General features: G+C 42.1%; 1 pseudogene; it reads left to right on the top strand.

Moving 5' to 3' along the window:
• The first annotated feature begins 42,875 nt into the window (after positions 1-42,875).
• Positions 42,876-44,199, top strand: LOC147241869 (uncharacterized; annotated as a pseudogene).
• The last annotated feature ends 27,890 nt before the right edge of the window (positions 44,200-72,089 follow it).

The following is a 72,089-nucleotide window of genomic DNA, read 5'->3' as shown; positions in this document are numbered from 1 at the left end:
CAAGCTTCAATTCCTATTGCACCACTCCTTCAAGTAGATCATGCATGATGTCGACTGCGTAGTTGTCTTATGTATGGAACAGCTGGAGGGGATTTAGCAGACAAGTTCTTTTCACACCAAATGTGAAGGCCAAAGCAGGATTTTGTTGCATGACACTGGAATGTGCTGAATGAAGGTCTTTCGAACGCAGAATTTAACAATTAACAATTTTCACTAAAAACTGATTGCAAATAGTTTCACTGAAACAAAATCAACAACAATTTGCACTAAATGATTCAAAAAATCCAAAAAAGGTCATGTAAAGCTAAGTTATCGCCAGTAACTTGAAAAACTGAACCTTTCACAGGCATGTCTGAAAATGGCAACTGCGTTCCTTCTCTCTTCAAAAGCTTCAGATCATCAACAAGAGGCTTCAATATAGAAACAATCCCATACTTTTTAAAGTTTTCTGAGGGAAAGAGCGCTACAAGATGAATGTTCATCTACACAGTATTGAGCTTAGGTGGCAGGTTTCACGGAATGAAATAAACAGCCCATTTTTTTTTAGCCTAATGGATTAAATCATCATCAATTAAAAATCATCATAGTAGAGCTGAATCTCAAGAGCATGTTCGTGTTGTGAAAATAATTTTGATTCCCAAAATAAGAGCCATCCTTTAAATCCCGGTAAAAACATTCCTTGTGTGGTTTTGGTTTTTGGGTTTGAGTTCACTGTTCTGAAACAAAGATGCAAGAGATCCCATGATGGGCACATACATGAATTTATCATTTACAGGAACTTGTTTGTAGGTGCCTGCTGTTGTATTATCTATGCGTACATCAAAACGCACACCAAGAGTATGCTCTACAGGTTTGGCTATTTTCCATTTTTCAACAAAATGTTTCATCCTTTTAGATTCTGTGTTCAGACATGAGAATGGATTTTCAAGCTGATCAAAACAATCCTCCACTTTCTCTATGGTCTCTTTTTTATGTAGCAGGCGACAAACACTCAACAACAGCTTGTTTTGCATGTGCATGAATGTCATGAACCAGCTCCTCCACTGAACCAACTAAGGACTGCACAGTACTTTCAGGGACTCCTGCTCTTGTGCAATAACAGAGCTGCACATGTCAAGTATTGTCTTTTTTCAATTGGAATGTGCGCAGTGACAGTCACGGGAGGATCCACTTGCTGTGAAACAAAGGCTCCAACGCTTTGGGCACGAACTCAACATTGCTGGTGACACCTGAATCGACACAGTCTCCAGGTGCTCCAGAAAAGTGTAGCTTTTAACCGGAGTATGTGCAGAAAACAAATGAACATCCAGGGTCGCCACACTTCAAACGCAAAGTCCTTCCCGGGTACAAACCATGCGGAACTTAAAATGTCTAAATAACACTTTACAACTTATGTGGTGTACCTTGTAAACATTATGTCAAGCCAAAGATATCCTAGTCTTCAAACAGCACTTTGAAGAATTCTTGGTCTTATTTCTTAGACCCGAGGACTCCCTCTCACACTGCCAAAATCGATGCTGTACACGGTCGTCTGGATAAATGTATAGAAGTTGCACAACGCCTCATCATAGGACAAAGCAAAAGCAAAATGTGCCTTTAAAGGACTCAAGAAAGACAGCCACCCTGATATGCGTCAAACAGGGGGATGGCCTTTTGGTCAAAGACGGTGTAGAAATTCTGGAGGCTGTTACGTCTTTGTCCCATACACAGAGTTCCCTCGAGAAAGGTTTCTATGCTTCTCCCCACCTGATAGTGAAAGAAAGTAAATGAATCACAAGGAATCAAACTTGGATTTTATTTTGAGTTTGCAACTCTGCATGTCAGGTGCACTTGCCATTAAAAAAAAAAAAAAAATCAGTTTCGACCCTTGAAAATGCCACGTTAGTTCATGCCTAGCATTAAACATTTATTTGCATTCATTGCCTGACTACTGCTTGACATTCATGTTGCAAGGAGTCTTGGGGCTGTCCTGAAAAGTGGGCTTGGATTTCTTGAACTCTTCAGCAGAGCTGTGCTGGACCTGTTTTCAGCTTCAATGCGAGATAAGCGGAACCATTTTGGGGATCATAGAATGTTCTGTAATGAAAGCATGGATACTGTTAAGCAGGGGTGGAAGGACTACAGAAAAAATCTACTGAAGTATAAGTGCTGTTACTTTGATGAAATTTTACTTAAGTAGAAGTAAAAGTACTGGTGTAAAAATTTATTCAAGTAAAAGTAAAAAGTAGCTCACTTAAAATGTACTCAGAGTAAAAGTTACTTCGTTACTTTTTTTGGGGGGGGGGGCGGGGGGGAGTCAGGAGTGTCTGGCAAACCATTAGCCACCAATGCTATTGAACTGTTAGTTACCTACCTGTAAGGTAGCATTGCTAACATACACGTTAATGGCAACGTTAGCTACTGCACTGAGTTACTGATTTAATGGAACGTTATCCTACCTGTACATGCTTGCGCAGGTTTGATGCCGAGTTTGAGATATGCAGATATCTTTGGGACAAAGCTTGCACTGCATAACCAAGCTGTTCCTGTCTGTGTTCTTGAACTCCAAAATGTCCGTCAAATATGACCAGGGATTCATTTCGTTTTGTTCATCTTCGCCTTCCTCCTCAGCAACTTCAAACGTATCCATTTCAGTTGAATTTATTTTTGAAGTTTCTGTGTCATACGTTCAGTCTCCACTGTCTTGCGGTAAGCGGCTGATGGCACTGACATTCACTGGGGCTGGGGCTTGCACTGGCTGCAGCTGTTGCCAGGGCGACCTTTGTGAAACTGTGGATACATTTTACTCTGTAATGGAATCGATTTAAAATTTAGCGAAGTACTGGTACTTGGAAAAAAAAATGTACTTAAGTAAAAGTAAAATTACAGATTTTAAAAAGTACTCAAAAAAGCAGAAGTACACAAAAAAGCCACTTAGTTACAGTAACAAGAGTAAATGTAATTCGTTACTTTCCACCCCTGCTGTTAAGTTGTATGGCTGTGGTGTTAAGTTACTTCTACAGAGCAACATAGTAACATTACCAATTACCAATTACCAATCATCAACCACGGCTGACCTAACAACCGTTGCTGGCTTGTATCTGTTGTGGAAGTCCCAGATATGGCAGAAAACCAAACACCACTGTATCTGGATCCATGGTATAATCTGCACACAGCTGGGTGAATTTCAACGCTCTATCCAGGAACTGCGCCTGGACGACACTTCAGGCTGACGAGGGCCCAGTTCGATGACCTGTTGGTGAGGATCCGTGCCGGGATATCACGGATGGACACCAACTAGGTGCCAGGACTGTTGACGTGGCTTCACTGATGCCAGGGGAAACTCAACGCTGAGGCTCTCTCGACACAACGTCAGGCGAATTTGTCACGCAAGTTTAATATTTTCAACTTGCATGTAGACATGAATACGCAAAATTCACATTGCAAAATTCGTGCCACTACATTTGCGTCTTATCGCTTCTCTGCACAGACTTTACATGTAAACTTACTGCGCAAAAATTTGCATCGCGTTTGGTGTGAACACACCTTAAGACTAATTTGGAAATTGTGAATATAGAATAACTAAAGTTTCATCAGTATGACACTGCTGTCACAAGATTCAGTTCAGTCCTGTTGTCTGTGCATCTTCAAAAATGACATACGTGATATCAGGTGCATTTCAAAATCCCTTCAGAAATTTCTTTTTTGTTAATATTTCGTTTTTTGTGCTTGACTGGGAAATGCTCCACCTTACAAGAAGCCTGCTACAGGCCAGTCAAAAGAGACATCTGCCTGATTACAAAAAAATCAACGGAACTATCCTATTAGGATGCCCTTGTTTGCACCATGTGAAAAGATTGCTGTGCTTCCAGAAAGTAACGACAGCATGGATGCATTGTAATAGCGATACCTACATAGCCATTCTTTTTGGGTCAGGATCCTTCATGTTCGGAAATGAGGTCATTAAGCCAAGTGCACATGTAATGTGGACTTTGCTGGAGGGATCTTCTTGAAGAGAAAATGCATCGTGAAAGAGAAGGAAAAAGATTATATTCATATCAATTACTTACCCTACATCGTTTCAAGTGTTTGCGGAAACTGTTTATCTACCTTTATGGAAAAAAAAATCTCATTTTAAAAAGTGTTGGTGCATGTAAAACAAAGAATATCTGCCAAAAAAATAGTCAACTTAATTGTGCATCGCATATTATTGCGATAACAGTGCAAAACAGTCCACTCAATGTAGACTGCCATGTCTGCCTGGTGTTTTTTGAGGCAATGGGCCCCATGGCATGTCTTTTCTTACCAAGATTTCTAGGTGTATTTTAGACATTTCAGCAAAATATATGTTAAGTGTACACTGAGCAAATGACTATAGAGACTGTAAAACTATACCCCCTACGTACTTTGAGAATTGATTATTTCTGCTATTGTGATCCACCCCTCATTAACAGCTTTGTAATCAGAAATTGCAACCGTATTTGGAATGAAGTGAACGCAAAGAAAAACGATTTTAAAATTTCACCCGCGAGTGTTTTAGAGTTGTCAGATTATGAATTTGATGAATTTTGAATCCTCACCAAAAGGGAGGGACCTGTACCTTTCGCCTCCATTGTGTTCACTGAGCAGCACATGTCTCTGTCCCACAGATCTCAAAACAACAGGCACTGGTAATGAAAAGATAACTTCTTTGTAGGGGTTTTTAACGAAATTCCGCGAAAATAAAATGACGAAATAAAATTCAAAGACGCACAAAGTAAAAATCATTTATAAACAACAACAACAATGCAAAGTGCCGCACCACGAACACAGATGATTTTTGACCGTCTTGCCTACTGTATACACATATTACAAGAAGAAGAAGAACACTGTAGGAACACCACAGAAGAAGAAGAAGAAGCGAAACAATTATTCCAAAATGGGGGAAGACGAAGTCGAACAAGTTGTGGACGCTCCTTCATCAAACAAATCAGATGTGTGGACTTATTTTGGCTTCCCATGTAAAAGACAAGGCAACGGTGAGACGATTGTGGATAAAACAAAAAGCGTATGCAAAGACATTTATAGATCTAGTTTAGACAGCGGCCCTGAGGCTTATTTAATATTTGTTTTCCTTTTCATTGAAGAATGTTGTTGTCCTCATTGTTTACAACAACAAAGCACTTTTTTAATTGAAATTTTACATTTGTATTTGCATTGTAGTCTAATTAAGGGAAAATACAATACAATACAAATACAAATTATTTTTTCAACGCAAAGAGCATTTTATTTTGTAATGACGCAGCAATAACTTGTATGTCTGCATATTAAGGAAGAAAATAAAGAATATTAGATTTTTGCATTTCTGATTTTTGATTTTCTTTATTTGGTATTGTGAGTATTTTGTATCGTGAGCCCTGTTCCCTATTTGGTGTCGTTTCGTGAGTTATTTCGTTGCACCCCTACTTATTTGACAATAGGGTTTATGGCAATTGGCAAATTTGCCGAAATATTTGCACTTGCAGAGCAAAATGTTGCACTGTGAAAAGTGCACACTTACCCATGGCTCTCTACCATGTCTGCCACCAGTGTATTCACCATCTTTTTTCGTGTAAGAGCAGATGCTTTGTTTGAGAATATTCTCTGAGTATTTGATCACCACCTGGCTTGGAATGCAGGACAACACAAAAATGTCTGACACAAAAATGAGAAAAAAATGTATATATACATGTATATATATATATATATATATATATATATATATATATATATAATCATGTTAGACAACATACATTGACAAACCTGAAATAACCATTGTGAAAATAAGTTCATGTGTAATTGTTCAGTTAGATCAAAATATTCGCACTCGTCTCTGCCCCATTGATCTGCCACAAACAGGAAATTTACTCTGCAGATTCAGAACAGTAAGCGGACACAGAGAGCAGCAGTGAGCCCAGAGTAGCAAGTGAACACACACACACTGAAGAAAGCTTTTGGTAATATGGTAATAAAGTTTTTTTAAACAGGCCAACAAATGCAGCTGATGCCTTCTCCAGCTGCTCATACATGGAAGTCGGTCAGTAAAAGACTGATTATTTTGAAAAAGTCACCACAAGGATGACGTCCATCACGTGATGCACACTGGCCAAAAGAGACTTATTCCCCATAGACTTACACTGGAAAAGAGGTGTGCAAGTCAGAGGATTTTTTTTTTGAGGTGTATATAAACTTCCCAGTATGAACATTTAAACAGCCCTATTTAAATTTTAGTTTTCTAGGTTGTAAAATTCACTCAAAGCCCAATTCAGAGTTATAATCCAAATAACACTATCATTTCTTTGTCGATTTTTATTCTGCATTTTGAAAATATCTGTTCAGTAATTAAATTGTAACCAAAATGATTGAATAAATATAGTGGAGTGAAAAAATACAATATTTGCAATTTTTAAGGAGAAGAATAAAGTAGCAGAATTGTAGCTGAGTAAATTTACCTCCTTGTAAACACTTGCATTGCATTGTTCTATACATCCTCAGTCTGTGGAATCCTGACTCATTTACACCATCCATGGAAGTCCACAGGAACCAGCATATTCACGTCTTCAGTATTAAGAAAAAGGCATACATAACATAAAATTACACACAAAATCTAACAAAACATCCATTACATGTTTACAATGGCTGATACAATTAGATTACATGTGGTGTGTTTCTGTTATTAAATTATGACAGATACCAAGTCCCTCCTCATGGTCACTATGGATTTACAATGTTCCCCAAATGTCACGCTATGGTCGCTGTAGGAGCACGATAAGAGGGTTGTAGCATCACGACTCATGACTGTAGCCCGGTGAAATTAAAAGTGTATCAACCATAAAATCACCACATTGTCTGCTCGCTCTTTGATGTAACACACCAAACTAGTGTTCACTACAGCTGCTAGAATCCTTGAAAAGCACACACTTGATTGTACCACAGCAATACTACATCCACCTCTGGTGTTGCAGTTTTTAGTCTTAACATTAACCACGTAAAGGTGACCACGTCTGGTCTGAAACCTGAGCCTGAAACCTGGCTCAATACTGAGCTACATGCTAATGCTGTTAGTGGTGGCTACAGACGCTATTGGAACATAACACACTAATTGTAATGTTTAGCTGATATCAGCCACCAATGTCCAATTGTATTCTCTCCTTTGAGCGTGCTAAATTTTTGTTGATTGAAGGGACTTTATCAAGACCGTGCCAGCTGTCTGCGAGTTCGACAAAACTAACTCTGTGAAAAATTGGGTTGCACATTTTCATATTATAGTCCATCTATCCATCCATTGTCTTCCGCTTATTCCTGTTAAGGGTTGCGGGGGGTGGAGCCTATCCCAGCAGCCTTCAGGCGAGAGGCGGGGTTCACCCTGGACAGGTCACCAGTCCATCACAGGACCAACACATAGAGACAGACAACCATTCACACTCACAGTCACACCTACGGTCAATTTAGAGTATCAATCAGCCTCGTCCCCTCTTGATGTCTTTGGACTGTGGGAGGAAGCTGGAGTACCAGAGAGAACCCACACAGGAACAGGGAGAACATGGAGACTCCACCCAGAAAGATCCTGTGCTGGAGCCGGGACTGGAACCTGGAACCTTCTTGCTGTGAGGAGACAGTGCTGACCACTGCACCACCGTGCTGACCACTGCACCACCGTGCCGCCTCATATTATAGTATGTCATTCAAGTTCATAGTAAGTGGTATTACTAATGATACAGTTTCCCTAAAAACATCACATTTGATCAAATAACACTTAATAAAGCATCATCGGAAAATGGCGTCTGCAGACTCTGGATGAGAAGGAATGAGGGGTGTGGTCTATTCAACACCTGGAGTATTAAAGTTCATTAACGACGATGACCACAGCGATTTTATTAATTTAATCTGGGAAGTGTTCGATGTACTCAAGGGGGTGTTTAAATAACACTGAACACTGTCAATTGAAACCAACACTGAAAAATGAACTTTGCTATGCTATAGTATTGCACTTCTGGAGTGATTAGCACTGTACTTGTGCAGAATATGGCACCAGGGGCAAAACCAGCCTGTACACCATCTTGATTCAACCAGTAAGGAGTCAAATGGATCAGAGGTAGAGGGGCGGTCCCTTGTCGAGACATTGTAACGCATTGGTCGATTTAAACGCATTGCCATGTAAAATAGGTTATCTTGGGTTTTCCACGTGAGTGCATGGAAGGGCTGGGAGGTCCCAAAAGAGCCACACTGTGAATTTGACCTTTCTGCAATTATGATAGTGTTTTCTTTTGCTCAAGTGGCCCTGACTGAAATACAGTTTTACAGCAGGAAAGTATAGATGGGCATAAATTCGGCAGCAAACAACCGACCACGGACACTCACATTTGTACATTTGATCGAATCTGGCTAACCTGAGGTGTCTGCTGCCTGGACCTGCTCTTCTTCCTTTCTTCCCTGTTAAAAGGGTTTTCTATGGAGTTTTTCCTCAGTCGATGTGAGGGGCTAAGGGCAGAGGACGTTGTTAAGATGCCATGTGAAGCCCTTTGAGACAAACTGTGTGAAAAAAACGGGCTGTACAAATAAAATTTGCCTTGCCTTGCCATCTTCCATCAAACTGAAGGAGAGCTGTGCCGGCTTCTACAGTGGTTACCATCAAGACATTTCAGAAATCAGTGGAAAACTCCATCAATTGACCACCCCACTAACGGTGCAACTGGATGACTCAGCAATTAAGTGGCAAGGTTGTTTTAAAGTGCTTTACTCTTGGATAAGAAAAAAAAAAACAAAGGAACACAAATTTTCGCATGAGTAAAAAAACTGGAAACAAATTTAGTTATCAAAGACAGAGATGTTTTTTTCGGAATAAAAAAGTTACCTGAGAGGATTTTTCCCGTCTGCCCGTCATTTCAGATTTGGCATTCGTAGGGGGGGTTACGAAATAAAAATGATGAAATAAAGTTACAAGACGCACAAAATAAAAATCAATATATAAAAAAAAAATAAAACCCAACAATGTGAAGCGGCGCCGCGCACCACTAACACTGATGATTTTTGACCTTCTTTCCTACCGTATACACATATTGCACATGTAAGACGAAGAAAAACAGCAACGCCAGAGAAGAGGAAGCAGCAGCAAAGCAATTATTTGTAAATGGAGGAAGACGAAGTCGAACAAGTAGTGGACGGTCCTTCATCAAACTCATAGGTTGTGTGGACTTACTTTGTTTTCTCATGTAAAAGACAAGGCAGCAGTGAGATATATTTTGTTTTTTCAAAGCAAATAACGTTTTATTTTGTACTGACGCAGCATGAACTTGCACGTCTGCATTTCATGTCAGAAAATAGAGAATATTTGATTCTTGCGTTTCCGATTTTTGATTTTCTTCAATCTTTATTTCGTGCCCCTATCCTGGTTTGCATAATCCGTCAGTTTGCTCCAGGTGGCCTAATTATGACTTGACCGCAGCGAGCAAAAAACGAAGCACCGTGCAAAGTTCAAGGAAACTTTTATTGTCACGTGTGTTTTTCCTCTTAAAAAGAAACTCTGCCAAGAGTGAGGAACACCTCAAGCCCACATCTACTAATCACTGCTACCGTGGCTTGTGTTCTTAAATACTACAGCTATAATTTCAACATCAGCACGAGCAGACAGTGAGTAGATAATTCTGTGCTTGTTTCTTAATTTGTCGTCGTTGCAGGTGTGTGCTTGAGACAGCCACACCTGGACGTATAACCTGGGCTATTTATCATGTCTCTCTCTTTATCACTCTCCAGCGTGCTTGCCGTCCTCTACTATTTCCCCTCCAGCAACGACAGGATTATGTCTGACATGTTTAAGGAAGTGGCTTTGGCAGGCAGTGTAGAGACAGGCAAAGACACACACACACACACACACACACACACACACACACACACACACACACACACACACACACGAGCAATTGCACACAAATTCCTGATGGCAGCCTTGCCTCAGTAACCTTGTATAGCGGGGCAGGTTTCGACGATGTGTCTGTCAAGCTGGAGCTGAAATTAATCTGAGTGTGAAGAGAACAGGGGAGATGAGGCAAGGAAGCGTTAGAATTAACTGTATCTTTGCAGATGTCTTGCTGGATGACAGAGGAGGGCTGTTGCTGTTGGTAAACTGATTGCCACCGTTGATTTGAGGAAGGAATTAGCCTCAAATTTTGGGACGTGAGCATTATTTATACTGCTGAAGCTCCTGCTGGTGATGTTGGCAGTTGCGTTAGTGAGGAGGCCTTCACTTGTCTCCTTGAGAGCTGCATTTGTCTGCCAAGAATATGACAAATGACTCTTTGGAGAAGGAAAAGGAATACACACTCCAGCTCTGGCTCCACACAGCCTGAGCAGAGCAGAGTCATCTTACATATCACCAACACTGAGCCAAATTTACGACCCCATGGCTTAATTGTTGGTTAGATTTCCAAGTGTTGATTTCAAGGTGAGATGACAGCAAGAAAAACAAAGAGGAAGAAGCCTGGGTAGGCCAGGACTCTCATCTGACCGTCCTCAGTTTAACCAACAGGTGAATTCAGAGATGCCTGTAAAAGGGAGGAAATAAAGAGGAAGCAGGGAGACCTTCATAGTTCCCTCAGCAACAGCAAAAATCAGACAAACGTGTCCAAAATAAGGGGTGCTGTCAACATCCGACATCCTGTGCTTTCAGACAGGTTTTTATCCAAGCGACGGAGAACAAATGGCAGGAAACGCAGTGCCAGGAGGGCTCCTTATACCTGCTTTTAAGTTGACATGCCTGAACTTGTTGACCCCCTCCATTAACCCGGAGGTTTGCTTTTTCCACAGACTCACTGTTGATGCAGACAGGACGCACTGTCTCCTTGCCCACACCTCACTATTCATCAGGCTTTGTATGAAGTTGTGGGTTGTAAATCAAAGTCCTAGAAAAGGGAGAATTGGATAGAAGAGGGAGATGTTCAAAGAAGTTCAGAGTGTCTTTGAAAATCATACATCATCACGAACAGGTATTTTGATTTGTGGTGTTTAATTGGGGCATTTCTCAGATTCACATGAAAGGGAAGGTGAATTGATATTTCAGGCTGAGAGTGTTTCAGTTTGTGCAGTGAGTCTTTTTTTTTTTTTTTACTCAGGACCCACCCACAGTTCTGCACCTGGGAGAAAACAGTGTCAATGTACCCTTGTGGTATTTGGGGCTTACAATGAATATTAAGTGCACACCTGGACTGGCCATTGAGAGCACCAGGAGTTCTTTCATTGGCCTGGCTTACTGAATGGCCCGCATATAAAATATTAAAAAGTACGATATGTTGTGAGGACTGTGTGGACAGACTCTTGCAGGAGAGACATACGAGACCAGATCTACTCGTGTAAATCCTGATGTTGGTGATGCATCATTGTTTACATGCGCAGTTGCAGGCAGCTCAGTCAGGCTTCTGCCATTATTCCGCAATTCATGAACCAGGGAGAATTTGATTATTTAAGGAAGTGCCATCCTGGTCAAATAAAGAACTTTTCATAAGGAACAACTCTTTCAGCTGAAACCACACAATATTCATCTCATTGTCTGGCCAGAAATGCATTTGGCTGTTGTTTTGCTGCCATGACGAAACCTCACTTGTGTATGTGCTGTTCTTTGGGATTAAATACCATAATGGGATGAGCACAACATGCACACTGTGCAACGCTGAAGCCAGTTTGGGGCCAGTGGAGGTGTTTACACGCTGGAATTCACTGATTCCCAACCACATTGACCAGGTATGCTCGTCTTAGTCTGAAGCATCTGATGTGTGATTTCAGTGTTCAGATTTTGAAGTCAGGTTTCAGTCAGACCAACGAATTAACTCAACTTCGACTAACGTCATTTTAAATGTCTTGTATTTGCGTCCGCACAGACCGTGATCGGTTACGATGATGTAAAATAGAAAAAGGCTAAAAAGTCGGATCATTCTGTCTCAAAAGCGCGTTCACCTCGTCAACAGAAGAGAATTATCGCTCAAAATGCTACGGAGAGGCTTTCTGGTTCGTGTCACAATGTGTGGACGCAACCTGAAACACCTCCCTCTGGCAGTCGTGGTTAAAGAACCAACTTCAGCAGTCCTTTAAGATCAGTTTTTGCTGTGTGCTTATTTCTCATTTTTTGACTTCATTGTCTCTCTCTTTGCTGGTTCTGGTGAATAAGCAGCATGCCATATAAGAAAAGAAAAACATAATAATTGCATGCTCTGAAAGTAAGCTATGTTGTAACAGGGTGATCTTTTTCTATTTTATAGCTGTTGTTCTTGGCTTTGTCCTTTATTTTTGATTTATTATCTCACGGTCACAGATTGTGGTTCTGGTAAATACCACAACTGTCCACTCAAAAAGTGTGTGTCCTCGGGACAGCTAACCAGCAAGGCTAAAATAAGTCTCGGTTTGTTATGCTTGTTTGAACAGAAGCTGTGGCCCATTTGGTGGTTCCCAGCAGAACTCTTTTTTTCCCCCTCCAAATATAATCCTGAATACCACTACCTCATCTTACTCTGTCTCCCATTGTAAAAACTGACCAACCCAAACATATATTTTTAAACTGATTTACTTGGGGGGGCTTGGAAAGTTATGCAGGACATTAGTAACTGGCTGATTTTATGTTCTGAAAGGAGACACCGCTGAGCCAGTGAAGCAATTCATCATAAAAAAATCCACTTTTCGCCAGCTTTTACTCAGCACAAACTGTTCATTGTGTCACTGTCTCCATTGCACAACTCAGACACTTCACATCTTGCCAGAAAAAGCACGTATTGATTAATATTAGCGACCTGCTCATGGTTGTGTGGGGGGAAAAAAAGCACCTGATGATTAAATTAAATGATCAGCTTCACGTGAAAAAAACACTTCAGTTAAGAAAGGCTGTGATGAAATGAAAACTGCCTGACGAGAATGCAGAACTCTGAAGTCCGCGTGGACAGATTGTATGCACCGAATGTTGATTGTTGTCCACTGACATACGGAGAGACCATGAGTCTGTTGGAGCTGTTTGAATTTGGTGGACGTGTGTTAAACGACTAGAACCCTGGAATAATAAATAATGACTCCCAGTCACCCTTCACTCAGTGTAGGAGTGCAGCACAGTAGAAGGCTGAATGGAAAAATCCTCAGTCCAAACAACGGCTTGCTGCTGTCTCTGTCGGGCGCCCTGAGCATCTGTCATCAGCCGTCTACATTGTTTTTGAACAATTGGCACTAATTTGCCATCTGGTTGAGGGAGCCTTTGTTGCTCAGGAAGGGAAGCGTTGTGCAATTATCAATGGCAAGTCCACTTAGGGAGCCACCAGTGGACAAAACAAAGACAAATGAGGAGACAATGCTGTTTATCTCAGTTCTGCTCTGATTCACTTTATTGATGTTGACTGTTTATCGGGAGATTCTCTCCAAGTGAAGGATGGAAATTTAATGTCCAGACTAGACTGACAAATTGAATTTGACTTTTCAAAAAATTAACAGTCCACCATGAACAGCGATTTAAGGTGAGCTCAACGTACTATAGCCGATCAAAGCACGTGGGAATAGACAAAACTGGCGGAATGAGGCGAACATCTTCACATGTATTCAGCTAAAAAGTGCTGGATGCTATGAACATCCAAATAATGCAGATGTACAAGCAATAACAGAATTGCCATCATCACTAGAAAACGTGGCTGGGGTTTCTTATTACATGACATTGCATTATACACTTTATCCTTTCCACTATAGATAGAATGTACATTATTCTAAAGTCTATAGTGGCATACGAGTCCTGAAACCCACAGGTATGCGTTATCAAACATCTGGTTCCCTCATTTCAAAGTCGGTGAGATCTTTAAAAGAAATGAGTAGGTCACAATTGCCGTAAATATTGTAACATTTTAAAATGTATGTGTCTTAAAAATGTCAGCGGCTCTATGAGGCTGCAAACATCACACTGAAAACAGAAGAAGCCCAACGGTAGTGATGTGCCATTGAAGTCCCGCATTATTGTTGTCGCATCGTCATCACGTACTGTAACTTTAGCTTTGTATGGCTCGTCACTGTACTAACACGTCAAAGTTTCAAGTACATTCCAAGTGCATGTTGTACTCTTTGGTTATCAGTGTTCAATTTTTGGAATAAAAAAACAAAAACACGGAGGTTTTAGGGATTCAAAAACTAGTTCCGAGAGCACCTAACATTACCAGTTTTGAACAAAGTCTCTATTCACCTGAAAACCTGGTTGCCTACTCCTCCTGTCTATGTTTTCATTCTTGCCTGTGATTTTGAAGTGTTTTATTTTGCAGAATATCGGACTTTCAGAATCACTGTGAAAGCCATGTTCAGTCGCCTGCTTTTTTTTTCTTTTTTCTTTTTGCTAAGATTAAAATCTGCACAAATTTACTGACCAGATATTAAGGATATAAAGATACAGATCGTAGATCGTGGAATGCTCTCGAGCTTAAGAGAACCAGCCGCTTCTCCTGGCATGTCAGCTTTTACACCCCGCCCCCTCCGCTCCATTCTCAAGGAAAATGGACAGTGACATCTCTGTGGCAGAGTAAAAAAAGCATTGGCGACTCTTATTTTGCTTCTTTTCTCTCTGTCTCCTTTACCCCCGCCCCAACACACACACACACACACACACACACACACACACACACACACACACACACACACACAACACTCCCTCTACCGCTTCTCTGTGTACCCCCACTACCACCACCACCACCACTGTCTTCTTCACCCCTGTCCATTTTGCAGCTGAGGCCAGAGAAGATGAGAGGTGCTGCTTTCTGTCCAAAAATCAATAGACCTTACTCACCTTTGAGTGAGGCTGCAAAGGCAACATCATGACTGTATTTGGCTTTACACTGTGTGTGTGTGTGTGTGTGTGTGTACACATGCATGTGCACTCACCAGCCTGTCTAATGTATTATTGAGGAGTGCATCTCAGTCATCAGTTCCAGGTAGAGTGCTGAAATTGAAGCAGAAGCTGATGTCATGTCGTTGGGGGTGCTTCAAGATTTGTCTGATGGGAGTTTGGAAAACTTCATTTATTATTAAATAGAATGTTTTCTTTGACACAAATCATCAAATTCTCTTCGACAGTAATAATAATAATAATAATAATAATAATAATAATAATAATAATGTTAAAGACCATTAAGTTATCCTGATTTTCATGTTAATTTTTGTGTGTGTGTGTGTGTGTGTGTGTGTGGGGGGGGGCTTTTTAAGCTTTTATGAAACATTCTACTTGATGACAAAGAAGGTTTTCTTTGATCAAAATATGTCATTGCCCTCAATTTATAAAACCCCTTGCAGCGTAACAGTAGATTCATATCAGTAACAACTTTATTCATATTATATTAAGGCTGTTTTGACTCCACAAGCAAAGGTCTGTTTTCATTGAATTTCCAAAAAATCATTTCACCCTGAGGTTACGCTGTTGGAAAAATAATCTCTTCAGCTCCTGTCAGCACAAGAGCAGTCTTAAATATTATGAACCGAAACCCCAGAAATTTTCATTTGGAAATTTAATTTGCACCACAGCAGGTCCATACACCGCATGAAAGTGCATAAGCCTTTAAAAAATGTAGCCCTGATTCGATTATTTAATTCAGAAATCTATGGGCGAAATCTGTTTAAACTGTACTGGTAGCGTTTTAAATTGAAATAACATATTATGATGACTGGCAATAAAATAATGCTGTTGCCCCCCAAAATAGATAAATAAATAAATAAATAAAGCCTCAATTACTGTACCTAAAAGTGTAAGAAATGCTTGTTGCTCAAGGGGATGGGGGTGGGGTGCAATTACGGCCTCTGAGGTGAGTTTTTCAACCCCTTTTTACCCCTTCTTTGAACCCAAAGGTGCATTTCTGGCCTCTCGAAGACCAATATCGTTCTTTTGTTGTAGCAAATGTAGCTTTGCAGGGAAAATTCTTCCAAAGTAGAACCGTCTCATTCCTCAATTTTTGAGTGTGTATGCTTTGAAAATTAAAGGCCATACATATCACTAGAGACTAAACAAATGGAAAAAAAAACAAAAAACCCAACTTGTCCTGACAGTTAATATTAATAGCACACATACCTAGTGACAGCATTGCTTAAAAGATAATCCCATGAAGGCTGTGGGGAGTGGAGGAGAACGACAAATAAGGCCAGCCTGAGCAATCGTGTCAATTTTGTGTGATTCATTTTGTGGGGTCTGCTGGAGCATGTGACAGCTCAGCAAATGGCGTTCCACAGATCTGAATTCCGACGTTCCTCCATTGATAATGAACAGCACTGTATCCCTGGATAGGCAGAAGTCCTTCTTGTTGCAACAGAATGTGAGTGCGCAGTCTTGATCACCAACACAGGGGCAGTTTTTCGCGCCATCTTATCTGACGAGTCCACATTGAGCGTCTGTCCTACAAGAGCCTGTGGAACATCAGTTAAGTTAGGCTGACTTTTTGGGATAGAGCTGTTGTTTTCCAATTACGCAGAGAGGAGAGGAGAATGTAAGTAAGGCGGAAAAAACAGGCCAAAAACCTATTATATTCAAAATACCTGATGCTGTGAGACAGCACTATAATTACAGAAGCTAGCTACCATGCACCAGGACAGTAATACTGAGACCCTGATTGCACTGACTGGGTCTCAAACGAACCACGCAATGACGTTTACTCATGTAAAGCAGAAATATTCGAATCTCATCTGCTTCTTCTACGAATACGGAAGGTTTGCGCTCGTGGCTGATGAACTATGGTCAAGGCGAACAAAGAAAAGTGTTGGCAATACGATCGTCAATTTATTCAAGGGCAGATATCAAGTAGTCATACTGTAGGAAGCAACGTTGACAGTGAAACCACTTGGAAATATGTCAGCAGCTCTATACAATATAACAAATTTATGTGTATTTTTTTTTTTTAATTCGCAATTTTATTCTGACTCCACCAGCCTTTTTTCAGTTTCATTTTTTTTTAAGTTCCCAGCCAGTACTAGCATTTAAAAAAAAAAAAAAAAAAAAAAAATATATATATATATATATATATATATATATATATACGTAAATAATGAATTGCTCTATGAATATCTAAAAATCAAATATCTAAAGAAAGAATACAGCTTTTAGTTGTAGACACCTCAAAGTAATTATTACACAATAGATGCAGCCGGAGGAAGAGCCCCGAGCTCAAACTGTCACGCATGCCACACATTTACTAACGGGAGCTTTTAAGTATGCAGAGCTTTCTTTTCCTTTGCTCAGTTTTTTTTTTTCTGATCCAGCACCCATTCCACTTGGGCGCTGGATGTGCGTGTCACATTCTCTCATGTCTACACGCATTACGTTATGTAATCAAAACCTTTCCAAATGCTCTGTACCTTTTCTTCGAAGAAAAAAAAAAAAAAGTCCCACTGAAAGCTCCTTTGAAGAATTCACCAGTCACCACCTGGTTGAGCAAATCAAACATGACCCAATCCCTCCAGGATTTCGCGTCACCGTTTTATGATTGTTGCGGCCTAAAATGCCTGATTTTTGCGGCAGCTTCTGTGAAAAGTTGGAACAAAAGTTGCAATGTTTTTTTTGGAATGTTTTTCTTTTCTTTTTTTTTTTTTGCAAAAGCGCCTCAAAATTTTTGATTAAGAATGAAACTGGAAATTCTCATATTCCAACTCTTTTTATTGTAATATGTGCACTGGGAGAATAGATCACCGTCCATAACAACACTCTTTAAGTTGCAGCTTAGCAAGTAATTCCTCAGTGCCTTTAAAATTGGCAACTTTAAAATTTTAAAACTAAACAGTGTTTTTTTTTTAACTTGAACTGACACACAACCATAGATACTCTGTTTCATTAGATATTGAATACAAATGCAAAGTAAGCAATTGCTTAAGTTGAAGGGTAGAGATAAAAGGAAAATTGGGTTTTATGTTAAGTATCTCAACAATTCTTAAATTACGAAAAAAATAATCATTATTTGATAGTGGACGAATCACCGTGACAGAATCTTTGCCACGGTGATTTGTCTCGTCTGAGATTCTCTGTTGGTGTTTTGCGGTGGAAAAATGTTTGTTAATTGATGACTTACGTTTGTGTTCAACCACAATATTCATGCATGGGGAACAAAACAATTTACCACCACTTTAATGTAGAGTACTGGGAAACTGAAGAGCACGGTCCTTAGCGGTGATTTTTGAAGGCAAACGCAACGTATTTCCTTCTCACACAAGTTAGCATGTTTGCCAGTAGAAACAGGAAGTGTAAACGACGACGTTGAGGGATGACATGAAAAGAAGGAGTGTTGCGACTGGTCAAAGTTGTAGCGAAGTTGTGGTGATTGGATGAAATTGCTGGGCGTGCAAAGTTCGCGGGGATTGCCTGAGTTTACGTTAATAGTTGCAATCGCAACGTTGAGAATTCCTGGAGGGACTGATAACCTATTAGACGCTACCTAAAGTTCAGCTTACATCCAAACCTTTCGTCTTTATTTAGCTAACAAGTCTCTCTACCCAGTGCATTCGATCCAAGGAAAACCATTCACTTGGAACAGAGACAACTGCAGATTTTCTTGACTTATTCACCCTTTTCATTCAGTGATTCCATACCAGAAACCCCCAAAGCATATTTTACCTTCAAGTTTAGCAAGTAGTAGTCGGTAAACAGGTTCCTTGAGCTCAGGAAGATGTTTTTTCACTTCTTTGTGACTCCCGAATCGCTGTCTCTCTCTCTGCGTTCTGGAGTCGCGAAGAAGTGACACAGTGGTGAAAAATTGTCCTTGTGAGTTCAAAGCACATATATGGAAGTACTTGGAAAGCAAAATGCACTTTTTTGGGGTCAAGTTTCACTTCAACATTCAACAGGCAGCGTGGCATGAACAGGCCTAAACAGTATCTCATCTTCGTGCTGGTTTGCTCAGACATTGTGATTAGCACTGTCACTGAGGGTGCTGAGAGGCTCTGGTTGAGCCTCGGACACAGACAAGCAGACAGTCTGACACTTACTGTGTTCATAGTAATGACTGCTCTCCAGTTTCATTGTTTTATTTCTGACAACAAATGAGTTGTTACCATTTTTGTCTTTGGCGTACGAGCAACGCACTGAACAACTCATCGCCATCGTTTTAGCCAACCTCATACGATGTTATCTCCAAACCTTCATTTCTTACAGAACTTTTTTTCTGGCAAGTCCTCCTTTTTCCCAGAGAATTTATTTTTTAAAGGTGTGCTTTCTTCCTAACATAACCACATCAGTTTTAATAAGCCGAACAACATGTATTCTGTGGGGACCTGCCCTTCTCTGCCTCTGATTGGCTGTCATTCATTGCTTGATTGATGAGATGATTAACCTCATAGGTCTAATTAAAGATAAGGTAGGGGTGGGTCTTCACAGACTACATGTGTATGTCAAACTCTGATAAAGCAGACTGAAACATTTGAGTTGTTGGTAGGCGTCACGGTGGGGCAGTGGTCAGCACGGTCCAGGGTGAACCCCACCTCTCGCCTGAAGGCAGCTAGGATAGGCTACAGCCCCCCCCCCCCCCCCACCCCACCTTAACAGGATAAGTGGTGGAAAATGGATGGATGGAGATGTTGGTAGTCCCTTGAGATTAGGTTTGTGATAGGTGTTTACTCTCGGGATACAAAGAGTAAAGGCGCTTGATTTCAAACTCATATGTCGATCCAGTATGATGCAGTTAGTAGAAGAAACAATATCCATGAAAGGATGGTTAAATGTTGTTGTTTTTAAAACTGCTTTAAAAAGGGTAGCCCTAGCGCTTGCACGCTACCACTGTAAACACAGGGCTTGAATAAAGCACCCTTCAGTGGGCACAGGCAGTTGTGGGGTTCTGCTCTACTCTGTATTGACATAAACTCAAGTCTCCAGAGAATGCTGTAATTTGTCATTCACTTTCAACAAGAAGCGTTGTCACATTGCTCGGTCTGTGATGAGTTTGAAAGACAGCCTGGAGCAAAAGACGTAAAAGAACAAACAAACCAAAACATTGTTCCTTCCCTTCATGCTGCTTTCTACTACATTGTTTGTTCCTGATGTTTCCGAGCCCATTCATGAAGCTGAATCAGCCCAACCACGGGAAAAAAGGCAAGCTATCTACTTCAAATGGGAATAGGATTTAACTCCCTTTTTTAGAGATTTTAACTGGGCTTTTAAAATCTGTATGCATGCTGATATGTGCAGCGGTATCTGAAAAAAATAGTTGAGATGGAACCTTTAAAATGTTGAAGTTGCGTGCTAATAGGAATAGAAAATAATTTTTTCGTAGCTACCATGTTGGATAAATTATTGAAATGTACAGTAGGAATTAAGAAAGTACTTGTTAAATCAATCTCTGTGAGCAAAAACTAGAGTTAAATTGCTTACAGAGCTACAAAAAGGATAGGAGCCACTGATCTAAGTCACACCACTGTAGCTCAAGCAAAATAATGACAGGCTGTGGTTACAACCCAGGCAGACCAGTTAGACTGCATTGCTGCTTACACTAATTTTGTAATCAGGAGCTTCACAGATGTGTCAAACCCAATCACCCATAAACCTGAACTTGGCATCTGGAGCAACTGCCATCTTACAACTACACTACATCATATCATGTGAATGGAATCACTGGCCCGGAACAAAATCTTTCATTCATGTGTTCAGATGCAGGCAGATGCACGTATCTCTGTGTCCTCTTGATCTCGCTCGCTCTGACAAACATACACACCCATGCAGGCACATATCCACGCGCGCGCACACACACACGCACACACAAAACCTATGTTCAGTCAGGTCTGTCCTTGCTGTCTAATTTAAGGCAGCCATTAAAATGTTTTGATTTTTTTGTTTGTTCACAACACAACTCTGGCACAACCTTCATTCCCTTGCTCTATCCTGACACGTAATGTGCAGACAGGCAGGGGGCCACACCCTGAGGCTGAACCCAGAGTGACCTGATAACTCCCTGCCAGGTCAGGGGAGGGTGTCCAGGAAATAGATAGTTGTCCTCAGCCCTGCTGCATTGTTTACATACCCTTATTTACACAACACGGTGGTCAGTTCCATGTCCTTGGAAACTGAAGCAACGGAGAGAAATTACCAGGAACTTGGAATGATTTATAAAAGATTTGTTGAGAGAATTAAAGTGCAGGTTGATATCGAAGAGAAATAAAGTATCCATTCTGACCATTCTTGCAGAATTATTCATCCTTACCAATACACTTTCTTACCATTCTGATTTTGCCTCAATTAAAACCAAAGACACTTTGTCATATCTCAGTATTTTAAAAGGCAATCAAAGGAGCAACATATCAGACACCTTAAATAATAATGTCATAACGTGGCCGAGTATTGATGATTATAATAACATTTGTAATGAACACTTGGAGTGTTGCAGGTCTGTGCTTTGCAATAACACAATAAACAAAGGATATAACCAATGCTCTGTTTATTTTCCATATCACGATGCGGCACAACTAATTCCATCCATCCATTTCCATTTTCTACCACTTATCCTGTGAAGGGTCACGGGGGGGGGGGGGGGGGGGCTGGGGCCTATCCCAGCAGCCTTCAGGTGAGAGGCGGGGTTCACCCTGGACAGGTCACCAGTCCATCACAGGACCAACACATAGAGACAGACAACCATTCACACTCACAGTCACACCTACGGTCAATTTAGAGTATCAATCAGCCTCGTCCCCTCTTGATGTCTTTGGACTGTGGGAGGAAGCTGGAGTACCAGAGAGAACCCACACAGGAACAGGGAGAACATGCAGACTCACACAGAAAGATCCTGTGCTGGAGCCGGGACTGGAACCTGGAACCTTCTTGCTGTGAGGCCACAGTGCTGACCACCAACAACAGCTACCAACAACTGATTCCACTTAACAATTATTTTCATGCATCACTGCAAAGAAAAGGCTTTCGGTCCAAATGCCAAACTTCTGTCAACAGAAAGTGTTACTCTTCAGTTCACCTAAACCCCATGATCATCAAAAGCCAAACAAGGTGAACACATGAGGACACATCCACTATGACATAATAACCACCTGTCCCCCAAGCGCACAGTGGTAACTGGGATAAAATCACACAAGTCAAGACTCCACTAAAGAAGATGGAAAATGTTTGTTTCCACTTTACAAATGCAGCTTTCCCATGTAACGACATTACATGGAAAGCTGCATAACCATAAGCAAGTCATAGATAACCCCAGCTTAGATACATGATGTTTTTTCCTCAAGCTAGAGTTATACTGTCCGTGCCTGCATTCAAGGTGACTGATTCTCTAAGTGGGTTTTCCAATCTGGGAAAACAGTCTGGAGGAGAGCCTTTCTAGACTTTTGGAGACGGATAACACCTTTTGACCATTTGAAAGTTCAGTTTCAGGGAAGGGCAAGGCTATTGCACAAATGTACAACTTGGAAGAGTATAAACCAAAGTATTATGTATCCTTGGGGTAGGACTGTGTTCATCTTCACATGTGCTTTGGAGTTTAATTCAGCGTTTTTGTGCCTGAACCCTAATAGACGTCAGCCCTGGTGTTGACTATTCATAATAAATCATAGTGATTGCTTTGAATCGTCTTTCTCTGTAAAATCTTTGGTGCTTCATGTGCATGCAAAATTAGAAAAGACAGAGTCAAATGCCGATAGTGATTTTTTTAAAAAAAAGGAGTGTGTGGACCCTCTCCTCTCAGTCTGGAGGTACCCTGGATTAACACTAAGCAGGCCTTGGGAGGTCAAATCCCAAAATGGGCCCATTCAATCAGTCTAAGAAATCCAAATGTAAATAAACCTGTATGATAGCAGTGGTTGGGTGGCTGGGGAATGTTCTCAGTTTGAAGGAACTGTGAGCCCCAGGGAAATAGAGCAAGAAAAAGCAAGCAAACCATGACCTGAAGTGATTTGTACCTCTGGAGTAATTTCATTGGGACCCTCGGTGTGCCATACAATGCAGCGTATATTGGATTTGTTTATACTTCACTTGGCCTCAAAGGCCACCACGACGGGTGGTGGTAGAGGGAGGGTCAGAGACTGGGATCATGGCTCCATTTGCAAATTGAGGACACAGAGGGAGAGCTCTGTATTTCTTTGGAACGCAGACCTAAGGTCAGCTGATTCAGTTCTCGATTCTATATACTCCTGATGGGTGGACAGGCTAATAACTGTTTTGGGATGAGGGGAAAATGAATGCCTGTCGCCAGGCAGACAGGACACACACAGAGGCTCCAGACAGGACTTGACTTGTGTATATCACATGAATCCTGTCGATACAGCCGAGCTCCTAAATTGATGCCGGTCTTGCTTAGCACAATATTTATGTAAATGGAGAACACTCAACTGGTCCAGGATGTTGTGGTTTGGGAAATCAGAAAATGTTTAGTGATATACTGTATAATTTGAGACTTTTTAAGTATTAACATTGGGAGACTCTGGAAGAAGAAAGCATACAAATGATTGAGAATCAAAAACAAACAAACCTCATGAATTAATTTCAACCTCTGTTAAAAGCCTACCAGATGACCACCAGTTGACGGACTAAAGATTTAGCTGTCTGACAATGTGAGTACTGTACAGACATGAACCCTCGGTCAATAGTCTTGTGTAGAAAGAATTTCTATGTGAGCATATGGGGCCAGGGAAGCAGGGAGCTGCCTGCCAGCAGAAATGCAGCTGCAGGGCTTAAGGAGCTAGAGGCCTGGCTGTATGAATGCATCAAGTAGATGTTAATTGGCGGCCCCCTCTTTCTGCCACTAGTTGAACTCCTCCCCCTTCCCTCCTTCCCCACTCTTCCTCCCGCTCTCCCTCTTTTTAAGAACAAATGCCACATTCCTGACATCAGTTATCTGCTCTGCTGACAGCCCCAGTGGCCCGTGGAAGACTCCCCCCGCAACCTGTCCACTCCAGGAGGAGGCCTGTTTACACAGCACTGACTAGGAACGCCCTGCACTGCCCTTGTGACCTCTCCCCCTTCTGACGCCCCACTCTTTCTCTCTCACTTCTCCCTCTTCTCTCTCTTTCTTTTTCTACTCTCCTATTCTTTCTTGGCCCTGTCTTTCACTACTCCCCCATCTCTAGTTCTTGCAATCTCAATACCTTCCTCTCTGTTGTGTGAATCACCTACATGGGGGGCTGTACTGCTCTGCGGAAAGCCCAGGCAGTAGGGATGTAGATCAGTCATGGTTTTTACAGGCCTTCCTTAAGTGAGCCCAAAGGCCATGGAGGGTCTCAGTAGTGGCTCCCCAGATTTGCAACTTATTCACGGGGAAGTAGTGACTTTTGTTCTGCTTATAGACACTTCTCAACTCCAAGTTGTCCCAGTGAAAGGGGAGTGACACCTTGACAACCAATATGTTCCCATTTTGTCACGATGGTTAATAAGTTGGTAGATGAAAGTCCTTCCCCATATGAGATTTTTACAATGCCAACCAACACATGAGGGTTTATTTATGACGCTACAAATCTTAAAACATGAATTGAGATTGTGCAAAATTACACTCAACACTGGATCGATGATTTTGAAGTCAGAGGGTGCTAATTAAGTGATATATGGTGGCAGGCAGTTGTTGGATGGTGTGATGTGTGCGCCTTCCTTGCATTTGGGGCGTGTTCAGCTTCATTTTGGTCTTTAGAGGGCACATAATCAGAGTGCAAAGCATGGTGCAAAGAGACAGTCCTTAGGCAACTAATTATTCCTGTAGGAATGTTTCAGGCGTGACATCACTCAAACCAGTCAGAGCGCCCCTGTCATTCCCTTAAAAGCCCAGGTTGTGCCAGGACTTGGCGAGATGCTATTTCAGTGCCGCACACATTCCAACTCAGGGAAGAGATGCTCCTTCTGAATGCATGCACCTCTTATGCTTATATACAGGAGATGGAGCAGTTCTAGGGTGGGGGTGGGGTACAGTATATTGTAACAATGTCTGCCATCAATACAATCACATTGCAATGCATCTGCTAATTTGATTGATGCAACCGCTGGATAACACTTCACACCCAACCCCACAGACCAAAGAGCAGCCTCGTCTTGGTCTATGGTGCAAATGTTTTCTGGTGTCCCAAAATAGCAGTGCACCTGGCACCTGTCTGAGGGTGCTTGGTGTTAAAACATCTGATGTGTTGGCTTGAAACTAGCAATGATGCTTGAGCTTGGTCAAGTACCCGCTTACTTCTTAAAATGTGGGCCAGTGTCTATTTGGGATGTTTGACATGTATTTAAAATTTTTATGTATCAGATGATGTACTGTCCAGGTTGGAAAGACTGCTTTAGCATTACTAAAGCTGTATTTAATATCAATGTAATTTCTACTATAAATGCAAAAGCTATATACTTAAGATTACCTAATTAAAAGGAAAATAATACGTTATTCATAGAAAACATTTTGTAACAGAATGTTTTCATGTTATCTCATGATATGGGTTGCATTTTAATACATCAAGTCTGGTATTAGTTGTATAAACTACTGGGAATCTAAGAGGTTGCTTCCAACTTGATCTCTGTAAAACTATGTGGGGCAGGTAGCCAATCGTATGGTATTCATCTGGGGAATCCTCAGAAAGTTCACATACTTTGCCGTTGGAATTCAGAGTTCAATCTGACATAACATGAAAAGTATGTTCGTTGAGAATTACAAACAGCAGGATTTTTCTTTTTTATCATCCTGTAGGGGGCTATGTGTCTCCGGGAAAAATGGCAATCCGAGACCACGGAAAACTTTCCCTCATGGTGAAAGTCAGGTGATTGCCCTACAGGCATTTTGATACTTGATCCTATTGTTTGTACAAAACAAGCCATTGTATAGATGTTGATATTTTTGACAAGATCTTGTGAAACTTGAGTGACTTGACGGATTGGGATTGTACTTTCTGAAACCATGCTACTAGCAAAGCTAAAAAGACTCAGACATACTGTCAATGAAACATGATGAAGCCATCAGGTTGGCTACAAGATTCTACATATTTCAGATTTTTGACAATGCCATTGTATCATGCGCTGAAGCAACCACACAACAACATACTGGCCCTCATCAAATGAGCGTACAAACTAGTGCAAATATGACCGGACAAATCATCGTGCGATGGGACTCACATTAGATTTACAAAGCATGTGTATCAAACCAATCCCAGCGTAAGAATGAACGGCTGTTTTTAAATTCGGTGGCTGAAATCAATCGTGATTATCGTGTCACGGCCTCTATAAACACACGGTTTAGAGGCCGCGTCCCTAGAGTTTACGACATGAAGAGATGCAAGCTGGCAGAGAAAAGAAACTTTTCAGAGGATGAAGTGGAGACACTCACGAGTCTGGTAGACACGCACCATTAAGTGTTGTTTGGTAGCCCGAAACCAGGTATAAAAGGCAAGCAAAAAATGTGGTGTGGAGAGAAATAACAGCTGCGGTCAGCAATCAATCGGTCTGTGGAAGAGGTTTGAATATTTAAATATCTAAATCTGTGATGGTTAATTAAACATTTGATAGTTAATCATTTGATACAACTTAGTTTTACCAAATTAGAATAAAAACTGTTTTATTCGAAAAAAGGTCAAGAAGAAATGGTCTGACCTGAAACTGGCCATGAAAAGGCGTGTTGCCACCCGAGAGCACAGCACGCAACAAACTGGCGGAGGCAGGTCAGACCCATGTCCAATGGCAGTGGAGGAGAGAGTGGCTTCACTTATCAGGTTTTCTTCCATTTCGGGCATTCCGGGTGGAATGCACCCGAGTCCAAGCATGGCAATGGTAAAGAAGGGCATCCCTAATGGGTCTAAACAATGAATTTGCTTTGTGTTGAATGTTAAAGTAATCACACTGGTGTGGTTTATTAATTTCATCAAACTCATTTTTTATTTTGGACAAGATGAACTAGAAGATGTTGAAGGGGACTCAGAAACTGCCCAGTCTTCCCAAGGGCAGCTAATAGAGCTGGAGTGCATGTCTGACCCCCGTGCTGAATACTCCAAAACTGCCCAGTGTTCCCAGTCTTCCCAAAAGCAGCCAACAGCGCAGTGGCACGTCTTTGCCCTGTGTGCTGGCTCACCACCACATCCCTCTGCATTAACTGTCGAGGTCCTCAGGACGTGGGAGATGTGCAGTTGGTTGGCAGAAATAAATAAATCAACTTCAGGCAACCAACACCACATTACGAGACATAAATGAGAACCTGAAAAAGTTAAATAAATTAATTATGTTCACTCAACATTTAATGTTGTCTTTTTGAAATGACATTGCTTCGCCGAACATATCACTGAATGTTGAAAGAGTTGTGTCAGTTCCTCTCTCCTCCTGAGGGCTCCTAACTGCGAAGGTTGTGGCCTGGGATCTTTGGGCAGGAGGTTCTGTGGGTGCAGGGCCTCAAATGGCACCCTGTTATTCTGTGCAGTATTGCAGAGAACTCCACATGGCAGGATTATTTTGCACATATTTTCTGGGGTATAAAGCAGGGTTCCCCCTGCTGACCTGAGACAGAGCCAACTTCTCTGAAGAAGCCCTAAGCCACGCTCTACTGTGGCCCGTGGCGCAATTGAAATGTCTTTCCTGCTCTGTCTGGGGATTTGAAAGAAGCCTAATGAGGTACTCGGCGAGAGGACAGCGTTTGTCACCTAAATCACATCGAGTTGTTAGAGCTGTGTGTCCAACAATTAAAATAATAATTGTGTGCGTAACTCAGTGATGAGATGACTCCCAACATGCAGTGCGCCCCCTTGTAACTGAGTAGCTACGCTGCCGTTTTCAAAAATGAATGCTTTGTGCGTGCCTCCAGGCCACCGGGCTACCATATTCAGAATATTGATTCCTGCATCACTGATGACTTGAACATTAACTGAGTAGTAATTTTTGCGATAGATGTATAATCATTCATGGAGGGTGACTTCAGACGCCCATGGGTACAATCAATCGCTCCAATCCCATTTGGAAACTCAGCAATCTCATAAAATTCCCTTTTAATCCCAGTTTGCTAAGCATCATGATACAGGAGTTGAATGTACTCAGCAGAGAGGGAACTGATCGCCCTCATAACTGCTGGCATAGTTTGGCTGAGTGACGGCTGGGTTATTCCAGACCTATCACCGATCTCCTACTGAAAGGACCGGGTGGCCAAAGCCCCCCAAGGTGGATGAACCCTGCACCGGCACAGGTACTGCGTTGGAACGCCGGGTTCCTCTCCTTAATTGGGGTTCTAGGTTGTGGCATAACTCCAGGAGGAGATGCCTAGGGAGGCGAAAACGCCTCATGAGCCACTCATCACTCTCCTGGAATAAATGTTGGTGGTCCTGAAAAACCCTCTCTCTCCTGACGCGCATGTTCAGGTCCTCCATCAGAGCCACATCTGCCATCGCTGAGCCTCAACCATCTCACAGCAAAAGCTGTCGTTTAAATAGGAGACTGACTAAAGTTCCACCTGTCACACCACACAACTGTTAATATAGTAATTACTTTCAATGATGGGATTGCTTGTTGACCTGTGCCTAATTAAAGCAGTGTTCCATGCACCAGTTCAAATTGAAAGGGGAAACGTGTCCACAATTTTATATTTAAAAAATATTTTTTAAATAAATGGGTACATGGGGCAGCACAGAGGTGCAGTGGTCAGCACTGTCACCTCACAGCGAGAAGGTTCCAGGTTTGAGTCCTGGCTCCAGCATGGGGTCTTTCTGTGTGAGTCTGCATGTTCTCCCTGTTCCTCTGTGGGTTCTCTCTGGTACTCCAGCTTCCTCCCACAGTCCAAAGACATCAAGAGGGGACGAGGCTGATTGATACTCTAAATTGACCGTAGGTGTGACTGTGAGTGTGAATGGTTGTTTGTCTCTATGTGTTGGTCCTGTGATGGACTGGTGACCTGTCCAGGGTGAACCCCGCCTCTAACCTGAAGGCTGCTGGGATAGGCTCCACCCCCCCGACCCTTATTTACGATAAGGATTTGTCATGACACACACATCTTCATCAATAACACGACATCTGCTGTTAAAACAACTCTCCAACTCCTGTCCATGCACAAACAACAAGTCACCACACGTCCAAATCTAAAACTGCATACACAAACTCAGACCTGACCTAAGATTTCATCGCAAAATATGCTCACCTTCAAATGGATAAATGCCACAGTTTGCGTAGAAATGAACGTATGCACATTTTACGCTTATTTTCTGTCGAAGGCTCATTTGATAAATGAGGGCGACTGTTCCTAAGTGTCTGTGACATTTTCAAGTCAATCAACTTCGCCTTGCTGTGGAAACAGACATCAAATGAACTGCTAAATACTTTGAGAGACAGGCAGTGTCAGAGCAGAGAAGGGAAAAAGAAGCAGCGCAAGGAAGGGAGAGGCAGATAAGAAGGAAAGAAACGGAGGGAGTGGAGCAAAAAAAAAATGTACATTGGTGTGGTTTCTGTCCAAGGGCCAGGCGCACGCCTCTGAAGTCTGGGGCCCCTGAGCTTCCAGCTGTGTGAAGGGTTTCTCTGGAGCTTGTCATCACATTGGGAGGAGGCTGCATGGAGTCAGCTAATATCCTCCAGCAGTAACTGCCTAATAATCAGTAATACACTACACTGCACCGGAGAGAAAATACAAAACGGCAGGCTATGTTGAGTTCCATAACAGTAATCAAGGAGGTTAGTATTAAAGTTTATTTTAATCAACTTACTCTGATGTGTTACCATAATGCTCCATTGTTTTATTTTCTTTGTTTGAACATTACTGCCTTGTTCCACTATCATACCAGTGTAAAATGGTGCTTTTAATGTAATTCAAATCCCAATGCGAAACTGTTTGATAGCAATAACAATCTGGTGATCTCTTAAATGCTGGTGAAACTCTAATTAGGACATTTTTAATGCGCTGATCTAAAGATCTCGTCGTTCTAAAACTTTTGCTTTTCCTGTTATTACGTAATAGAATTTGCATGAATGAAAATGTGACTGTAATCGTTCTCTTTCACACACATTGCTTACTCAGCCAAAACTCCAATGATTTTAAATTTGGATTTTAATTCAGAAACAAGATGGTGAGTGACTCCAAGTGGCTCATTTGCCACTTAAGACCAAAGATATGCAACATGAAGTGTTGAAACTTGCAACCAACTGTAACATGCCAGGCTGCAAGATTTGCGGGGTTTGTGCTGGCTTGAGCTGAGCAGAGACAGGCAAGTTTAAATGGTTGCAACGTTCCCTGAAACTGTCATGTCTTGTCCTGAATCTTTGATGTAAATTGTCTTTGCAACATAAAAACACTCCTGAATTAAGTGGATTTGATATTCCTGGAAGTTCAGGTTTCAAAGCCACAGATCGCACCTTACTTTGAAGAAAACTGTTCCACCTGTATGATTGTGATGGTTGGCAACACAGCAAACAACAAGTTTCATTAAGAGTCATTTTTTTAAAGGTTGTTCATACCCTTCTTTAAAAAAAAAATGCATGAGAACAAATTAAATTATTTCACCACCAATTTTTCTTTCTTTTTGAGCTTTAAAGGACAACACACTACTTAGTATCTGATAAAACATTGACTGGATTTGTTTGCAGTGTTGAGAAATGTTGTTGTTCACGGCATATTTTAGGTTGAATGGGGACACAAATGATAGCAGGGGGAGTGACCTCAGAGGCAATGACCCAGACCCCGTGTCCCTTGGTGGGCCTGCCCTGCTCAGCACCAAATTCCTGAGTGTCTCTATCCTTTGGACAGCCTCCTGTGCAGACAAACTGCAGGGTCCATGGTCTTTTTTTAGGCGCTGTTAAGCTCATGTTGCCCCATGGTGGCACAGCACCAACATATTTTATGCAATCCCATGCATGCACGCACATACACACAGACACAAACACAACACACATGCAAACACACACAGAACCATGTGCATGAACACAGATGAAAGTTTAGGTTACTGATTCACAAAGTGTTTCAGAATCTGTCATTTAGTGTATTGGCCTGTAATTAAGTGCATTTGAATGAGATCAGAGCAATTATAATTTACTGTGCCTGACATTGAAAAGGAAAAAGAAGAGAAAAGTCAGTCAGTGTATAAAAAAAGAAAAGAGGCCTCATGGTTATATTCTTTAAAACCACTGTGAACAAAGAGGGGTATGAGTCTTGATTATTGCAAACCAGCAATGCCTCCAGGGCTACAATATTTATCTTTGTGTGCAGTTTTCAAACTCTTCATGGAATTTGTGGAAGATGTAATTTACAATAGGGAGGGGCATAACAGATAGGAGGTTTCTGAGAATTAAAACGGACAAATTGCATGTATGAGTGAGGGGCAAACCAATAAGAACTGACATGGAAGTTAAACAAAATCATGTCGGCGTAGATTTATTCATATGGCACTTCTTAAAACAAAAAAACACTTGACATATAATAGCGGCAAGATAGCCGCTTGCAGGTATTTTTTGGGGATTATTTGAATAACCTTGTAAGAACAAAAGTAACTGAAAGTTTTGTGGCAAATACAGCAACTCATTATATATAAGTCATATGCCAGGAATGTTATGCAGTCGTTTTTGTGCTCCAACCAGCCATAGTACAGTCACATTATGGAACATATCAACAATATCATATTTCTCAATTTGTACCAGATTTGGACGGCTCAGTCAAATGATGTCATCCGCCATGGTAACTCTGAATCGGGTCACCATGCCAGCTTTCTATTTTATTCTGGATTCCATGCTAGAGGTTTTCACAGAGACCCAGCCTGAGGGCGCTTTCTCACCCACCTCGTTTGGTCCGGACTTTCGGACTTTCCAGATAGTCCGGAGCAAATTGACAGATGTGAAAGCTCCACCGGACCACGGTCCGGACTAAGGGCCGAGTCTTTGGACCTGCCTCAGGAGGTGGTCTCGGTCCGGATAATCCTGGTCCAAAGTCCGCTGCTGTGTCATGTGAAAGCATTTTTCGGACTATCGGACCAAAGCAGGATACACGTCATATTTCAACGTCTCGTTCCCGCCGAAAAAACATAAACAAGCAAAGATGAGCCGTGGTCATACTTGGGGGGAGGAGGAAATTAAATATTTCATTCAGATATGGTCAGAGGACGAAATAAAAAATGAACTGGAGAAGACCCACCGGAACTCGGAGACGTTTCGTGTTTTTTCGGAGAGGATGAGAGAGGGGGGTATGACAGAACAGCGGAGCAATGTCACCTAAAAATGAAAAAGTTGAGGCAGGCATACAACAAGGCGCGCGATGCCATAAGAAAGAGTGGTGCGTCTACCAACGACAAAGTGAATCCGCTGATCCTTGGTTGATGGTAACTTCTTTGCTGCGACGAAAACAAATACACCGCCAGAGCACTTCCGACGCGGTAACGTCAGACGCACGCTCATCCACAAGCCAATCAATGACAGGCGTAGACCTTGCAGTTAATGGCGTCATGACGTCGATAGCTCCTTTGGTCCGCTTTCATAATAGCAGTGAGAAAGCGAACTTTACTGGACCATATGAAAATAATGAAACAACAACAAAGAAAAGTCCGGACCTTGTACCAGACCATTAGGTGAGAAAGCGCTCTGAGACCCTCACAGGCACAGGTCTATGTTGTATCTGGTTTTTTTTTAGGGTTAGGGTCAGGCCCTGTTCAGTTCCTGTTGATCTTTTGTCTCTCTAGCATAATATCTAATATCTGAGCCGTCAGAGAAGCCCATGATCCAAAAGCATAATCACAGTGGTCCCTCGCTATAACGCGGTTCACCTATCGCGGCCTTGCTGTTTCGCGGATTTTTTTAGTGTAATTTTGCACGCTTTTTTCACAGCGTAAAGTATGAACGCGCATTGTGTTCGGCATCCTGATTGGCTAAGGGAGTACAGAATGTGTTCGCAGCGCCAGGACAAAGAGGCACCGTCAGAGGAACTGTGAAATACGCGTGAGTTACTGGTAATAATTTCTTATGTGTCAAACCTCGTAGATTGATCATTAAAATTAAATTTGTTAAAAATGTTTGGGCTTGAAAACAGGTTTGATCTTTGGTTTCATTTACTAATATTGTACTTATTTTTTAAATCTGCAAAAGTTTGAACTTTGAGAGTGTTTAAATAAGAGAGAACTGTGAGAAAATGTGAATGCTTGTCTGAGAAAAGTGTATCAAAGTGTGTGGTTAGGGGTTTTACGGCCTTAAAACATGTATAATAATTGTAAAAAATAAAGCTGATTACTTTGTGGATTTCGTCTATTGCGGGTTATTTTTAGAACGTATCCCCTGCGATAAACCACTGTACTAATTTGTATGCAGAGCAGCCAGTAAAAAAACTACAAGAAGAGGTCATTGTACCAACAGAACAATTTGAATCCAGCTTAAAACAAGAAAACTTCCTGCACACATTCCAGACAAGCTGTTTGGAAAGGTAAAAAAAGAATTGCTAAGTGCTTGATGTATTTTGAGAGTCAGACAGCCAATGATGACCAAGTGATCAGCAGTATAAAGTTGACAGATGAGGAACCAGTTGAAAACATGTTAGAAGTACATGCCCCTTTCATGGAAACAGTTTGCAGCAACATCTATATAATCACAAGTCATATCTAAAGCTGAGTTGAAGGGATTTGTCCTGCACAGCACACACTGATGTCATGGTGCGAAACTGAGGAAAAAAGTGTGTGATTGGGGATGAGGGCTCTGGCTATGCCCTGTTGTTGTCTGGCTAATCTATAAAGGTCAAAGGGAGATAAAGGATTGACTGACAGTAAGGATGGGCCTGGTGTTGGAAGGGTCAAGGGTCAGGCCTCCGCTGAAACATCCCGATTTATGGCTACTGGGATCGCGGGTCAGGAACTCTGAATTGTTCGGGGATGTGATCATTTCCATAACAGTGTGTTTGTGTGTGTGTGTCTGTGTGTGTCCATGAGACACAGAAAGAGGCTCTCTCTGAACAGCTATGGAGCGTGTATCATCCTTAAGAGATCTGGATGACTGTGTGAGAGAGAAAGAGGCTGGAGTGTGTGTGTGTGTGTGTGTATACATGTGTGTGCATGTGTGTTTGCTTGAGAAAGAGACGTGGTATCTGGAAATAGCAGCGTGGAGGCTGGCTCTGCTGTTTGCCTTCCCAAGTTTGATTTGACATCGTAATTGCTACATGGAGGAACAAAATACTCTGAGGTTCCTCAAATTGATGTCGATGTTGAACCAAGCAGGCTATGTTTAGCGGCCTGGGCTATCTGTGGAGGGCCTACATTTACTGTCGCTCACGCTTCCTTATTTCTCCCTGTGTCTCTGTATTTTTTTTACTCTCTATCTCTTCCTGAATGTGGAAATATGGAACCAGAAACAGAAGACTGACTGGAGGGTGCCGTCACAGGAGAAAAGAAGGAAGAAAGAAAGTTAAAGATAGAAGGAGAGAGAAAGCACGAGCAGCAGAGACAAATTGGAAGATCACTGCTTTTTATGCAACCCTCCAGTGAAACCCCTCATCCAGCCCAAACATGCACATACTTTTTCTTTCCTCTCCTCCTCCTATCAACCCCCCTATCCACCCTCCCTCACTTTCTGTCTCTATACACCCTCTAGCAGCAGCAGGCAGCCAGGCAGGTAGCTGACAGGCAAACTGAAGCCTGGCAGACTGGAATAATTACATGTGGCTGTCTGCATGGAACATGACAGCTCTACCTTCAATTAAGCCTGGATAATGCATTTTCATCACCCGCCGAGAGCTCCCAGTCTCGCAAACCTGCACGCCTGCCCGTCGTCCTCCACGGCGGGGCACTAACTGCAGGTTAGAAGAGAGTGTGTCCAGTGATGATCGACAGGCATGCACACGATTGTCGGTTTGGCTTTACCACTCAAGATCCCTCAATTTATGATTGTGAATTTGCTAAATGCACAAAATAAAATCTGTGTGAAGCCGTTTGTTGGTGAATGGGAGAATCAAAGTGGCTGGAAGTTACACATGGAGTAACAAACCAAAATAGTTTGTGTGTCTCTTCCCTTTCTCTCCCTCTTTATCTCTGCCCCACTCTTTCCTTCTGCATATCTGTCTCCCTCCATTATCTGTCTTTGTCTCTGCCTGCTCTCCTGCCCTCTTTCCCCCCAACCGGTCAAAGCAGAAGGCCGTCCCCACTGAGCCTGCCAACTGCTTGACGTTCCTGCCTGTTAAAAGGAAGGTATTCGTTGCTGCTGTTGCAGGATGTGCTTGCTGGGTGTAAATTCATGGAAGGAGTGTGGCGCTGGACCTGCTCTACTTGAAAAGTGTCACGAGAGAACTTTTGTTGTGATTTGGCGCTAAACAAATAAAACTGACTCGACTTGATTTATCCTCCGAACCAAGCTTGACGCCGCTGAGCGATGTTAAAAGAAGGAAAATGTTGGGACAGGAGTTCTCTAAAAGTTATTGGATAGACATATTTTTTAAATCACTGCTTGAAATTCATCTGTGTGCCATTACGAAATTTAAAAAAAAATGAAACTGATTAAGGAGAATGCAACATTGCTGTTTGTGAGAATCTGAACGCATTTTAATCATTTTCCTCGTTGGGAAATAAGGAATGAGGTAATAGGAAAAATATCTCACCTGCAATAAAGTATCATCTCTGCATCCCCTCTCTACCTGTCGCTTGAACAACGTAAGAGGTTAATTATTAAAGTGACTTCTAAATTCCAGCCGGAGCTGAAGACAAGCCAATGGATGCGTAGTTCCTCGGGAGGTTTTGCCTCACAAAGGACACAGAACTGAGCATCATTTACACTTAGAAAATCTTAATTTACATTTTGAGTGATTACTTTCCCTCCTCTAAGCATTGGGAAAAGTCTCTGACAAATGCCTGTGCAAGGAAGTGTCAATTCCAAATTAAAATGGCTCAAAATAAAATTCCAGGAGAAAAACTGTCACTTTTTAATACATGACATTCATGTTACTGGATAATAATGTTGAAAGTAGAAAATTATGATTATCCAAAAGTGTAAAATGAGATTAAGATTAAAAAAAAATGGGATGACTGGGAGCATTGTAGCTTGTGTCAGCCCCGAATTAGGATGTCCTAACCTGTGTGCCTCCTGGAGGGTGGCCACTTGATAGGAGTGCTGGAGTATAAACTGAACAGCAAGGTCAAGGAGGTGTGAATTAATAGTACAGATAATCAGTGGGTTTAGTCAGGCAGCCCTTCACAGGCTTACTCCCCTGCTGTGTAACCCCAGCAGCCCTTGGCGTACTCCAGGCTCCCATGGCAGCAAGGGTAAATAAGTGTGTAAATACTCTTTGCTTTGTACTTACACACACACACACACACACACACACACACACACACACACACACACACACAAGTGCAAGAAACCACCGACTTACAGGCAAACTAAGGACAGAAGAGACGTCACCAACATTCTGTAAGTGTGCATGTAGCTCATACCAAAATTCATGCACGCATACATGTCAAGCACACATATACACATACACGCACACACACCCACGCGCACACACACACACACACACACACACACGTATCCAAGATGAGAGAACCTGAGAGGTATGACAAAAATGCCTCAGGTAAAATGAATTGAGTCCAATGAGATGTATTGGGAGGATAGATATGTAAAGGGCTTCTGGTGACAGCTGCTATTGCTCCCTCGGTAGCTGGTGCCAAATGACAGGCCTGCAGAGAAAAGCTATGTTTGATAATACAACCACCACAATCCACCAGATTCTCGTTCCCTTCAGTCTATTTATATTACTCTTTTCGCATTGTTGTCAGCATTAACCTCCAGTCAAAGCCTCTTGTGCTGTTTTACAAGCTCACGTTGCGATGCACTTTTTTCTTTTTGTGGGATATGAGTTGTATTAAAAATAGCATTCCATCTTTTGGCAGATTCAAATATCACTTTGTTCACCTCTCATATTCCAGTCTGTTCTCATCTCAGGTCACCAAATAGTGAGGCTTCAATTGTCATGGCTCTAGACGTGTGTTTCAACGTGCACCCGAGGAGGTGCAGCAGGCAGTTAATAAACTCCAATGTAAATCATTTCATGTCTATATTTCATGTCACTGCTCCAGCCAGCTTATCAGTGGCACGTGCTACAGTAACTCTTTCCCTGCCACTGCAGAGGTTTTTCAACTATTTGTTTTTCACTCTCATAAGGTAGAGGGCACTATTGCTCACCTTGTGAAATATACTGCATTCTAAATCGAAGCAAAGAAGAAGGGGGGGGGGGGGTGATGGAAGATGCAGTAAATCAGGGGTGTCCAAACTGGTCCAGTAAAGGGCCGGTGTGGCTGCAGGTTTTCATTCCAACCCAGCACAAGCAACACCTGATTCTACTTAAATCAACTAAGCTGTGTCCACACAGCTCATTTGTTGGATCAGGTGTTGCTTTTGCTTGGTTGGAATGAAAACCTGCAGCCACACCGGCCCTTTACTGGACCAGTTTGGACACCCCTGCAGTAAATGATTGATGTTATGGTGTCCCGGGGCGCCTTTGACGCTGCACCGGGACAACCTACAAGCCCTTCACCCAGGCAGACGGGGCCGATGGATGCACTGGTTGTCTAGGAGGGTCTTGATGCTTAACCAGGCTGATTAATATTGTTTTTTTATGATATAGTGTACAATCAAAGTTACCAACATAGCATCAATACGTAACTATAAAAAAAAATGTTTGTGGAAAGTGTTTATTTATGGTCACAGTAAATCTTCACTTTCGCAGTTAATTCACCCTATAAAGCTCTCCTGGTTGTTGCTTCACCACGTCTGTTGTTGTTCTGGGGCTCACACGCTTTCATCATCACATGTCAAGTCATCACCCACATCACCAAAGGGGCACAGCACACCAACACCAGAGAAAGATCTCGAGGAGTGACATGCCAGCGACTGGGTTCTTACCTGCAGACAAAACCAACTGAGGCGACAGTATTTTATCCCCGAAAAAGCCAAAGGTAAAACGACGGTAAGGAATCCGACCAGAGATGAAAGCCAACGCGATACTCTAATGCCCGTTATTGGTTATACATCAAGCATCCATCATCCCAACCTAGCTTTCTCACCATACATTGACATCAAAATGTCCATTTGACACTGAAGTTAGTTGAGAGGCCGCCACATCTCGAGCAGATCCAGAAGGGTGCCTTGTGCATTGGTGTATGACACATGGGGTGAGTAAATCTATCTTTTTGCTGAGCTATACGCACTGGTCAAACAGGAGTTAGCTGAGGAGCCTTTGCAGCTTGGTGGGGCTAAGATGTTGCATTGGGCTCCTTGAATAGAGAAGACAATGAATGGGTCCACAGTGTCCCTATTAAAGCTGCAGCCTCCAGGCTAGTGGATTAGACTGAATAGGCTGTGCTCCCCAGGTACAGGATTTGGTTTACATTAGCCAGCTTTGCCCTTGGCTGCCACTGGTAACTCCTGTTCAGGTCACTTAAGTGCAGCTCACCGTGCAGGACACTTGTTTTCTGAGCATAATTACAAACAATGACTTGACAAATCTTTTGCGCGAACAAAAATATTTGCAGATTTAAAGGGTAGGATTGAGCTATGAGGAAGGAATGGCTGTGCAATCGTTACAGCAGATGCTCTGAGGGAGAGCAAAGCTTGAGAAGAAAATGTCTCACTTTCCAACAATCCTGTGTGCATGACAGTGAGAGAGGGCATGTAGCTCTGGGCAATGGGACCACTTTAAATTTTAAACACAATCTCAGCGTTGCCTCATTTTAATGTAGTAGCACTGGAGGTGGAATCAGAATGCATAAAATTGACTGCATGAAAAGATAATGTAAAATAAATGTATTCTGTGCTGTGTGCCAGTGGATCGAATCATTGATTAGGAGAGCCAAGCCCAGTGCTTAACATCCTTGTTTCATACATATTTCATTACGACTCTGACAATGGCTGGGTTTGCTGTCATGGGACTGTGACAGATGTCCATTAGTTGGACCTGGGACCAGTGGAAGGGAGGTCCTGGTAATCTGTACCACCCCAGATCTGGTGTTACCATCTGGCAAGGTGCACAATGATCGGGTGGCCCGGCGATTCGACTGTCACTTCTCTTCTACATTTCTATTCCTATCAAGGGTATCCTGACCAAATTTCTGTTACGTCTGCCTGCTTGGTCCTCATGTTTTACCTTCTATACTGACTCCACAGTTGCCAGCTCCTCGCCAGCCTCGGAAAGCTAAGTTTTAAAAATAAGCCTCATATGGAGTACTTGTCCGAGGAGATGAAATGAACTTTAACAGGGATGATGGTCAATCATTGCTGTTTTCCCAGGGGGGAGGACTTCCCTTGGTGGTCTTGACATAGGAGGGAGTAGAGGGATAATGACTTAGGCTTGAAACACAAATATAATGAAATCATAGACCTTCTGATGGACCTCATTACCGCAGAGGCCCCCACCACGAATCTACCACACCACATTTATGATCTTCCAAACACAGGAAAATTAAAATAAATCTCTTTTTTTTATTTCCTCCTCGGTTTCTTTAAATACCTATGCCTTTAAAACACTAAATAAGTGAATTTACATGTAAGTAATTTTTGCTTGTAGTTTATTTAATATCTAAAATCTGCTTCATGACAGGAAATTGAATCAACCGTTCAGCGTGAGACCAAAGTGAACAACATGCCAGTTTTTAAGTCATTTGGCGTTTCATAACAATACTTTTTTTTTTTTGCTGTTCCCATTCGAAGTCATTGGGTCTCCTTTGACTTTTTCGTATATGCAAATGTCACAGAGAAAAGAAAATGAATACCTGTTTTCTTGACAAATTAAAGAGATACGTACATTTTATTTTCACTTTCTGGTGAAAGAATGCAAAAGGGTACTGAATGATATACAGAAAATAAAAAAAATGCTTAGACACGAGGCATGAAATGTTCTTGAAAGGAGCAGGTTATTAATATGCAATGCCCATGAGACCATGTAGCAGCATTTGGCATGTAGCGTTGAATGTGGTCGTACTGTCATGTTAGCTCCACTGATACATTTCCCTGTCAGTCTCTGTGACCCAGAGTTACCCGGTACATCTTTCTGTGTGGATCCAATGAGACATTATTGCACATTTCCCCAAAACATTCCAGCCCTCGTTAAAATGCTGTAATTCAAAATGCAGAGTGTGGGATTCACCCTCTTCTGTGCACCAGCCACCAGTTCATTTGTCGGCTCGTATGCATGTCTACCACACATATATGCATAGACAGCCTCTCTGGAAGTACTCTATGTGTAAATGATCACTGGGTGCCAAAAACCAACCAACACATCAAAACGCATTTCAATTCTGCCGACTTCTGAAACTTTATAAACTTTACACCTGCTTTTATCATCGCCAGCCTTTTCTATGAAACATGTTCCACGTTAGACGACAATGTCTTATGTATGTTTTTAATGATGTCCTTTAAATTCCCCGTTCAAACAGATGCTTTAGACACATGTATTCCCTCTTCAATGTCTGTTTTTTTCTGGTTTTGAATGCAATTTGTCAGGTGAAGACGAGGGAAAAAATGAGGCCAGCATATGGGCCCCCTGAGTGTGTGTGCGTATGTGTGTGTGCGCGCGTGTGTGTGTGTGTGCGTGCGTGTGTGTGTGTGTGTGTGTGTATGCGAGTGATTTTTTTTCCTCTCTTTATTTTGGGGAACTAGAGCATCATCTCAGCGTTTCGCTATTCCCTACTAATCAGGTGCTGCCAACCTGCCAGCCAAGGCGGGACGCGAGGCCTTTCAAAACACTCTGCTAATTAACAAGCCCCCAATGCATCCCTTCCGCTTTTACAGCACTAGCACATCTGCCATAGAAACTCTGGAGAAGAAAAACTACATTATCATCAGCCTGAGTGGATCCCTTCACTTTGCACACAGCCTGAATAGATGTGTGTGTTGTGTGTATCAATCGCAAAGGTGCATGCAAAGTTCTTTACACAAGCTCTATTTTTTTATTGAAAGGGGTGACTGCTTTGCATTGGTCGACTGCTTGTGTACACATTGGCAAGGCATCTTGCATCTTGCAGCAGCTGAAAAGCATGAATAGCGTTCCCACCGTATGACTGTTTACATCTCTCCAGTGCAGATTAAAAGATGTTTCTGGTGTCGCCCGGGGTCTCGGTGCAACACATCTTTGACAACCCCTCTTGCCTGATTATCTTCAAAAGTATTTTTATTTTCTTCAAAGTTTTCTCAGATTGGGAGACTGATTGGAGAGATGAGTGTGTGTTCCTGCATTCAGTCTAGTATTAGCCGCTGTCATATCATAAACATGTTGGGAATTCATTGGGGACTTGGTTTGGAGGAGGGGGAGTTGCTCTCTAATCTCGAAAGACCCTTTACAATCCAAATATTTGTTCTAATCAAAACTCATCGAAGTGGACAAATATTCAGACAGGTAAAGAGAGTTTCATGTAAAATCAACATGCCTCATGTTAACTGTGGCTAGACAAAAAACGCCCCTTTAACATGGAATATAATTTACACAGGACATTGGTCTTTGAAACCCCCCGGAAAATTGGACCAAGAAGCCAAAGTGACCTTGTTTGCTTTGGAAAGGTTTGCCACGGCTCTAAAAGATCCATACATTCACAGTCATTATGGAGTATTATTTTTTCCAGGCTTGGAATTCCATCTCCTTTACATTTGCCAATCAAAGCCAGTTAAGCTCAGGAGAAGCTCTCTCCCTGCCTCTGATGGAGCCTCAATCTAATTTACTGCCACTCAACATCTGTTCAACTCTTTATGTATGAACTGCTCCCAAGTCCCCAAAAGGAGCAAAAGTACATTATGTGGAGGTCAAATGTCTTCTGCTCAGAGAAATATTGGAAAGACAAGTGGCTGAAGATTAAAAAATGTCAATTTATACACAATGATTGTGTATAGACAAACCTTTGTGCAATTTGGTATGACTTTTATCCCAGCTTCCTTTGCGCGAGAGGCGGGGTTCACCCTGGACAGGTCACCAGTCCATCACAGGACCAACACATAGAGACAGACAACCATTCACACTCACAGTCACACCTACAGTCAATTTAGAGTATCAATCAGCCTCGTCCCCTCTTGATGTCTTTGGACTGTGGGAGGAAGCTGGAGTACCAGAGAGAACCCACACAGGAACAGGGAGAACATGGAGACTCCACACAGAAAGATCCTGTGCTGGAGCCGGGACTGGAACCCAGAACCTTCTTGCTGTGAGGCGACAGCGCTGACCACTGCACCACTGTGCCTCTCAACACATATTTCAGAAGTTTATAATCTTCTATAACTTTTGTTTATAGTTTGTGTGAACATTTTAGATGACATACACATCGAAGTTAGGTTGACTTTTCTCTTATTAAATATGGGGGGGGGGGCTTGTTTATTAGGTGGAACAACAGAAATAAGTCCTCAGGAAAACAATGATTGGAACTCTTTTCTTCTCTAAATGTTCTTTTTTCTTTTTTTACATGGAGCATGATTCAAATAGAAAACTAAAAGAACTTATGGGTGAGCTGTGTACAGTGTTGTTCATATTTAGGGTAGAACACTGAGAAAATAATTATCTTGTGACATGCTTGCCCTCAAATTTCATGAAAATATGAAATTAAAGTTTGTGGCTGAATCTCTCAGCCTCTCTCAGTTGGACTGCTATCCAATATACAGTATTTATCTGGTCTACTATTAAAATTAACATAAATGATGGTGTTTTCAAACTTTATTATTTTATTGTTCTTTTGTCGTGAGATCACATGCACACAAACAAACACACACACACACACACACACACACACACACACACACACACACACACACCAAACAGGTTAATCTGAAGAAGTGAAGTACAAGAGATGAACAAAAACAATAAATTAACAATCAATTAACATCAACAGTAAGAGCTGCACTGTCACTGCTACAGATCAGTCAGATCATCACAAAGAGTGATTTGTGATACCGATTCCAAAGCGGGGCAACAATCAGCCACCTGCTCTACATGGATGACATCAGGCTGTACGCCAGGAATGAGAGAGAAATTGACTCACTGATCCACACCACCAGGATCGACAGCAACAACATAGGGATGTCATTTGGATTGGACAAATGTGGCCGGATGGTATCAAGGAGAGGAAAGAAGATCAGAACTGAAGGGGTCGACCTACCATAAGGAAATATAGGTGACATCCAGAACAGCTACAAGTGCCTTGGGATCCCACAGGCTAATGGAAACCATAAGGAGGCAGCACGGAAGTCAACCACTACCAAATACCTCTAGGGGGTGAACAAGTACTGAGAACGTCAGCTGAACAGTAAGAACAAAGTCTGAGCCATCAATATGTACACACTGCCTGTCATCAGATACCCTGCTGGGATCATTAAGCTGGCCAAAGGAGGAGATAGAAGCCACAGACGTCAAGACCAGAAAGCTCCTCACCATGCACGAAGGGTTTCACCCAAAGTCCAGCATCCTGAGGCTGTACACTAAGAGGAAAGAGGAAGGACAAGGACTAGTGAGCATCAGAGCCACTGTCCAGGATGAAACATCGAAAATCCAAGAGTCCATCAAGAAGATGGGCCCTCGGGACGAGCTGCTCAGTGAATGCCTCAGACAGCTGAAACCTGATGAGAGCGAGCAGGGAGAGGAGCAGAAGTGGACGGACAAGCCCCTACTCGGCATGTACATCCACCAGATTAAGGAAATGACTGATATCAAGAAGACCTACCAATGCCTGGAACCTGCTGGACTGAAAGACAGCACAGAGGCTCTCATCATGGCAGGACAAGAGCAGGCCCTAAGCTCAAGAGCCATAGAGACCCAGGTCTCCCACACAGACCCAAGGTGCAGGCTGTGTAAGGATGCTCCTGACACAGTCCAACACAAAATAGCAGAGTGTAAGCATACATGGAGAGGCACCACCAAGGGATAGTGTACAGAAACATCTGTACCCAGTATGGACTACAAGTACCCAAATCCCAATGGGACATACCGCCAAAAGTAGTTGAGAACAACAGGGCTAAGGTGCTGTGGAACCTCAGCTTCCAGACTGACAAACAGCTACTGGTGAACCAACCACATACAGAAGTGGTGGACAAACAGCAGAAGAGGGCAGTGGTGGTAAATGTGGTGATACCAGCTGACGCCAACATCAGGAAGAAAAAAAAGCTGGAAGGTTGAGAAGTACCAGGGGTTAAAAGAAACACTAGAACGGATGTGGAAAATCAAGACTGATGTGGTCCCTGTGGTTTTAGGAGCACTTGGGGCGGTGACCTCTGAACTGGGAGAGTGGCTCTAGCAGATTCCAGGAACAACACCTGAAACCTCAGTCCAGAAGAGCGCAGACCTAGGAACAGCTGAGATACTGCATAGAACCCTCAAGCTCTGGATGAGGACCCGAGCTACAGGATGACACAGAACCACCTTACAAGAGTGAGAGGGAATTTTTTTTAATCAGAGAGAAGGAGAGAGACATTAGCTGATGTTGAGAGATGTTCACCCTTTAGTAAGAGAGGGAGCAGCACATCTGTACATTACCTGAGTTTATCAGTCAGAGAATAACAGCAGACGCTTATGAGTTGTAATTCCACCTAAACAGGTGACATCAGCTGATGAGGCGGCCCTTCAATGTGGCCCAGGATGCAAATGCATAAGCACAGAAAGAATGTGGCCACATGTTGCTCAAAACACCTCCAAATGCGGTTTCATTGTCTGGATCCTAGGTAACATTCAGGATGCATTAAATGTGCGCACAATTGAGGTTCAGGTTCCGAATACTAGGTGTAAACAGGGTCTATATTACTGAAATGGAGCTCAATACTGAATAAGAGGCAGCTGAAAAAAGGGGAGCTCTGCTTTGATCCCTTTTTGTGTAAGCACACACACACACACACACACACACACACACACACACACACACACACACACACAGAATGCATACAATGGAACTTTCTATGAATTTCCTGGTAACATTTAACAGCCTGCAACCTTGAGACAGTTAAACTTTATTGGATGTGGACATAAATGTATATAGTTATCATTTACTTTACATGAACTCAAGATGATGTCTCTGCAGTGGTTGCTTTTCATGAAAATAAACGGCGGAGCAAAGCTAACCACTTTGATTTCGTCCCTGCGACCTAACTTGTCACTTTCTCATTAGCCCTGCTAGACCTCCTTCACACTTTGATTCCCACTGTTTAATGATACGTCGTTAAATGGTAGCATAACATCCCTTGCTCAGTGATTTTTTTTTTTCCCCGTAAAAAAGTACAAGTTGTTTGTATAACTGGATAAAGTGCAACTGCAGCAGGAAGAGCAGCAGAATGTGGCAACCATGTTTTCGTGGAATTCTGGGACTAAGTGCTGTAGACAGAAATATATGTTTTTTTGGGAGGACTTGTTATTCTCCCAAACTACAAAGAGGAGGCCATCAGGAGGGAAGTCAGAATCCCATCATCCCTTTCCTGCCTCGAACACCTTCACTTTCCATTTGCTTCAATATGCAAACCAAGCTGTTTAGGGATGAGGAGAGCGGCAGCTAATGAGCTGCCTGCATCAACCCTGCAGAAAGAAGAAACCCTCTTCCTAGATGCTCGAGAGGACACCTCCTCTGGGCATGCTCAGAAATGCCAAAACAACAACAACTACTACTACACAGCCACAGCAACACAAATTGATGTGATTAACCAGCAGGGATGTCAGTTATTGTGTGAGAGCTGGATGCAGAGCAAGTAGATTTAGAGTGCCTGAGTCTGCAGGCAGGCGGAGGGTGCAGCTGCAGATGACTCGCGATGTGGAATCAGTTTGCATGGTCAGACATCAACTGTTAATGAAATGTGCTTAACCTCTTAAAAATAGTTCCTCCTTCCTCCGCTTGTTATTAAAATCTAATTTGAGAGGCATAAATGTTAGTTGGTTCTTATGCCCAGGAGAATGGCTTGCATGCTCATCTTTAAATCAGTCTCCGTGAAAGTAATGGTCCTTTCCTGTGCTGTTGAAAAACCAAGAGTTTCTGTTGGTTGTGCATCGCTCCATCCATCCATCATCATCCATTCACTGATTCATCCATCTATCCATCCAGATTATCTATACAGGACAGCACTTTTCAAAGGGATTAACAAGGGACTGACCAGAATAAATTGAAATATGAAATATAGATATAGAGACCTGGAGACCTATGCACTCAAAGAATGAGAGAATATAAATATGAATAAAATAAACTACACCAATATGGTTAGAGCACAAATGCAAAAAAAAGACATTGTCGTTGTCGTCCTCCACTTTATCCGGTTGGTCCGGGTCGCGGGGGCAGCAGGAAGCCAAGACTGTCCTCTCCCCAGCCACTTCCACCAGCTCTTCCGGGGAATCCCAAGGTGTTCCCAGGCCAGCCGAGAGATATAATCCCTCCAGCGTGTCCTGGGTTGGCCTCGAGGCCTCCTCCCAGTTGGAAATGCCTGAGAACCTCCAGAGGGAGGCGTCCAGGAGGCAGCCTCACCAGATGCCCGAACCACCTCAATTGACTCCTCTTGACATGGAGGAGCAGCGGCTCTACTCTGAGTCCCTCCTGACTGAGCTTCTCACCCTGTCTCTAAGGCTAAACTCTGCGGTGGAAACATTTCGGCCGCTTGTATTCGCGATCTCGTTCTTTCAGTCATGACCTAAAGCTCGTGACCATAGGTGAGGACTGGAACGTAGATTGACCGGTAAAAAAAAAATAAATATGAAGATAAAATATGGTATTCAAATGAATAACTATAACACAAGTAAATACATGTTTTACTCTAAAAGGATTACAAAGAGCATTATCATGAATTAAAAACAATAGCAAACTTAATTACAATTGTGAAAACAATAGGAATGAATAATAAATATGGATAGATATATTACAAAACAGCTTCTTATAACCATGATAAAAATGTGTTCATATCTTATTATAGTGATGCTTCTTATTAATGCTTAAAATGCCCTGGCTTATGATGAATCAAACAGAATAAACTCAAGCCTGCTTTGTGACAAGAGAGCTGCCCTTTAACTTTCTTACATGCAGTGTTTGGAGAATTCTGTGTGTCACTAGGTCCAGCTATATCCAACGTCCAGTGAAGTGAACTTTTGCACTTTCCTCAGCCGGGCCAACATTTTACTCCACCACAAACCATCACAAACAAAACACGAAGGCAGTCTCGTTTCACATAATTGCTCAGCCAGAAAATGTCCATTACGCTCTTGTTTTCCTTGGCGCACTGGGCAGAACTTTAAACCATGGAAGAAAAGCAGTGTGGGAAGTTCAAATGGTATTGTCATTAACGCCTCAGCACAGTGATCATTCACGAGGGGCTTACACATATAGACAATGCAGGCCTTTCTTGCTGTGGCGCAGATGGCATCGTAAAAAAAAAGAGGCCTTCTCTACAAACACCAAAAGCAAACACACAAACAGTAGTGACCCTCTGAATCTCCAATTCATCTTTTCTCTTCTTGTCCCACTAAGATCAAGGAGTTTTCCCTGAATCGCTGCAGTCATGCTGTGATGTACGCTCATTCGAGGCAACTCTTGAAATGTAAATGGCAACTTTTCAAAATGTTATATATTTCATCCAGCTTTTGTTTGACTTCATACTTGTGCAGATTTTAAGCATTTCTACAAGTGTTCTTTATAGAGTAATTTATTACAGCTCGTAAATCTTTGCCTATGCTTTAGTACCCCGTTTGAGAAGTTTCAGACTAATTTGCATGTATTTTCTGGCTTCTTTGTGCCTGTTTTACTGTAGTCTATGTTAGTCGGTGAAATTTGTTTGCACAACCAATCACAACTGTGTGTTGTGAATACACAGCGTGGGATGAAACTGTCAGCTCCATTTGGTTCAAGGCAAATTGGCTAACCTTTTGAGATGATGACTACTGCTGGACCTTATGTCTCCTCCAGGACCGGTGGGTATGTCGTGGATTGCCCTTCAGACACACAGATGTTCCATCTCCTGTGTAATGCAGCCTTCCTTGGGGCTAATCCTCAGATGCTGGCACGGCCACGGCAGAAATATTTTCATACCGAACTGCAGAAGTTCTGTGTGCAGCTGCGCCTCAACATTTGTCAAATCTTGTCATCAAGTGGCAGAAACAAGACTGAAGAATTTACTCAAGATTACACTGCACACAAGTAGGGACTCAAATATAATCGTGCATGCACTAATATGCATGAACACCCATAAACACCAGCAAACACACACTCATGACATTATGTATATACAATTATTATTATTATTATTACAATTGTGATTAATAAAATGTTCCCAAATGCTTTTTTTTTTGCCCATAGAAATATTAGTCTTAATTCGTCGTAACTGCACAGCAGAGGCCTTTTGACTTTTGTGAAATCTTGACTTCTCAAGTGGTGGAGACACCGCTTTGGGTTATGGGTTTGTGGGCCAAAGAGAGAAATAAATGTTAATTTTCAGTCGTCAGATTCCCATTCAAAAATATATATATATTTTTTGACACCATCAAAAAAATGCACATATTTTTTTAGAAAACTGGCAAAAAAAATGAAAAAGACCTGTGGATTTATTCTTGTATCTGTCCACAACAGTTGTACCAAAAATTAAGAGTTGGTCTGCCAGCATTGTGCGTCTCTCCTTCCTCTACAGAGCCAGACATTCTATTTCATTTTCTCATTTATTTGGTCGACTCATTTTCCTGTATTAATTCATTTGAAATGGACTGTCAGACCCTTTGCTGGATCTCACTCACACTTGATCCGGCTGCCTTGTTGCGGAAGCGTCCTCCGTCCCAAAGTATGTTATATTTGATAGCTTGCGACCCAAAACGTAGTTTCACTACTTTCAGGTTTGCAGGAGTAAAAGAAAAGCCCTGTGTACGTGTTTGTGCTGCATCACTCAAGGACTATCTGAAGTTACCACAATCTTGCCCATTACTCACCAGAATTATAGCAGGCAGTGCAGTCACCCTTAGCTCTGATAAATCTCTGCATGCCTTACTGGATGTTATTTTTATTTTATAATGTGAGCTAAAATACTCACATCATCTAATCTTACTCACAAAATCTGCCTCCATCAGAGTGCATGAACCATTTTTTCAAACCGGTGCAACAATACCGACATTAATCTTTACCTATGACAAAGAAGTTGAACGTGTGGTGCTGCACAGAACCGCATTTTTTTGTTCTATTGGGTTTGGCTGAGTTTGCCTTCAGTGCTGTATTTTGTCCATTAAAATACACGAATATACTCAAAACACTGGGGAACCAAAACAAAAGCTGCCTAACTACTTGGCCAGGTTTTAAGTGTGATGATAAATTATTGCAGACAGTAGCAGTAGATTTTTTTTTTCATGCTTAAAAGATTAGACTTAAAAAAACAAGACTGAACTGTTTCTAATCTGTTCACACTTACAACCTCGAACCTAAACATTCAAATTATTTCTCACAAACATGCTAGTGGTGAGTTGTGTTCCTTTAATGAAAGCAGTGGCAACATAAATGAATTAAAACAAAACAAAAACAAACAAATTACTCATTGTGATTCAAACTTAAGAAACCTGTTGACCCGCAAAACCTGGACATTAGCTGTCAGTGAATATGTTGATTTACACAGTGTTTGCTAGTGTTTTAATAGAGGCTAATTGTGCGGGTTTATGATCCTCACACTGTTCAAACAGAACCACGAGAGCTTAGCTGACCTCACTATATAAACACACACACACACATACTCTCTCTCTCTGTTGCTCACTCACTCACAAATGCACACAGTCCTTCCATCCCCCATCACAAACATTCATTTGCCAAAAAAGTGACCTGCTCTGTCTTCCCTCCTTCAGAAAATTTCCTAATGTGGTTCCAGACTCTCGCATTGAGGTCAAGCGCATTAGTTTATAAAAAGAACCCATTATTTCCTGTTAATCAAGTTATTATTTTCTCCCTTCCACTTTTAATATCTGACTGCTTTGTGCTGGTGGTAAATATGTCAGCAATTTTAATTTGAATCGGTCAAATCCCTGATTTTACCATTCTTAGTACTGCTGCTGACCTCTGAGGAAACAGTTCTATTTATTTAACGTCCGTCTGTCCCTCCAGCACAATATATTTTCTCTCATTAATGAGAATGGACTTGCAGAACTGTATAGGAACTGGAACTGATGGCAGACCTTGCAAAATCCTAACTCGAGAGGTAACGGGGTATATGTGATGGGTTATCTCCATGAGGCAGTCACGCCATGATTCAGGTCAAGCTGAATGTGTAATAATGGCTGGATCAATTATCAGACAGAAAATTACATTGGCACAGAAATCATTAGTGATCCCATTTGTTTTTTTGGTTTAAATAAATTCCCACAAAACAAGGGACACAATTACAGCTCACTATAAATACACATTTGTTGCTCATGGATTTTCCGCAGATTTATTTATTTTTTTAATAATCTCATAGAAAATTGGATATTTTATATTCCCCAACACTGGCTGGGATAAGGATCCAGCATGGTGTTGACTTCTTTTTTTCAGCCTGTCGAAGTTTCATGAATGATTAAAAACATTGGGCTCAGACCTGCTCATAAATAAACAGCAGGCAACAGGACTGAACAGGCTTCTCATAGACATGGAGAACTGACAGATTGGCTTCCAAATCATACCACTCAATGGTAGCTAATCCACTGTATCGCGTTTTCATGCAGGAGCAGCCCGGTCACAAATCATGCATATGTACAACGGCTAGAGAGGATGCATACCCTTATAATACACATTAGCTTCCTGCTTTTCTTTTTTCAAAGTGTGTAGATGGACGAATGGGTTAGCTTTGCTTAAAATTGTGCCACGCAATGTCTTTCAGTAAATAAAATGTCATCCACGTGTGCAGCTGACAGAGATCCAGAACAACGAGCTCGTCCTCTTCTCATTACCTTCGGGCAGTATGGTGATTTTAAGATTTCAGTGAGTCCCTGAGTGGGTTGAGGGGTCATTGCATCCATTTGTGGCCCTTTCAGCTGTTCTCCTCCAAATGAGAGCCAAGGTGCCATAGGACGACCCTCCATCTCAATCATGCGGCATAATAAATAGTCTGAGGCCAACCACCCTGCACATGCTGAACTTTTGGCTTCAGAATTATATATCGGCCAATTTCCTCCCCTGCTGGTATTCTCTTCACCCTGAGGTCAAAGGATTGGGAGCAGTTTGCTGCTTCAAACCAAATCACTTATGGCTAAAAATAGCTAACAGGCTTTCCAGAGGCTTTGCAAGTTTGTTAATTGTATACATTTCTGCCTGTTTGGCCAGAAGAGCGGAGTGTGGGACCGTATTGACACAGTGAGTTTCATTTCATATGTGCCTCCTAGCACTCAGGAATACAGCAAGTAGGGTCATTCTGTCGCGTTTTCAGAAAATGGTCAGGGTGCACATTTAAATTCGGTTGATCAAACTAATGACCGTTTGTAAATCTGCTACAGATATTTTCGGGTCGACCTGCGCTCTCACTTGGGGAAAGAGGCAGCAGACACAGAAGCTGGATCTGACCAACAGCATCCTTTCTACCGCTGCGAGGGCTTGAGTGCGCTGGCCGTTCTCTGCAGGTTTTCCTTTGCCTGCTGAAAGAACTGATACATGAGTATCAATCACATGAAACTGTTGGACTGTCTGTAAAATAGTCAGGGAAAGTCTCCTTAAGAACTCTCAACATTCAGGATGGCGAGTGCATGACAAGCTTCTCCTCTGAGGCTTGGCTGCATCAGGAAATTAACATGGTTCGTTGGTGAAAATCTTGATGTTGATAATTATCTTGTTAGTGAAAAGAACCCAGTCAATTTACATTTACAATTTGTTAACCGTACGCGATATTATTTTCTTTGACTTGTGCTAGCATGAATTGACAGTAGCATTTCTGCTAAAAACTGTGCCACGCTGAGCATACTGTATTTCATCTCCCATTGCCAGCTCCTTTGTGTGGACTGTTCTGGTAACTGCGGAAGTGGACAACATTTTCATTGCAAAAATTGGGTTTACTTCAGATTTTACACTGGATAATGAGTCATGACTTAGTGAAAACACTACATTTAAAAGGTAAAATGCATGAGAATAAAGATTAAGAGTCTGTTGCACAAGTGGAATAGTGCACGTAGAGGGATTTAATGGACTCTGCTGAGGCACCTATCCTCCGCTGTGTGTAGAGATGATGCTGCCCCCCCCCCCCCCCCCCATCATTCAGTGATTCTTGATAATGGACACCTGATCTGGCACAATCCCTTACATGAATACCATATGCTAGATTGAAGACATACGTTTAAACAATCCTACTATCCTTGTTGATCATGCTTGATAACACAAACTCTGCACATTGAAATATACAGTATTATGCTAAAGTCATAGAGTGCAAAGCTTGGATGTCTAAAGTCTCCGATCAAAAGTGATGATCTTTGTGATGTTATGACTAATTAGGGACGGAAGAGAGAAACAATTTCCCGAGTTGCTGATTCAAGATGTAATTTAATAGGTCAATGGCGCTGTTAGTTCATTACAAGTGTCAGGCAAAAGTAAAGAGTCCCATCAAAACCAATTTATTTATATTGCACCTTTCATATGCACAGGTGCTTCACAGAGCAAGCTTAAAAGCAGTTAAAAATAGACCGCAATAAATAGAATTTTTCAAGACCTAAAAATTACAATCACTGCTCAAATATGACGGCTGAGATTTCAAGTCGTTTTTTTTTTTGTTTTTCTTCTCTGTCACTGAGCAGTGTTACCTGACACTCCCCCTTTCTTCCTCTGATTTACCGTATCAACCTAACCAGATTTCTGACACAAATTGGGATATTATGACAATGATCACAAGGGTTAAATGTTCGCCAAACACTGACTGGTTCCCTACTTTTCCACCCTCCCCATTCTAACTCACTTCTCTTTTCAGCCCATTATGTCATGGCCCCAAACCTGCTAAACACATTTCTAAATGACAGTTACTGCGTCTCTCTTCAAAGAAACCTTGAGTTGTGGATTTTCCTCGCCTAATGTGGCATCTTTGGCTGTGCAACAGAGTGAAGAGAAAAAGGTGGGGCCTCGGGTGGACAATGGCGGTTTGTCTAGGGAATGGCAGGGAAGGGGTCAAGAATCAGAATGTGGAGGACATTAGCAGGCAGCAGATTGATACAGGACCATTGATTCCCAGCTCCTTTTTTTCTTTTCTCCTGGGCATGATCTGCATTGCAAATTGCAGTTCTGTCGCATTCGCCTTTTCTGGAGTCAGAAAAGATGGGGGTGGGTAGGGGAGGACAAGGTTGAGTGGGGAGATTGGGGTTCCCACAACACACAGGCCCTCTAGACTCCATAACCTCACACCCCTCCCAAAAAACCCTCTGCTGCACTCCTCCCCGAGTCCTACCCCTTGACTCAGGATCCCACCACAGCTGCCTCTGTAGTCTCCCAGGACCTCTCCTCAGTATGAAGGAAAGCACAACAGGCTCATTGTTCAATGGGTTGGAGGCATGGACAACTTGGTTGCGCCTAGGTGATATTGTCCTTCCTAGCAAGCCCAATAAGGGTGGAGAGGGGACTGTTGAAACAAAGTAGGGAAAGTGAGTGCTCTGCATAACAAAAATAAAGAGGTTGCTCATTTTTGGTACAACGGTTGATACACCGTATGATTCTTGGTTTCTTTTGGAACTTATTAGGAACCACAAAACTCGACTGATGGCACGATATAAACACGGGTCACGGCAGAGAGTCTGGGAAAAAAAAGTCTGGAAGTGACAGGTATTGTGCTGACGAACGATCGGACGGAGCAAATGTAAATGAAAAAATTAAGTGCAGACTGTGCACAGTGAATTTTCCGGCTAATAATATTCCATCACCTCACAGAGACAGTGAAAGTGATATGCAAATGTTTCTTCACACACACTGAGCGTGTCCTCCAATTATAGACTCTCATGTTGCTACTGGCCACCTCTGAGCAATTAGCCCCCTCCGAATCTGAGTGTTGAGCCATGTAAGCGTGGTCTGGAGGCAAGTTAGCATTGCAAATGAAATGAGAAGTGCTGTTTCCAGGGGTGTCATTATGAATTAGTTTTGCGTGATGGGCACAAATTGCCATCTTTGCTCAAACTTGCATCTCCAATAAGAGATGGCTTATACTCGGGGAAATGTTATTTATCCCAGTGCGAATGTGCATTGAATCTTCTGTCGACAGGGACAGACCTGTGCATGACAAGTAAGCCTGGAAGAGTTTCAGAGAGGATTCGGAAACTCAAAGAAGGGCAAGCTTTTTTCCCAAAAAGTTGCGTGCAGTTATGATTCATCACCTTTTGTTGTCCTTTATACTTATACTTACTTATACTTTTTACTGATACATTTCAAAAGCTTTCTCCTCAGCCAAGACACTGCCCAGTATTTCAGCCTGGTCTCCCAGTTGTGAAATACAAGCTGTACAGGATGGGTTTTAGCTCTTAAGATTGCTCACACACGCCAATGTGTTTTGAATAACTGAGGTTAGTATCAAGATGCCTGCATCAATACTCTTGTTGATGAGTGTGTAAAAATGATCTCATCATTTAGGTGAGACCATTGCTGCACTGTAGTCCTTGGACAAAAAAAAAAAATCTAATAATTTACAAAGGGATACTCTTGACATAGATGATGCATTTCTATTGCTTTGATAGCTTTTTTTTTTCAATGAGGTCTTGTATTTTTTTAGTTTATCAAGAAAATACCCGGTGGATGCTTTTTCTGAACTCACACGTGGGACAAGTGAAGTGTCCCCCCTCCCCACTTACCTGTTGTGGCCTGCGCTTGCTTTGCTTCAGGCCTGCTAACGTCATCACTGAGCTGTATATTTGAGCCTAACATCTGGTCAGGAATCCTGTGGGGGAGGATTTACTTCAGAGGACAGGAGGGAAAACAAACTGGACTTTGGAGGACAAATGTGCACACGTGTGGGTATAGCCCTTGTCTCTCATCATTGTATTTTGAAATACCTTCCAGTTCAATCTGGCCCGCCATAAAAAACAAAACAAAAACAAATACAGCTTTATAATTTTTACATGACATATGTATATTTTAGAATGAACATGAACACGAAAACAAGCATTTATCGGTTACCTGCGTTGTATGAATGAATTTCCAAGGGGAGCACTAATGTTGAATCTGCCAGTTCAATTGAAAAGTAAACCTAATGGTGTCTCATATGCCTTCGAGCATTTAAATGTATTTCTGTTTTCCCAATGCCTCATGGCTTTGTTAATATGGAGCATGGCTTAGCATTTAGACAGTCTCTGGCTGCGAGACACTGTTCCACAGTCTCTAGTGTTTGCCTTCCTAATCAGCTGCATTGTCTCAGAGACGACCGAACTCCAACCTCAAGGCCCGCCAACTTCAAGGCAGCTGCAATAGATGGCGAGGCTGTGTTTGCTGCAAACCCTGATCTAAATTCATTAACCCTCACACAAACACTTTCCCAAGGTTTGTTTCCAGGGACCAGCGAAGCATCTGAAGGAGTGCTAGACAAGCAGTCTCAGTGCAGTTCATGGAAATCCTTGTGGTTATAAGTAATTGAAAGAGTGTCGGAGAAGGAGAGCGGAGAAACCAATAACTTTAAGAATTATTGCTGAGAGGGTTCACCGTGTAGAAGTAAGAATGAGACAAACTGTCCAGACATGAAGCTGATGGTTTTACATATCACATGTTGATCTCACTGTCACATTTTGGTTCGAGCAGCTTTAATTCTTTGTGATGATGGATGGGTAGTGGATGATATTATTTACTATTTAACAGAAAAATGTAACTTTTATACACTTCTTCTAAGTGGGTGCCCATTAGTGTCATATGGCCATGAAACGGTATGGAGTACTATTATAAGTTGCAAATCCAGCGTGACTACAGATGTATCATTTAGTCCCCTGAAGTCTGCTCAGCTGTCATGGGGAAAAAAAAAGAAAAAAAAAAGTGAAAAATCTAGGGTGCATGGTGTTTTTTTGGTCTCACAGCAGAAGAGATCAAGGGCACTGAAGATTTAGTCCATTTTAATCCTCTATTAACTTGAAAAGCTTAATTTAAAAGGATTGTAACCAATGGCTCCGCTCGACTCCAAATGTAATGGATCAGATTATGACAGTTAAGTAATTTCAATGGATACACTCCCCTGAGAACGCCTCCTTGTCTACCGGTCAGTCGGTTTGGGGATCCAAGTACATTGCTAGAACTGCTGCCTCCATTAAACGACTTCCTTGATGATGTCATGAATGCCATCCTTGTGACTTCAAGGTTTGACCATGATGTTGAACTGGCTTCAATGGGAGACGCTCTTCATGTGTCTCTCTCACTCTCCATGAGTGGGTTGCTGTTATCAAGGCTAATTAGCTTCCGCTCTCTGAGACGAAAAGCACCCTGAACAGCAACCCCAATGTTGAGTATTAGATTGGGACTGATACAATAAAGCGGTGACGCATCGACCATCAAAACTTCAGTCACTGAGTGTTGGTGATTTGACAATTCTCTAACTTCGCAGGATACAGGGGTTAGACGTCTTTAAGTCAGTCGTACAATAAGAAGATGTTCACAGTGCATTCCCCGCTGGTGCTGACCTCAAATGGAAAAAGCTCAACCAGACTAGCCTTTTCTTTAAATATGTGAAAATTGTATTATCTTGAAAATTTTTAAAAAATATTCACACAGTCGCTGTGGTGTGAAATCTTCGTTCAATTTCTCCCCAGCTGAACTTTGATCATCTTTGATTAGCTTTGATTCTCCTGTATGTCCTGTATGCAAATTACATGACTTATATATTTTCTCCTTATGAAGCACTTGTATAATGTGCTGAGTCAAACCATTGTGCTGAGCATAAGAAACCTGAGATTAAAACTGCATATCTGAGATGAACCTTGAATTTATAAGTGAGGAAACTTGTGACTCCGCGTGGCTGTTTTTAATGACTTTTTGAGAACGAACAAATGTTCAATAAAAGTAAAATGCAAGAGAGGTGGAAAGAGGTGCAGATGTAGGGAGACAGAGACTGGTGGCGCTAGACAAATCTTGCCCCGTAAATGAGGGTGGCGGCATGCGTGAATGACACGGCTTGGGCAGAAAGAAAGGCCAAGATAGAGAGAGACATAGTGAACAGTGGCATGCGTGGCGTCTAAGCCGAGAGTCACATTTTGCCAGCTCACTGGGGCACCACTAGCTTTGCAGCTGCAAGTAAAAAAGGCCTAATTTCCAAGTCCGCTGGGAATGATATCCGGGGGAGCTGGGGAAGCTCTGCTCTCCCTTTAAGGCCTGTCAGGGGCTTTGACGGCAGCCATAAATTTAATCCTTGGACCTGCTGGGATGCAGAGGAGGCGAGCAGCAGGAAAGCCTTTTCGTACTTCAAGGACCTTAGCTGGCTCCGGGATAGCCTGCCAAAAAAGCTTTAAACCTGATGACAAATTCATTTTGCGCAGCTGCACCCCCCCCCCCCCCCCCCAAGTCCACTGCGGAAATGGGGGTAAGTGATACCTCTGCAAACAAATTTTTGAAATAATTATGCAAAGATTTCAAGTCAGGAAGTATTACTTTAATTTTAACTTTTGAAATAGAAAATGTAGAAATTATCTCTGAATGCTTTGCCCTTTTTTCCTCTTCCATTAGGAAACTGTTAATATATTCTTGTTTTTTTTTCTTCTATTTTGCCAGAAGGATCGTGTATTTTCTGCTGCCATGTCACCAAACTGTCATTTGAGTGTGTGGCCTGTGGCACTGTAGGAGTCCATCTAGTCAGGGAGGCATTTTGATATGAGTTGATTATATGGAGAGACAGTTGCTGAGATGGCACACAGGCAGTGGAAACCGATTTTTACAGCCATGCGAAGAGCGGATTGCAAAAGCAGCAGCAGGGTAGCTGGAGGCCTGCAGGGAGAGCAGTTTATGAATATGTTTGTATCCGAGTTTTCCCCTCCTCTTAATGTAGAGGCCACGCTAATCGCTTGGTGCTATGACATCTGGAAGCCTCCCAGTGGAGGGCAAATAGCACAAGCTTTCTACGCCAAGATTTCCAGAATATTTCAAGTGGTCACACCAAATCTATAGAGATGAAAACCATTAAGGAGGAGGAGGAGGAGGAGGAGGGCAGATTTTTCTCTTGCTCCTTCTCCCCCTAACATGGTGAGCTTTTCACAAGTATGTCATGCAATCTTTGGTCAGAGAGAAAAAGTTGTTTTTTTCTTTTCTTTGCCAAATTAGTCCCTTTGATTTTTTTCTCCCTCAAATGAATCACTTTAATTCATGGTTCAATACAAAATGTCTTTCACCCTCAGTTCCCCAAACGTAGCTGTAAAATTCTCAAATATAACAACTAAATCCTGTATCATATTTTCTTAGACGAACAAGCAGGGTTAGAATTTAATCTGAATAATATATGTATTCTCTCTTGCATTCTTTATGAGGCTATGGCACTCTGTCCTTCCTTCTGAGCTTTCAATCACTGGGCCCTGGGGGTTTTGGATACCTGCTCTTTGAAACATTCAAAAAATAGGAGAGCAGAGGAGAGACAGGACGTGGGAAAAATCTGCTTCCAAATACATTGTACCACGGGATACAGGTGACCGTTATTGAAACAAAGCATAAAATGATGCCTATTTGACTGATGACACTGCCTGCAAGCACTGGCTCCTGTAGGTAACATGTAATATTTTAGTTTGAACAAGATTCCTCAAAAGAAACAAATGGAATGCTTTACATAAGGAGGAGGAATGCGCTCAGAGGTGGTATTCCCGGAGGTTATATCCCCGAATTCTGGTGCCGGCCTTCCTCTTGGTGAGATCAGGAAGCTTCAGGTGGGGAGATTAGGAGCCACTCCTGTGTAACAGGGCAATCAGTTCCTCCCATCCAGTTCACGTTTCACCATTTGGTAAACTAACGTAACCCTAAAACAAGAAATGTAAGTGCTCAGTATTAAATTAACGTTATTGTGAAATGTGTGAACATGCAACAGGGATTTAGGAACCAAATCATGACAGTGCAGACATGAAATGAAGAAAACCAAAGGAGTCAAACTATAAAAAAAACTATATATAACTATAAAAAATGTAAATCCAAACAAAGAACATCTAAACTAAAAATGTCAAAGATATATAAAAAAAAATCCAATAAAGAAACATCCTGGAGACAAGGAACAGGACGGGTGGGTGGATGCACTGTAGAGGAGGGACTATGGGAACAAGTGTCCTGGAAGCTGAAGATTTGAGCAGGGGGACTCACAGGGACGGCCTGGGAGTGGGACAAGGGTAAAGCAGCTGGGCACGGGCAGGCTGTCTAAACACAAGGCAAGAGGCCCAGGGCAGAAAGCCCGGGTACCAAGCAGGGCAGGAGACAGGTGGGCAGGTGACTGGGGGACCTGAAATTGGAGAAGTTGCAGCACAGCTTCAGACAATCAGAACATCTGCTGCTTGTCTGGAGAGCTGGGACCGAGGCAGCTGCAGCATGGGCTCTAACATCAGTTTATGAAGGAGCTCTGTGACCTTGGGGGGGCTACCACAGCAATGGAAACCGAAGGGGCTGCGAAGCCATCTCAGGTTACTGTGAGGACTTGAGCACTACCTCTGGAGATTAGAATTCAGGGACGCTTGATGTGTGGATATCAGCAGGACCGACCGACCATTCAGAAATAGAAAAGTTATTCTCCACATGCCCCGTGTACCACAAATGACTGTTGTTAAATTGGGCGTTATGATGACACATTGAACCCCTACGGGAGAGTGGGCGCCTACTAAATCAGAGGGTTGAGGAGGTTGACGATTTTCCTCCTCAGACTTTTTGAAGGTCAATTTTTTTCTCTTGTAGGCTAACAATGATTAGCTAACTTCACTTTGCACACATTGTAACTTTGAACCTTGAACACACACACACACACACACACACACACACACACACACAAGAAAGTTCTATCTCTACCTTGAAAAGAGAAGGTCGCAAATGCCAAGGAATATAATTCTTACTGTAAAATTTCTCAAATAATTATTGGAATTTGTCAGATTCAATCATATTTCCCCAAATTAAAATGACCATTTATTATTCACCATATAAATTCATTATATTCCTTTCTTGGGCATCTCCACCCGTGCATGTCTTATAAAACGGTTTGTCGTGTTCACCGGTTGATAAGGACACCCGAAAACTGCCTCTTTTTGCGGCTGTCCTGCCACACAAACCACAGGATGGATCAGTGATCATTATTAACAGTATTTTATCAATCATTTCATCAAAGTATTAAGGGTTTTTCTAAAGGAATGACGAGAGAACTCACAAGAAGACCTGACGACATCTCGAGCAAAATGATGGAAGATGTATGTAAATCATAAACGAAAGGTGTTTTCCTATTTTGCATGATATTTAAAAATTAATCTCTCACCACTTGTTCAAGTTAATTACACCGTGACAATTTCCATCCCCTTTAATTGAAGACACAAGATTAATTGTCAACCCAAAATATTGCAAAATCCCAGAACTTACAAATCAAACTTCCATGAAAATTGTTGGAAATGTTCGCGTATTGACGTCAAGGCTCAAACTTATACAAAATGGAAACGCGATAGAATTTTTATTTTTTATTCTTCTCCTATAAAGTCAATAGTAATTTCCCAGAACATACCTGGACTTCCCGGACTACCCTGCACTGCCCTGACACTTCAAACAGCAGCACCCCAGTTTGAGAAGCGAAGGTGTTGCTTTTATTCTTCCTGCATCAAACACATCCTCGATCAAACGTCAAACTCTTCAAACAAGGTGTCATCTGCAGCTGTCCAGTCGGGTTTGATGTGAGGGCGTGTAATGATACAAAGGGTGTGTTGAAGCTATACAAGATTGAACTGGCTTGACCGTCAACCTTCTCTGATATCTCAGTACAATTTCTAGTAGCAAACCAAATGAAAGCTGACAGTGTACACTGGCCTGATTTGTCTTTTCGTCCATGACTAATTTGTGTGTATCCTCCTGCCACAAGATAAAAACTTTGTTCACTTACTGTCAGTGGTTGGTTAGGATTCAACAGTTAACATTATTTAAGTATTAACGCACGGCCACCATCGCTGTGGGTCACAGTGAAGGAAACCACCAATACGGTCACAAACCGAGCCCAACTCTCTGAAGGCCTACCTGTTTACGCAGGAAATCAATCCATTTGAACTATGTACAATTTGTTTCACCACAAACCTGCGGCTTGCTTTTATGTAAAAAATATATAGGGTTCTAAGAAAAATGGACACAAGGAGCTTCAGTTTCACTGCAGGACCGAGCTGTGGAAGCCAGCGGCCTCACACAGGCCCAAAAAACAGAAACTAAGCACGAGTCCAATTTGCTGCAGGTCTCCCAGTGGAGGGAAGCGTTGTTGATTTTGGCACTTGCTTCCAGTCCTCACCAACAAATCCAGCCTTTTTATCCCAGATATGTTGGCTTAGAAACTCACTGGAGAAATGGGGAAGAAGAGGGAAAAGAAGAAGAGGAAGGGGGGAAAAGAGAGAGAGAGGGGGGGGGACAACCCCAGGGCTGGAGGGAGATATTGTATGCATGTGCACTCAAGCACAAGGTCTGTGGCCAGCTGCTTAAGGATTTTTCTGGGGAGTCAAGATTATCCACACAGTCAATAGTGAGGGTGTGTGAGAGAATGAGAGAGTCTTGTCTGTTTATGCCAGTGCAACTCAATTCTGTTGGTATAACAGAGAGACACTGTCAGCTCAGTTTCTGCCCCTCTCCTTTTCAAACCAAGCTGATAAGAAAGCTGCTCCATATTACTCAACATGCATGAAACCATTCATACCAAGTGGCTGTAAGCATGCTGGTTCACACTGGCTTCCCACGAGTTGTACAAGTGCATATTAAATCAAGCGCACCTTGAAAAAAACTCGACAGGGGATTTGACAGTCCTGGTCCGCAGAAAAATTAAGAGTTTACATTTTGGTAAGTCAAAATTCACAGTCGAGCTCCCAATCACTCTCAATGTTCTTTCCGTTCGCTCAAAGGACAATGCCACTGTACGGGATGTTGTTGTTTTTAAACTGCCTGAGACTGAGAGAAACAGTTTTAAACTTTCCTGTGAGATATTTAAGTTCAAGTGAAGCCATCGAAAACAACATTCAAAACTCCTGTGGATGAAACTGGAGTAAAGCAGGAGATGTTGCCAAGGTCAAAGCTCCGCATTTACACAACCAAACTCTAAAAAAGGGTTCCAGCACCTGGAACACTTTCTGGCTACTTCCTCCATTCTGCATGTGCTAAAGCTGCTGAAGGCAAATGAGAGACAGAGAGAGAAAGCGGGAGCGAGATGATGAGTGTGATGAGCAGAGAGGGATGAGGGCAACAAGAAGCGAGTCTGCTTTTTACTGATACCAAACCTTACCACACCGTCACACTTTGAATAATTGTGAGGGACAGGCTGTAGGCACCTCTGAGCCAGAATGTAGGCCAGAATAATACCCCTCCTCAGGGCTTTCTCTGGCAGCCCTGCGCTGCGGCCTTGATGGTGGCGCCATGCAAAGCCGGTTAGCAAAGCTTGTTAGGTACCTACAGTACTTATATACCACATTTAATTTTGAAACTTTAACCCAGAGCTTCACCTTTTACCAAAGCAACAACAGTCCAAATGTCTCAGCTGAATTCTCGCTGTCTGAATAGTCTTTTCAGGGTGCTGCGTCGAGGATGGCCTTTTCAGTCCCACCTAGAACTCGTTAAGGGTTTTGTCAGATAGGAATTTAGATTGCAGCCTTACATGACCTTTTCTAGGGGTCACTGGTGGGATCTGTTGGAGCTTTTGTTGGCACACCTGGGTGATGAGAACATGACAGCACTACAAGCTCTCATTTAAGATTTTGTCCAAGTTTGACAGAAAAGACTCTTCCCGGTAAAAAGCAGGCATTGAGGGTGACGGCAACGTCTTCACATTCAGAGTTTCACAGGCATATCAAACTAACTTCTTACAAGATGAATAATTGTGCGTCAAATGATCTTTTATTCACATTAGATGAGATTGTTTATTCAGGCACTGCTTGCTCATCGAAAATCATTTCAGGATAAAACAATTTTCATTTACAGGCATGAAGGATATGTTCAGGATTACATGTTTGTAATGTTCTAACCACTTGCTGAAAGGGCCTGCTTTATTTAATTTATTCAACTATTTCAACAAAACATGAGGCAGCAACAGTGCAGTTTGGGGAACATGTGCCAAAAAAACCCTTCTCCATACCCAAGTATATAATAGAGACTGGTCACACAAAATCTGAATTAAAAAAATGTTATGTTGTGACGTCATTTTATTGACAGTCTATCACACAGTATAGGTCACTTTATATGTGGGTTTTTGAACTGTGAAATTTAAACAGAACAAAATGTTAGAAGTTTGCAAAATCATTCACATAATGGTCAATTGTGACATAATGATGGGGATTACAAGAAATAATTAAGGAATAATAATACAAATATCAGGGAGGAACGGTGGTGCAGTGGTCAGCACTGTTGCCTCACAGCAAGAAGGTTCCAGGTTCCAGTCCCAGTTCCATCACAGGGTCTTTCTGTGTGAGTCTCCATGTTCTCCCTGTTCCTGTGTGGGTTCTCTCTGGTACTCCAGCTTCCTCCCACAGTCCAAAGACCTCAAGAGGGGACGAGGCTGATTGATACTCTAAATTGACCGTAGGTGAGACTGTGAGTGTGAATGGTTGTCTGTCTCTATGTGTTGGTCCTGAGATGGACTGGTGACCTGTCCAGGGTGAACCCCGCCTCTCGCCTGAAGGCTGCTGGGATAGGCTCCACCCCTCCCGCGGTAGAAAATCGATGGATGGATGGATGGATGGATGGAATACAAATATCAATTAATACTCATGTTCATCAACAATATTGATGAAAATATTGTCACATGTTGCTTGAGATAAGAAACAAAGCAACGTTTGATTCACAGCTCTCTTTTTCACCATAGCTCGATGAACAGACCACCAGGATTTCTTGGAATTATGAAGTTCAAATTATTAGAATTGATGGCTATAAGATACAATATGTTAAGAGGGGATTCCTGTGTTTGCCCATCCATTTTCTACCGCTTATCTGTTAAGGGTCACGGGGGGCTGGAGCCTATCCCAGCAGCTTTCGGGCGAGAAGTGGGGTTCACCCTGGACAGGTCACGGGATTCCTGTGTTTGTATGTTACATAAAACTGATCATGTTTAAAACACTGGAATACAGACAGGAGAATACGCTTGCTGAGGCTGCTGGGCCCTCCCACTCCGAGACTCTATTAGACCTTCTCCTGTGGTTTGTTAATGCTGACATCTATTACAATTGTGTAATACCACTGGAGTCTTTTTCTCCTGTGACACTCACAGAGTTCCTCAAGTCACATAAGACATTATTCATTTTGAGAGTTTTACTGTTAGAAACTCATGTGATATCACTGCAGTGCCCTTTTAATAAATGATGTGTTTCGGGGCTGTAATTCAATTTGAATATATATATATGTCAAATCAATGGATGTTGTTTAAACCTGAAAAAATACAATTGTCAGTTTGTTTGTAAAAATGAAGACGTCACTCTGTAGTAGCGATCATAAGATATTATAATGTAAAAGCACAAGAAAAGGGCTAAGTGTCTTGCCCACATTGTCAATGTGAATGTTGTTTCTCCATGACCAGACATCAGCAGCAGGTAAAGCAAATTTGGTTTTCGTTCCTTATCTAATCTTAGCAGTCAGACAGCAGAAACAGTCCAGATGTTACCTGCTCAATCCAACAGAAGCGAGTAAGAAAGACATCGCTCAAGTGTTGTATCCCAGCAAGGAAATCTGGGAAATCTGAAAATAGCCCAGAGGCTCCCTGTATTATTGTAGGGATGGAGGTGGATGATGCAGAAACCATCGGGAAGCCACAGTGGGATGGTATTGGACTGGGCTTTGTTTGGACAAATACGCTCTGAGATTTTGTGGTTTGCCAAAGTACAGCCACTTGTTTTCGCTTGTTCAAACACTGGGGCTATTTTTCTTTGAAACTGCAAAGGAATGTAGAAAAAAAAACCGGGAGAAAACCAAACCCGGCTTCCACATGTTGAAAACATCCACTGTAATGAATGATATATTGCCTTTCGTGACATTTTGTATGTGTGTGAAAGGAATAAAGAATTTTAAGAATGAACCTACAAAGAAATAAAACAATAAACACAAGGTAAGCAAAAGTAACCTGAGAGTCGGAGTTGACTGTAGGGTTTGTCTTTTTTGCGTGTTCCATACAAAATGTGTCACAAAGTTGACACAAGTTAAGTGCAAACCTCAGCGAAAGAATATGACAACCTCTCAATATGGCCTGCTTTTTCAATTAATAAATTGTACCTTCAAGCCTCTGACAGCAGCAGGCTGAGCGACCTTCAAAGAACATACACCCGTCGCCTCTCTCTGAGCGTGGTGATCATAAAGAGAGACTTTCACTGGGCTTTTCATAAAGAAAGAGTTCAGTAGGGTCAACTCAGGAGCGTCATGTCCATATCGCTGTGGCTTTCTGAACACCTGGCACCTGCTTTTCTCTCCCCAAGCGGAAGTTAGGTCTGAAAAGGAGATAAAGTGCTGATTGTCCTTTTCCTGCCTTCTTTTTTAGATGTCGGAAGCACTGAAGTGAAACCACTTGCCTTTCAAGATGCCTCCCTGGTTACTCTTTACTGCTGGGGAGTCTCCTCAGTGGTCTCCGCTGATTAATCAAAGTATCTCATCATCAAACACTGATTGCTCGCATGATTTTAGGGTGCCTCAGCGGGGCGTGTAATGTCTAGATATCACCATTCCTTCACAATGGTAATTGAAGGGCAATTGCACATGCCATGGTAAGATATGGGATCTATCACAACCAATAAGTAAGACATAAAGCAACTTGCCACCGATGCCGCACATGTTAATGTACAACAGCCAGCCACACACCCTTAAAAAAACTTCAAAGCCTCCTCGACTCACATCTGACAAAGCTCCGCTCCGTTGAGATGAAGTGCACAATGAAGGCACTTGTATGTACCTGCACAGGACCCTCCTGTGTGTTCAGTGCAGGACTTGAAGTCTTTCTACGAGTAAGAAAATTGGATAAGGAAGTCACACTTCAACCTTGGGCAAAGGATGCTTGAGCCTTGGGTTAACACCCCCCAGGTATATGAATGAGAGTGTATGAGCAGGCATCACAAGCTTACTGTAATTGTTCCACCTTATTTTTCAACAGGCACTTGGAAGACAGCGTGTCGTTAAGAGTGGGTGCTCTGCCTCTCACCTAGAGTGATTGGGATTCGTCCCCTATTACCCTGCACAGCACAAGGGTATAGAGTGAACAAGATAAAATAAATAACATAACATAATGTTATTTTACCTTTGCTGTGTTTGGTTTGAACATTAACATACACATAATGACTCCATCCGTCCTGCGCAAGGAAATTTTTTTATCAGTGTTTGGAGAAGCATTTGTATTCAAAGTAACTTGACCAGGTGGTGTGACCAAAAAGGGATTTTTTTTTTCCAGGGTGAAGATATATTCCTATTTGTCAGGAAAACATCAGTACGAGTACTTTTTCACGTTTTTTTACAGGTAGTTTAATGTCAGTAAGAAACCATCAATTTTAACAAGTCATGTAAACATGGATGCAGCGACATCAGTCGACTCATTTTACTGTCTCTGTCGTTTTTTTAAATTTCTATTTTTATTGAAATCCCCTCTGTATCTGCAGGCAGATGCCTGCAGATACAGCACGGACTCCAGCACGGACTCCAAATAGATTCCACACGCTAGTTTTGTTCTTCACCTGTATCACCTCGAAGCTGAAGCCAGGCGTCATTGCCATGTCACTCATGATGACTAATTCAGACGGAAACAATTTTGTATCTGTTGTAACGTCTCTATTTTCAGACTGTCAACATTGTAGATATTGTGCACAGAAAAAAACAACAACAACAACAACAAAACTGTTCAAACCACGACTAAATATCTTTTCAGGCCAGCGGCAGAAATGTGTGTTGAGTAAACCATCTTATTTCACCAGATCGATCCCTGAAGGCGGAGATTTCCAGGTTGTTCCAAGAGCCCTCACTGGTGGCTGTTTGGTGTTATGGTTGAGTACAATGACATTAGAACATTGGTTTTGGGCTTTAAAAATAACTGGTCTGTGGTAGGTACTTGGAGGCATATTCCTGTAATTTAGCTGGGAGCTCTCCATGTACTGTAACATGCTCTGCAGCACAAGGAGAGAGGGAGAGAAAGAGAGGGATAGAGAGAAAGAAAGCGATCGCTGTTTAAAAAGCGAAGTGTGTGGCCATGGCATTGTGTCTCACCTAACCAGCAGTACCCTGATGAAAACCAACAAGTCAGATGGAGGAGTAAAAAAAAACCAAACAAACATCGTACTCTGTAGTTGAAGGGAGAAAAAAAATGTTTTAGGAAAAAGAAATAAGAGAAACGGCCTTCATTTCACATTCCCCAACATAAGTTGATATTTATCCAAATGCCGACACCTACAAACCACTGACACGTCTTCCCTCATTTTCTACTGTGCGTCTTAAAAAGTGCTGAAGCTCCATGAATCACCTGGGAATGCATAATCTATTTAAGCTGAGATGTCTTTGACACCAAGGTGCCACTGTCACCACTTATTTTATCATGTGGTCTACTGAAAGGTTTAAATGAAGAAATCTGTTGATGGACATGATGTTTTTGGAAGGCCCTCTCATCCTTTAGAAGATGAATGGAAACGAAAGGAGGGCTGGGCCAAGCCAGGAAAGCTGAATTAACTTATTCAACATCTGCTTTTTGACCCCCCCCCCCCCCCCCCGCTCTTTTAGCCAGTGCGATAATTAAATTTGACCATGTCGGTGCTTCAGTACACTGCCTTCTATGAAAGGCTGGAGTTGTGTGTCAAAATGTCAGGCGCAACCTTGGCTGCAAAATTAACAAGTAAATGCAACAGTGAGGTGGGAATGAAGACAACAGAAATTTTAAAAAGCAAAAAAAAAAAAAAAAAGAACACCAGCCCCTATGAATTGTATGAGCTCCCCTGTAGTTGAATTATGGATCTCCTTCAGTCTGTTTGCCTGGATGATTGACAGAGGGGGTAGGCACATCTTCAGACCCTTTGCCCCTGCCATGAAAGTGAAATGAAATCTCAAAATGTACTGCAAGAGCTCTGCAACTCTCAGCTTCTCTGTTTTTGACTCAATGCCAGTGATCGGAGCTGAAATCTCCTTATTTGACCACGGCGGCTTCATGCTTTAATAATCTTTTTTCTCTTATGAACCATAGCACTCATGGGAAAAGGTCTTGTCTGTACCTCTTGCTTATGCATGACTGTCATTCAACACAACTGTGTTTCATTCTGCATTTAACCTTGCTTGGTCCAAGTAAATACACTCACAGAGTCTTCACTGTCAAAAAACATCTCAAATATGGAATGCATTACCAAGACGATCTTCTTATCTCTGTTTTTAAGCTTGTAAATAAGACCAGAAAAGAAAACAAGTATTTGAAACTTCCTTTTGTTGTTGTTGCAGTTATTAAGTTTTGGATCCTAATACCTGACATCAAAATCTTTCAAAAACAACATAGATGAGCATTCTTATACCTCTATTTGCAATTATTAGGATTTCAAGCACGTCCATCCTCCCATGCTCAGGAACTCACTATCTCAGGAACGCTCTAGGGGTTTTTCTTAAAATTTGGCCCAAATGTTTACTGGAAATCAAGGTTGAATGGATGGTGGTCGGAGGACAAGGTCTCTGTGACAGGCACACGTCACAGAATTCATATTCACGGCACAACAGAGACTCAAAACCCCAAACACCTGCATAACGTCCACAAATGAAGGCTTCCTGCCGCACATTTAATTATTTGTATCAAAATTAAATACAGATTTAAAATAAAGACAGTCACCAAGTTTCCACCGGTGTATTTCGGAATTTTAAGTAAAGAAATCACAAATGCAATTCATGCAGCCATTCTGCAGTACGTTGCAGAGGACAGAGGAAGGAATAATGAAGGGGGAATTTTGCTTCCGGGAACCAGGGGAGGCCAAAATTGCTCCTCCCACTTCCAAACAAAGAGAACATTCATTGCAGCTCTGTAACAGGAAGCAAACTCCTGTCCAAAACCCTATCCTCCGCACCCTTACTTTCCACCTTGCTCGATCTATAAATGTCCTGCATTGGCAGCGACAGCGGGTACTGGAATAAATTAATCTGGTAAAGGATTGTTCAGTTCACTGACCGTTTCCTCACGACACTTGAATATGTCCTTTAAAGAGTTTTCATCTTGATTTATAAACCTTTTTGTCCTCTTCAAGGTACAATTAATAAACCTTGAAAGAAATATATGTGATGCACAACATGATAGAGAAGAATACGGTTTTGGTAAATTTTCGAATTTCTAGAAAATTATCTCTGCTTGGTTTCATGTTCAAAGTTACTCATACTTAGTATTCTGACTACAACAGCATAGCGAGGCCTTGTACTCATCATTAAATTTCAGTCAGTCTAAGTGCCTGACTTCCTCCCTCACTCAGCGCATCCCACTTCCGCAGGGCATACAGTATTTAATTTTCTCCAATCTTTATAAATCAGCAAAACCATTCTTCCTGTTAATGGGGAGAAAATGTGCATGGCATGTCAACTAGTGGTTAACCTTGAAGAAGTTTCCTAGTGTTAATCTTGGAGCAGCATCTGAGCTTTTAAGTAGGAGACACCAATTAAAAACATCTCTGAATCTTGCCGTGTACCTTTTTCCTCATAGGGCGCCCTGAATAAACGTACTTTTCCCGGCAATAACTGAGACACTCATGACTGTACCCAATTCAGAAATTATATAACACACAGACCATTTCCCTATGTAGTTCTGAGAGAAACAAAAGTTAGACATTTATTTCAGGAGAGCAGCTATTCTGCACATTGCTGGCAGGGGCACGAAGTCTGCTGAAGAACCGCCTCTTTCTCTCTAAGCACCATGAAATGAAAATTTACATTCGCTTAGAGGAGCTGTGGTGCTCGGTGGTAGACAGCTGTATTTTTAATGAGAGCGGGGAGGTTTAATTACCTCTGTTTCAGCAGGCAAGACTTCTGCGGTGCAATGACAAGGGATATTCAGTATAGGGAAGGGGTGGCAGAAGATTTCTCTGCTCGCTTTCCAGCAGCCACCAAGCCGAGTGGGGCTAGTTGGCGCCCAGGCTGCATTTAATCCAAATTTATTCCACTATAAGGCTGATCTGAAGGAGAGAGTGGGAATGGTCAAGGTGGTAAGTCTCCAAAAGAGGAAAACATAAATACCAAAAACAGCTGCAATCCCAAGATGCATTGCTGACATGTACCACTTGTATTTTAATGTGATTATTAACGTTTCCCCCAAGGCCAAACTTCTTCAAGGCCACATCTGAGTTCTTGTTCATTTTTGAGCCGCAGAATTCAAGCTGTTACAGAGGTAGGATGAAACCGGCGGATCTGATGCAGTTATCAGCCGAACAACACTTCAATACGCACCAGATAAACTGCATCTTCTGAAAATTCATCCCTCTTTGAACTCATATGTCGGATCAGTTCAGACTTAATGTGCACTCTGTATTCCAATCAATGAGCAGCAGTCTGGTATTCCAGCACTCAGTCACACACCATCAAAAAAGCTCAATTGGCGAGACTGAGAGATTATCACCGTATTCATTTCAGCACGAGATGAATCAATTGACAGCAGAATCAATTTAAGTGGTATCTGGTATCTCCACCCACGCATCCACCCAAACCACCCACCCACCCACACACACACACACACACACACACACACACACACACACATGATGGCACACAAAGTTTTATTTTATCATCAAGTGTAATAATGAGAAACAGTGGAGTTTCTGAGAGCTGGTTTGGAGACTTAATTCTATCGTAAGTGAGATAAAGTGGGTTGTTTTGACCATCATGCTAAATTGAATATTCACAAAGATAAATTTGAAATGCTGATAGCCATCAGCTAGCTGTTGCATGAAAATGATAATTAGACCAGGTCAAGGCAGGAACATACATTTTAATTCTATTGAAGTCCTAATAGAAGGCCATATTCAAAATGCAAAACAATTTCACTGTAATTAAGTGTATCCTGATTAGCAGTTGGGAGAGTAAACCAAAGAACATGATTGAATTAATTTGTCAGGATTACAACGCTGGCGGTGTTTTCATCTGTTAACAGTATTACATACTCGTTAAACAAAGCGATAACGCAGCACTGACGCTACCTCTGTTGATGTGACGCACTAGCAAACAGCAGCCTACATCTGAGCAGACATGGCATCACTTTAACATTCCAATGGATTCACATATTTGTCTTATTTTATTAGGCAGCTGGCTTCATGACATCACATCATAAGACCATGCATGAAAACCAGGGGTTAACCGGAACAAGATCCGGCACCTCTGAATTTTGGCCTCCCTGTGTTCCAGTGCTTATTTGGGCAGATCAGGTACCTCTTGTATTAAAAGAAAATATGAAAACGTTTTAAAAATGTTTAAAATACAACAATAATGTGCATAGATAAATTTACAGACCAACTCCTTAGAATTTCATGTTGTTTAAGATTCAACGTCATTCGAAAGAGTCGGAGGTCTGTTGATGCTCTGATGCCAACAAACCACGCCCCTGACACAAACAAATAACCTTTCGAAATTCGCCGCCTCTGAGGAGCAAGCAGAGAAGAAATAAACAGTTCCTATTTCAACGGCAACATGTCAAAAAGACAGTTAAATTTGCTGTTTTTTTCAAAAAGAAGGAAGAGTCGCATGACGCTTAAAACGAGTCAGAAAAGCCTCCACAAGCGGCGACGAGGGCAGCTGCAGCGGTCATGTCGACGATCAAAATCGGCTGCAGCAGGAGGCTAGCGCCGCCACAGCTAACCAGGTTCACCTCCAGCTAGCCAAGCCGGGTCTAACGTGATGTGGGGTGTCTTGAACAACGAAATGGTGAGCATACCGTCTAATAATAGGCCGCCGTGCCAATCTTTAAATACCGTAATAATAATAATGGAAGATTTGTGTGATTTATTGTGAGCTCTTTTTTGTGTGTTTTACAAGTTAGACCTGTTGAGGAACGAATTGCTGACTGTAGACTCTAAGTCCCAACTGTGGTGATGTGGGCGTTCACCTGTGCTGCGCAGAGGAGGCTAAATAACTGTGAATTATCGTCATAACATTGATACCATGGATATTATTTGAAATGGAGGCTTGTAAGTCCAACATCATGGCAAGTGGGCATTTGTATGTTGTTTTCTGTGTACGTTCCAGGACCTGTGCCCCTCTCTCTGGACCCATCAACTTCCTCTGAG

Source organism: Aulostomus chinensis, chromosome 21 (assembly GCF_037954235.1).
Source record: "Aulostomus chinensis isolate RoL2024-O1b breed Wild chromosome 21, RoL_Achi_v1.0, whole genome shotgun sequence".
Taxonomy (NCBI): Eukaryota; Metazoa; Chordata; class Actinopteri; order Syngnathiformes; family Aulostomidae; genus Aulostomus; species Aulostomus chinensis.
This window is presented reverse-complemented; position numbering and strand designations above follow the sequence as displayed.